This window comes from Chelmon rostratus, chromosome 1 (genome assembly GCF_017976325.1).
Source record: "Chelmon rostratus isolate fCheRos1 chromosome 1, fCheRos1.pri, whole genome shotgun sequence".
Taxonomy (NCBI): Eukaryota; Metazoa; Chordata; class Actinopteri; order Chaetodontiformes; family Chaetodontidae; genus Chelmon; species Chelmon rostratus.
Window position 1 is genome coordinate 22,044,195 of NC_055658.1, and position 64,441 is coordinate 22,108,635.

At 40.9% G+C, this 64,441-nt stretch overlaps 4 protein-coding genes across 7 annotated transcripts in view; 2 read left to right on the top strand and 2 right to left on the bottom strand.

The window, feature by feature from the left end:
- slc6a2 (solute carrier family 6 member 2) overlaps positions 1 to 4,402 on the top strand; it is a 23,926-nt gene extending 19,524 nt beyond the window's left edge. For both annotated transcript variants that reach the window (XM_041945790.1, XM_041945872.1), the window contains exons 13-15: positions 753 to 920; positions 2,184 to 2,255; positions 2,619 to 4,402. In XM_041945790.1, coding sequence (XP_041801724.1) covers positions 753 to 920; positions 2,184 to 2,255; positions 2,619 to 2,642 — 264 coding nt within the window. In that variant the 3' untranslated portion in view covers positions 2,643 to 4,402. The remainder of the gene's footprint in view (positions 1 to 752; positions 921 to 2,183; positions 2,256 to 2,618) is intronic.
- Positions 4,403 to 21,852: 17,450 nt separating this feature from the next.
- slc12a4 (solute carrier family 12 member 4) lies at positions 21,853 to 42,649 on the top strand. Of its 3 annotated transcripts, XR_006007587.1 has the most exons (25): positions 21,853 to 22,064; positions 30,697 to 30,794; positions 30,886 to 31,017; positions 31,386 to 31,532; positions 31,941 to 31,995; positions 32,292 to 32,422; positions 32,589 to 32,830; positions 33,169 to 33,383; positions 33,646 to 33,810; positions 34,110 to 34,208; positions 34,331 to 34,388; positions 34,518 to 34,692; positions 34,974 to 35,092; positions 35,274 to 35,372; positions 35,554 to 35,673; positions 35,878 to 35,982; positions 36,385 to 36,553; positions 37,230 to 37,425; positions 37,700 to 37,869; positions 38,214 to 38,345; positions 38,668 to 38,775; positions 39,037 to 39,224; positions 39,446 to 39,579; positions 39,703 to 39,883; positions 41,826 to 42,649. XR_006007587.1 is itself a non-coding variant. In XM_041956131.1 (24 exons), the coding sequence occupies exons 1-24, from the start codon at positions 21,929 to 21,931 to the stop codon at positions 39,792 to 39,794; spliced, it is 3,285 nt and encodes a 1,094-aa protein (XP_041812065.1). In that variant the 5' UTR covers positions 21,853 to 21,928; the 3' UTR covers positions 39,795 to 41,816. The 3 variants fall into 3 exon arrangements, 2 of the variants coding, with proteins under 2 accessions (XP_041812065.1, XP_041813203.1); XM_041956131.1 differs by lacking the exon at positions 41,826 to 42,649 and having other exon boundaries at positions 39,703 to 41,816; XM_041957269.1 differs by lacking the exons at positions 35,554 to 35,673; positions 41,826 to 42,649 and having other exon boundaries at positions 39,703 to 41,816.
- On the bottom strand, positions 41,498 to 49,025 carry dpep2 (dipeptidase 2). Its single transcript, XM_041958455.1, has 11 exons — positions 48,956 to 49,025; positions 48,309 to 48,445; positions 48,048 to 48,174; positions 47,692 to 47,821; positions 46,949 to 47,099; positions 46,504 to 46,573; positions 45,751 to 45,927; positions 43,737 to 43,821; positions 43,562 to 43,637; positions 42,469 to 42,604; positions 41,498 to 42,017 (listed from the first exon to the last, which is right to left on the bottom strand). Exons 1-11 carry the CDS (start codon positions 48,989 to 48,991, stop codon positions 41,808 to 41,810), a joined length of 1,335 nt encoding a protein of 444 aa, XP_041814389.1. The 5' UTR covers positions 48,992 to 49,025; the 3' UTR covers positions 41,498 to 41,807.
- A 6,664-nt stretch (positions 49,026 to 55,689) lies between these two features.
- Positions 55,690 to 59,529, bottom strand: LOC121608722. Its single transcript, XM_041940035.1, has 2 exons — positions 58,749 to 59,529; positions 55,690 to 55,823 (listed from the first exon to the last, which is right to left on the bottom strand). The coding sequence occupies exons 1-2, from the start codon at positions 59,527 to 59,529 to the stop codon at positions 55,690 to 55,692; spliced, it is 915 nt and encodes a 304-aa protein (XP_041795969.1).
- Positions 59,530 to 64,441: the final 4,912 nt, after the last annotated feature.

Below are 64,441 nucleotides of genomic sequence, written 5' to 3' on the forward strand. Positions count from 1 at the left end.
ATGAAGATATTATTAATTTCAGCAGGAAGTAAATATGTTGTGTCAGTGTTTGACAGTTCAGTTGTAAGATTTAACATAGAATATAAATTGCGTCTCTGTTAGAACCGATACCAAAATTTAAGTAATGTAATAAGTTACAAAGGAAAAAAGCAGTCTTGGTCCCCACAGAGGCAAGAATCCATTAAGCCTCTGCTTCAGTGGACCTCCTGGCGAGTTTCTCACTAAAAAATGAAACAAGCATGTGAAATAAGTAGCTTGCGCCTTCATGTGTGGAGGACAGCCATATGCTTCCTCTAATACAAATAGCTGTCTACACCCTACCCTGGACAACAGTGGCAGTTTCGAGTATCAAGGACCACATTGCAGGAGAATCGGTCATTCTACATTTCGGGAAAAATCAAAAATTAATTACCATTACAGATGTATTTTGGCACCGCCCCAATGACAAGCTTTTGTGCTCTAAAAGTCCCATTATTCTGAAATCCTGATGATGACCCTCTGATTGGCTAGTGTTTGTTGCTGGATTAGGGTTAGATGTTCAGTTAGGTGGTTAGGGCAGGAAAATGTCAGAGTCAGAGCCAATCGGAGGCAGAGTAGGGTGCCGAATTAGAACAAGAGGCCGTTGGAACAATGCCACGTCACCTTCATCTCACTTTCATTTATGAAGAGATGTGAAACATTAGAAGCAGCACCAGTACAAACAGATGTAATGCTCCTTGCATGTCGGTTTCCCTTTCTTCTCTCTGTCACAGTTTGTGGTGGTAGCTAGTACTTTGACATCATCAGGCCTGAAGTATGATGAGTACGTCTTCCCTAACTGGTCTAACGTCGTTGGCTGGGGTATCGCCATGTCCTCCATGATGTTTGTCCCCTTCTACGCCTTGTATAAATTCCTCAGTGTGCCAGGAACATTCAAAGAGGTTGGTATCAAAACATATTGTTGTACAGGGTGAAAAAGTCATTGTAAGCCGTTTTAAAATAGCCTTTTGTAGATACATCATCACATTGACATAAATTACAGCCAGGATGATCACTAAAGAGGATGAAATATGGTGAAAACAATTTAAGCACTTAGTGGCAACAGATTGTGCTGAGGTATAAATCAAATGGGATCTCACACACAGTGTAAACAGACATTGCATAACACTAGCCAAATGTCAATCTCGGAGCCCATCGGCTGTCATCTGATGACATTTTAGCGTATGGGGCCAACGTCCAATGTTTCAGGGTGTCCGATGTGGCCAGCAGATATCTGGATAACGCCTAATATTTCTACATTTCTTCATTATCTACAGTCTGTGAGATGTGACAAAAACATTTCAAGTAGACAATTCAGACGATAGCTCTCCACACAGACTGATTCCCTGCGAACAACCAAAGCCCACTCAAATCTGATTGGTCAGCACTTCATATGCAGATATCTGTTTAGCCAAATGTAAGCATTGGTAAATGTTACTTTTGTGACAAAAGGGAATATTATATGTTCCTCTTTTAAACCACATCTTCTCTTGTATGCTGCTCTTTTGAAAACAGCAATCTTTATGAGAGAACTTTCCTCTCAACTCGATGACACTGGCACTGTGAGAACACTTTGAGATGAAATGATAACTTCAAAGCATTTAGAGTTTATGATCGTAATCATCAAACGCACCAGAGAGCTATTTTCATCCCTCAGCAGTCAGCCAGTGTCAGCTTCACTCTCCTGTAACAATTCCAACATCCCAATGGCATTTCCTGTTGTACTCAAGGTTGAAGATTCTTCTCAGGTTCTCAGGACACACACTCCTGAAAACTGTCACCGCCTATCAAGTTTTGGCTGTCTCCTCCACATAATAACCACATTAGAAATCTCTAAAGTTCTTGATAAGGATTGCTCACTGGTTCCCAAAAGCATTGGCATATTTTGTCAGAGATAAAGTCGATAATGACTGTTTTACTAATGTCTTGTAGACTTGATTGTGTTTACTCTTACATCAAGTGTTATGTAGAGTCTCTGGCTCCTCTAAGAATGTGCAGATGTTATTTAAGTCATCTAAGAAGGCAAGAAATAAGCTATATTGAGATATATAGTACTAAAGGGCAAGTGTGATTTACTGCATGCATGCCTTGAAGATGATATATTTGTTGTGTGAGAAGTGTTGAGAATGAATGTAATGAGAATGTTGTAATTACCTTTTTTGCAGAGGATAGGCTATTGCATTACTCCGGAATATGAACATCATCTGGTGGCTGAAGGAAATGTGCGGCAGTTCAAAGTAAGAGCAAATCATTTTTGTACTTTGCTAACAGTGTTGATATGAAGTGGCTAAATGGCTACAACTGTTCTGCATACATTCATTATTAGTGAATTGACTTAACTTGTGCACCGACTATTGCTAATATATCAAAATTAACAAAAACATACAAGGACAGTACATTTGGGTGTAGGCTTATTAAAGAGTGGCTTACAAAAACAACAAACGAGGATATAACAAGTACTGTAAATGACATTTTCAACTAAAGGAAAAAACATCAGTGAGTAAGAAAGAAAAGAAATGTCAAACAACACAGTTCAAATGGAATAAAATACTAAACATTAAGTCACAAAACACACCCAAAAACCTTCTTTTGTTTTCCAGCTCAGGCATTGGTTGGCCATCTGATGATATACCCAGAATTCCCTCATCCATCCTCACGTCTGGTGTTTGGGGTTCCTGTGTGCCACCAGTGGTCGGACAGACAAGGAGAGCAACGGGCTCCGGCCTCCCTCAGCGGCCTCTGCTCTCTCCTCACTGTGCATTTATTAGCCAAGGCCTTTGTTTTCAACAGTAGCTTCTATTTCAGAATTATGCCTTTTAACATTTCAGTACCACTCTACGGCTCCAGCTCATAAGGGAGAGACATCCGGTGGGTAAAATGTACCTTTATTCACCCATAGGCATCATTATGATTTTTATACACTATTTTAATTAATCATGACTTTAGTTATGATTTTGTCTAGTTTGGGATGTGGTTATTATCTCCTGGAAGGGACAGAAACTAAAATTAAAACCAAAACAATCATATCTCCCTGTGTATTACAATACAAGGGCCCCAAATGTTCCCTTTTTTAAACCTACTATTATTGTTGCATTGATAGTTGATGTTATTGCTGTTTTGTTGGCAGAGTTGCTTATCTGTGTCAGTGCCTTATCAAGCTAGACTCCATGTTTCTTACAGTCCGTACAGGAAGAAAAAGAAAACTGTGTTGACTCAGGAACCGACTAATTTAAACCACAGTTTGTGGATGGCAGTCTCTCAATTTGACCCAGTCCTTTGTTATCGGAGTCAAAGAGCTGGAGGTCAACAGTGCATCAAGGTCAAGCTTGTTCGCAAAGAGAAAACTGGCCTGATATAATGCTTTTGTGTCATATTCTGTTAGAGAAAAGGGAATAATGCATGCACCACCCCAAAGCTTTAAAAGAACTCAAAGACTAAGGCTGGTCAGTGCCTGGTTGCTTACCGAAGGAGAAAAATTCAGCAAAGCAAATGGCTGTTAATATCTGTCCCAGACAGCTTTGATTTATTGTCGTGTGACTTTTACTTTACGCATTTTGCTGGTTCGCTTCTGAGGGATATCTGTGGCTTTTCCCCCAAAGAGACAGCGAGAAAAAGAGCAAGAGAGAGAAAGTGTGTGTTAGTGTGAGTGTGTTTTTGTGTCTGTGTGTGCTAGGATTTTGTTGCCGACCAGACGGTGTGCTGTTAATGTACAGTACACGGAGTGACAACTGTCAAAGGCCTCACTGCACTGTATATTAACTGGTATGTTAACTGCAAGAAAACAACTCTATACTATATATATACTACAATATATATAGTATAGTATATAACTATATTTTCATTTAAAACATATCTTGTGATGTTCCACTTTTTCATCACCATAGAAGTGCCAATATGTTCCTTTAGGAATATTTTTGATTATCTTATTCTGTTTCTCTTTTTTATTTATTGGAATGCAGTTGAATTTTAACCTTGAATCATAACAGACCCTTGCTGAAAGGAATAAAGCCACAAAGGAAAAAATCAAATATATGTGGAATATATAAGAAGATATAAAAATATATAAATATATTCTTTTGTTATATCTAATCTTGTATTTATCAAATTGTTTATAACAAAACGTGAATGTAAAGTATTTTAAACGTAACTGTCCACGGTCATAATGGTGTTTGATGTAAAGCTAAGATGAACTATTTAGAGAAAATATTCTTCAGTGTAACCCTGGGCTACTTTGTCACATATGAATGTGAAAAAATACACCCCGGCTTTCCTGGACTATGTTTACAAAAATACTGTGTACAATACCAATGTCCTGTTGAATGTTAGTGACAACTATCTATGAAGAAGTCTGAAGTATATACGCTATGATAATAAAGAATTTCTTGTACACACACTTGAAGGCCACGTGTTCTGATTTGATACGGGTTTTCAGAGGCTTTCAGGTGACGGACCCTCTTGACTAACTGGTTAGTTGAACTGCTGACTGAGGGCTTCTCACGGTGGCTGACTGTGCCGTTCCACTGTCTCTTTCTTTGTTAGCCTGTTGAACCACAGGCATGCGGGCCTTCAATGTCCATTCTTTGCACCTTTTGCTGTGCTTGTTCACAGTCCTCTGATGCACATATGCTTATGATGCACATATGTTTTCCATGTATAGCAAACTTTCTTGAAGAAAGAATTTCCGAAACGCTATACTGCATATACAAGTACATTATTATAGTAATAATAATGATCACCTTTTGGACATAATACTGTGTTTTAAACACTGGTTCTGGGTACTTCGTTCCCGGGAAGAATATATTTGAGCATACCAAAAGTGATGCAAAAGTGATTTTTTGATTTTAATGACATAGCTGTGTCCTAAACGTACACTTTCCATTTTCAGTAAATAATTAAAGATGTGCACCTTTGAAGTGTGCCTTTTGATCATGAAGAGAAAATGCCTTACCAGAGATTCAATACTTCACTTTTTGTTCTCCAAGATATCGTCTGAGCTGCATCGACCAATATCTTTTTGAATTTGTCTAGCTGTGAATAAGCTCCTCCGTCTTTGTTGTGCACTGCACTGTGGTGATAAATTCAAGTGAAAACTAGCAGGCGTACTTACATCCTTTATTCGTTATTTTTGTCCCTTTTGACTGTGAACACACTACTAAAAATACACCATGCAGGTGTGGCTTGTATGGCTCATTTACAATGAACTGGAAACTTGGTAAGTGAGGAATACTATTAACTGCAGAAACAAACACCATGGTCAAAGGGTAATTAACGCTGACATTGCATTTTAAAGATAACCAGAGCGTCTAGGTAAGAAGAAACTTAGGATTTATGATAATACGACTTTTTATATTTGCAATTGTGAGTTTTGACTACACTTGTGTGGAAAGAAAAGTAATCAGGCAGTACATTCAGTTACTATCAAGAGTAAGTAAACAAAGTGTCTTTATGTAAAACTCCTCCAAAATGTCATTTTTGCAAAAGAGATATTGTTGCAACATACATTGATTGATGGAGAAACGTTTAAGCTAAGTCAGAGCATTTATCGCAACTTACTGGTCGGATGTGACCTGGCTTCGACCTCTGGGTAGAGCTGAGACAGGAGCAATAAAAGGGGAGCAAAATGACCGGGATCCTATCCAAAATACAACTAAAGGAAAACACCAGAGATAACCCAAATCTTTGTTAAGCCTGAGGAATGCCTGTGTAGATGCCACTCTATCCTTTTACAACTTAACAAACACTCCTGCACATACGGCAGGACTGGGTGCTGCTGTTGCCTACAGCAAGAAAGTCCAGGGTCAAACCATGTACATGGTTGTCTGTATGCTGTATATGTGAGCCCTGTGACTGTAGACCTGTCGTGGGTTTACCCCACCTCTTGACGGATGCGATCCGGGATAGGCTCCAACGAACCTCCAACGAATAAGCAGGCATAGATAATAGATAGATGATGGTAGGTCTGGATGCTGGACCTCAACACTCTCTGGGCACTTCATGTGTAAACCAGCAGCGAAGGAAGCAGTTAAACTGACAAAGGACACCTTCAAAGCTTGGCTGAGTAATGTTGCAGCTTTGCTAGTCAGCATAACAAAAACTCAGGTGTGGGAGTAGTTTGGGGAGGCCTTGGAGAAGAACTTTCTGTTGACTTGCAGATATCTGATATGTGAATCTGATATGGTCAAGCTAATAAATGATTATACTGGTGATCACAAATTATTATTCTGGCTGGTCACACTGTAAATATTGGTCATCGTCATTGCATCTAGCATAAAGATAGGCTGTCTGCTTGCCATATCTTGTTGGCATATGTTATTTTCAGGGCAAGATCACAGGAGCAGAGGGCAGGCTAAGCTGAACAGCGACAACAACAACAACAACAACAAAAATTGGTCTTGGCCAAGATCTAAGGAGGTTCAAGACTATCATTTGTGAGACCAGCGGCCAAGAATGAGTTCAAAAAGGGAAAAAAAGGAGACCTGAGTCCAACAGCCGTTCACCGTAACAGCAAAAAATGAGGATGTCAGTGGGAGACTTTTACATCACTGCACCAAGATGAGAAGTCAAGCTGATGAAGATGAACAAAAGCAACAATTTCAGGTGTTTGATTGCCCTTTAAAACATGAATGAATCCAAATTTCAGCAGTTCCTGGTTTCACTTCAAGGTGTTTAGCTTAAACGGCAATTTAGTGAGGAATCTTGAAATTATCAGATGTAAGACAGGGCTTACTTCTGGAACACAGCAGTTATTGGTGTGATTATTAAGTGAAGACCTCTTATTACATGAGATATGGGCTCCACAGAGTAAAATGTTCACACTGGCCCTGCTGCAGCTTTTTTAGCAATGGATATAAAGTGAGTGGGACGGGTCTCATTGGGGCAAGATATTTGCAAACCAGAAATTACAGGGTGAGATGATATTGTTTTCTTCTCTCGAACCATCTAATTAGATAAAGAACATTTTCATAGCAGATAATCACACCTTTGATCTGTTGTTTTGAAGTAGGACTTGAATAGTCTGCCTTTTCCATTTCATCTCATCTCTGCTCTGCCTCTCAATGCCTCTAGTTTCACCTTAATGCAGGAAAAAGGTCAAAACCACAAACTTTCCTCAAATTTGTTTAACCAATAAAAGTCAAGCCGGACCACCATAGACTGCTTCTTAATTGGCAGCTCTGTGCAGCACTAATGTGATTGGGGCAAAGGAGAGCCATTTTCTAATGCGCCTCTTTAGACTGAGGACTTGTTCTGTACTCATAATCCAATTGCCAGGGAATAATCCATGTGACTGAGAAGCAAAACCTTTTGTGCTTGGCAGGAACACTTCATGGAGAGAATACTGACACAAGGAGAGCAGTGAAGGTGCTTTTATGGACAGGTTAGTTATAAGATATTCTGTGAGTAGAGGATTATACCTGATGTTTTGCGGCCTGTAGCTACAGTGAAAGAAGCCCATTTTATCATATGCTTACAAAGGTCTTATGACATGCAAGTGTTACAGATGATTATTGCTGATTGCAGTCATTTATTTGTGGCAGTTCTCTGATTTGTCCGCTCCACATATAGTGGTGTATGTGAACGCTCACCTTTGTGCGTCTGTGATGTATACAACTTGAAGTAAAACATCATAGGCTGCTGATTCATGGTGTTAGGGTAGGCCTTACTGTGGGGTTTAAATCCAAAGCTTGTGGAGGGTGCCTCTTCTTATCCAGAAAATATTGACTTGTTTTTCTTGGAAATGTAAAGTCAACTCATTGAGCGATAAGCTTTTCCACTGTGATGGTACTTCAGCATGTGAGCATTCGCCTGTGTTGATGCCCCATTAGGTGTTTTCCATGTCTGAATGCCAAATGTAATTATTAAATTCATTTGATTGTGCAGCTGTTTTGTTGTATGCAGCACTTCTATTATCTCGCACAGTTATAGGTGAAGGACTCCACAGTGCGTAACACCAGAGCAGCTGTGGGCATGATGGTCAGCATTCCACACAGGCAGGAAACTCCTCTCCTCCCATGGGCACACTCTGTGGATGATGCATTTCCTGTTTATTTCTTGGGCCACCCCTACAACTGTGAATACCACAAAGAACCTGGACTAATTCCAAAAAGTCTTTTCAAATATCAGAGAACTGCAAAGACTATGGGACCCTTTCCTCCACATTTGTGGTTTCAGTCCATCTTTATTTATCTATAGTAGCAAAGGTTTCCATAAAATTAGTGCCTGTTTCCTGTCTCCCAAGCAAAACCAGGCATGAATCTAATAAAGTCTGATTGCCACATAAGATATGGTTACATATGGCCATAGCTTCTCAGAACTCCCAGTAAGCATGTTTGACCTCAGGTCATTCAGTGTGGACACTTGATGTATAAATTACTTCACGTCTAGGAAACATAAAACATGTAACTTGTAGGAAAGTAATATCATACAGATGAACATGCAGTATGATAAACTTCTTGTTCAAACCATTATCTGCCCTCTTCCACTGGATGATAAATCACATGTCACTTTAAAGACATTCAAAATGTTGTTTATTATTTTTGATTGAGGTCTTCCTACACTTCAGACAAGTATTGCTTTGTTAGCCACACATGAATGTTGAAATCCTATTTGATTTACTCTGTTATTGTTTCAGTTCAGCAGTTCCATCACCATCTGTACCACTGTTGAATCTGCCATATTTAGGTGTGAAATGCTTATAGTCTGCATGTGTGGGGAAGAACACACATTACGACAAACGACTGTGTGTATGCATACTTCGTAAAAATAACACAGACGCACACAGTACTACATGCTGTGTACACATACACATGTCACGCACATACTTCCATTGCAGACCACAAACATCAGTTAGAAATCCCTCTGGGAGGGTTACTATGAGGTTCACATTTAAAATTAGCCACAGTGCAGCTCTAAAAGTGTTAACAGAGGCACATGTTGAAATACCAGTCTGAGTTGATCAACAGCAAACAATTCTGCCCGTTCATTATCATACTCTAGATGCGTTTCCATGTCCAGGGGTGATATCACTGATATAATCTAACCTTGATTGAATGATTTGAAGGTCAACCTTTTGTTCTTGCTTTGTTCTTATTTTTACTCTCATGGTGCAGCCACTATAATCTATCATGTCATTACTGAACAGACACCCGTGTGACTCCGAATGTTCACAGTGAGGGCTAACAGTGCAGTGACGATAAGACCTACTGGGTTGTATTTGCGGCCTCCAGTTAAGCATGATGTACATCTCAGCGTGAACAAAATGTTTACTATTGACAGTGAGGACATTTGTGCTCATTCAATCATTAAACGATTAAATAAAAACAAGAACAGATCAGTGAGATTGAGTTATGCTGACCCCAAATTTCAGTTCACATCCATGCTTACCGGATGTCTAAAACATCAGTAACAACAACAGGAACAGTGCTGTTTTGCCTAGACATAGAAATGAAAATGAATCAAATCAGAACCAGATCAAACAGAGCTTGGTAAACAGTGGAGAGAGGAAGCATATTTGAAAATAAAATTCAGTGACTTTCCCGTTTTTTGAACAAGTGTTGATGTGAAAATAAAACACTTATATTAAGGTAGGTAGTAATTTTGTCTCCTATGATATACGGAGTCCTATCAAAGGCTCACAGTGCAGCTGAATTTCTTCCTTGTGCACCAGGAGTGTACACACCTGTATTCATTTAAGCTTGCGAGTATGTATGTGCCAGGGTGGTGGGTGCAATAAGGATGGGCCCAAATGCAGATGAAAGGAGCATGCAGCATTAAATTAGTGTCACAAGGGAGGCAGTGGTCAAAACCAGAAAGCAGTCTAACATGAGCAAACAAATCCAAACAGAGCAGGCAGGAAATCAAAGTCCAATAAACGGGCAAAAGGTCAAACACTGAAGACAGGCAAGGAAAAGCAGGTTCCAGATACGTGTAGCTAGGTAAGAGATCAACAGCTTGTAAGTCCTGAGGCCAAAGAGTGAAGACATAAAGCACAAGGTGCTGACTTCACAATCAGGCAAGGAACAAAGCAAGGAGATCAGTGAGTAGTTGATGATTGAATGAGTTGCAGGTGAGGAGGTGGGCGGCAAAGCCTGAGTAACTGCAGGGCAAGTAAGGGGAGGGAGAACAGGTGTGTGGCTCTGGAGCAGTCAGGCGGTGGAGAAGCGGAGAAAGTCCAAGGGTATCTGGTGGATAAGTGGAGGAGGGAGACAGACTGTGACAATATGTGTGTGCGTATGCCAAGCAATAATCTCATCTTGATTTAGAGTTAGTGTAATTTACAAATGCTATGCCATTCCAGTGGGTTATTTACAGCTCCAATCACCTCAGTTCAAGGATTTCAGTGCTAATAGGGATATTACACATGGTTTTAAGTGATAAATATAGTAAATGGCCTATTATAAAGACATATAGCCAAAATAAAGAGATATAAATGCCTTAAATCTGAATAGAAATGGACAAAATTTTGATTTTATTAATATAGATATAGGTATGTATATAGATAAATATAATTAACAACCTTCCTGAAGAATGCCTAGGTATACCATCAGAGAAAACATGAAAATTAAAATTTTCTGTGGTGTTGTTGAGATTTTTATTGATTTGGGACTAGGGTAAGGCTTCCTGCTGTGATCCCATTGTATTTTCCAGCTAATAAGTGAATCTATTTGCACCTGACTGCTAAAAGTTCAGAGTGTTACCCACCAAAACCATGAATGTACTCCAAATGGTTAAAGAACAGCTATCACTTTACTTTGGGTATGACTTGGATAGGTGTTTTAGGCTATTTGGGACCAGACCAGTTAAATTAACCCTCAATCCAGTGACGAAAAAACAAAAAAACATCACAAACCATGCTCAGTCCAGCAGGCGACTTCATTCCTCACACAATCAGGCTAACCTTCCATCAACATATTGACTACGCCCCAGGGCGAATGAACACTCTGGATCACTGCTGCACAGTGCATTCAAAAACTGCTACACAGTGTTTGGAAAGAGTGGCCATCTCGCTGAGATCAACATATGTAAACAAACTACATGACATGCCCCCAGTGATGCAAGAGGTCAGGAAATGGTCAAGGAGAACGAGGACTCTCAGGAAATGCTCATGCAGGTGACCGTACAGAACTCGCCAAAGGTCAATGACGACACTGAAGATTAAGTTGCACAGTCTTTAATTATTAAAGTGCTGTGCTCTGAGAGGCCTGAGATTAAGTTCACTGATGAATATCTGTTATTGAGCCTACCTATGTAACTGGGCCTGCATTAGGTGATCAGTTATTTGATTATTCTCACTGATTGTCTTGTCTGAGTCATTACTATGTGTAACTGGAGAGTACAGAAGTACACATGCAAACTGACACGTTTTATGCAGCAAAGAAAAGAAAAGTTTGGGAGAAATTCAATTTAATTAGCTGGTCTTCAAAATATTTTGTTAGTTTTCTGCAAGAGCAAGACTGACCCCTTTAAAAGATTAAAGTTAACTATACCAACTACTACTACTCAAACTGATTAATTGATTATGAAAATTGCTGGCGATTAACTTAATAGATGGCAACTATTTGATTAATGTCTGCAGCTCTAGTCCCCTTGTGGATAGAAAGAGGAAGGCAGTGCTACCTACACTATATTTCCTAATGATAAAGGACAGTGCATCAGGAAACATTGCAGGAGAGTGAGTGGTTTCTATGGCTACAGTAACAGGTAATATAGAAGGAGATGTAGTAGTGGAAGGGAGCTTAACTTTTTGCTCATGGAACTTGAATGGAACTTGAATTAATGAGTCAGATGAAATCTGGAATAAGGGTTTGAATTATGTTCACTTATGTTCTGTTAACGCTGGGCACTGTTTGATACAGTTGAAAGTTTTACAAAGGCTGCCTTCCTCGAGGGATAGGCTACTACGAAAATGTCACCATTTGTGACAAATGCAACCGAGCAGACGCAGAGTTACTTTATAGTTACGCCATATGCCCTGAATTATAAGAATACTGGGTTATAATACCTCCTTTCTTTTCAACGATTTTTCAAACTCATAAAAGACCTGATCCACTCTTGGTTGTACTAAATGCATCAATAACATCTGAAAACTCACAGAGCACGCATACCATAATTTCCTGTCCTATGGCCTCCTGTGTGCAAACAAACATGAAAGGAAAGATGTGCTGAGTTCTAAATCCTGGATGACAACACCGTGGATACCGTCCACCTGGAGAGGCTCCGATATGCTTAAAGATGGGCTGGATGACTTGGAACGGACCTGGAGACCAGTGGATCCTAAATTAATGGGAAAGAATGTCAGGAAAACAGCTCAAGCACTTAACTTTATCAACTCTAGATAGTGCAGGGCAGAGGAGGGATGAGTGGGGTCGGGGAGGTGGAGGTACTAATCAACTTTTACATAATTTAGGCTGCTTGATTTGTGTGGTCCAGGGTGTTTTTACGTTTTTGTCTTGTTTTACCACTTTTCCCTTCCAATATTGTTTGTCTTTTGCACTTGAAATGACGCATCATGTCCACTCTATATTGTATCACTTTTGCAAACAGGCTTCATGATCAAATATATGACAGAGTTAATGGATGGTGCACCTTTCACACCTATGACCCTCTCTGAGCATGATGTCAGGGGGTCTTCAAGCGCGTGAACACCAAGAAAGCAGCAGGACCAGACGGTATCAATGGGCTGACTGTGTGCTGTCTCAGCAGAGTTGGAAGAGCGTTTGTTTCTTTTGCTGGGTTCACAGCTGGTGACTAGCGGAGTAGAGGAGACCGGACCAAGGCAAAATCTTTTTTATTAACTATTCAATCTTTTATAACTTGATGAAATCATGGCTCATCCCTTCTTGATAACGACCCAAGCGAGGGTAAATACCAGGGCTTCCCAGCAGTCAGTTAAGTACTGAGGAAGCTCTGTGGATGGGAGGCAAGTTTCTGCAGCCAAGTCCAGTTGCCTTGATGCAACCCTCCTTGAATACGCTGCCTAAAAGGTATTTACAGCAGGCGCTGCAAGATGAAACCACCCAGATAACAGCCTTGTCTCCCTGCTGTGGTCAGGATGAAGGTACCAGATACACCAGGCCAGCACTGAGAAAAGCTTCCACCCTATGGTTATCCGAAATCAGGTCTCCCCCTTTGACTAACAACCCCCTGGCATCAGTTTTAGGTGCATGACTACAGTGGATGTGTATTGGACTCATAGCACTGCCAAAACATGGGTGACCTACACAGCAATACTGTGCCTGGATGCATCTTGTGGCTGAGGACTGCTCTTGCTGTACAACACGGTCTCAAGCAGCGTAACTCCATTCAACCAAAGCATGGCATTTTCCCATCGATAAAGCCACCAATCATCCAGAGAGACAATCATGTAACTTGAACATTCATGCCAATAAAGCTTATTTGGATTTGAGAGAGAGAGTGGACAGAGAGATAGAAAGAGGGTTTAGCCAGTGTAGTTTACTGAGTTTGTCTCTCTCAGACTTTAGGTCATCAAAATAAAAATAATTGCCTGTTTGGTTTTTTGATCTCGACTTTTCTATGCTTTCACATTTTTCCACTGACGTACAGGTGGCAGTAGTGCGCCAAGAAATGCAGCAATACTCTGACAAAGCCAGGAAAGAATGCAAGGTTTAAAACCTTGCGGGAAATCGGCTTTACATGTGTTTTCGGAGGAAGTGGATTCATCACATTACTTTGTCAGGCGTACAAACTGTGTAAACAGAGCTTTTGTTTGCTTACAAGAAAACTACACAGGAACCTTACAGCCAACTAGGCGTACACAAATACCCCTACTTTCTACTGCATATGCTACCTGTCCCTCTAGTTAATGAAATATCAAAGTAATAATGGTCATAAAATACAATATTCACTGAATTCAGACGTCTAATCAACATCACTTCTATCTTTGGAGGCAAACAATGACAGAGGTCAAGGCCTGTTAGTTGCGATAATTTTGGAAAAGAAAATGTGGAACCTACCCACATCTGAGGAAGCTTCATGTTTATAGCTACATGGCATCGGCCAAGGTTTTTGTTAAATATGATGCAGTGCTTTAAAGTACAGAGGCTATATGACGTGCAATGGCTATCTACAAAGGCAAAACGGGGAAAACAAACCCGTCCTGTGGTGAGTGAGGGGGGAATGTTTGTTTTCACCCAACCCTGGGTGGATGTCTCTACCTCTTCAGATGTCTGATCCTTGTTTCCCTCTCAGTTTTCTTCCCCCCTCTCTCATTTTCTCTGGTTTTACCTTCCTCCTCTCTCTGTATCTCTTTTACTCTCTCATTTGTAATCCAGTTTGAGCTGGTTCCTAGTCTGCAATCTGTCACAGAAGGAGAATGGTCCTGATGGTATCGTGTCCATCAGCAGTAGATTTCCTGAGAGGATGGTTTGTGTGTGTGTGTGTGTGTTCTTGAGGGGGTACTAAGCAGAGTTTGTTTTAGATGCACAAACGAAGAAAGGCAGTTGTTGCAGGTTTTCAATGGCACTACATTATTAAAGCATGCAATTTTTCTTGTCCACTACAAATTATATGCAGTATTCTGCAGAAAAAAGAAATTGTGGAATAAGAGTGGAATGACAACCTTCCTTGTACAAAATAAAAAAAAATGGCTCACAAAAAAAGTATTAAGTAATTATGACTGTACTTGAGAAATAAATTTTATTCCTTTGTATTTGTGATTAAACATGATGTGTATTCCACATCACAGTGAGTTATCCTGCTTTGTCACCATATCTCTGTGATAAGACAAAGCATGTGGGTGTGAGAAGAGACAGGGCTCAGCTATCTGAGCTGTTTTCTTATGAAACAAATTCATAGTCTCAGCAAGGAAAATAACATGTGGATTTGTTGGAAAGCAGCTGGAAATGGGCATCCGGGAATCAAAGACGTAGTGTTTCAAAAATTACAGTACGTGCAGTGAGAGAATGGAAAGCTTTATAGGTGTAGCTACAGTAACTAAGGAGGGTGGGGCTCAGCAAAGGATCTATGTGGTAACAAAAAAGATGTTAAAAAAGCAAAATATGTTTTATATTTTAGATTCTTCATAGTAGCCACCTTTTACTTTGATGACAGCTTTGCACTCTGTTGCCATTCTCCTAGCCAGCCTCCTGAGATAGTCACCTTGGTAGCCAACTCATCCCAGACCACCTCTACTGGGTTTAGGTCGGGTGACTGTGGAGGCCGTCTGATGCAGCTCTTCATCACGCTCCAGACAGCCCTTACACGGCCCAAAAGTGTGTCTTGGGTCATTGTCCTGTTGAAAAACAAATGATGGTCCCACAAAGTACAAACCAGATGGGATGATGTGTTGCAGGTTAAGTGTGCCTTGGATTATAAAACAATAAATCGTTAACAGCGTCAACAGCAAAGCATACCTACACCATCACACCTCCTCCACCATGCTTCACAGTAGAAACCACAAATGCAGACAGCATCTGTTCACCTTCTGTGCGTGTCACAAAGACATAGCGGTTGGAACCAAAAATCTCAAGTATGGATTCATAAGACCACAGCACAGATTTCCACAGGTCGAATGGCCATTCCTTTCCTAATTTTGTTCTTCTTGTTGGTCTCCCTCAGTAGCGGTTCCTTTGAAGCAATTTGACCATGAGGGTCTGATTCACACAGTCTTGTCGATGGTGTTGAGATGTGTCTGTGGCTTGAACTCTGTGACACGTTTGGGTGGGCTCTAATCTGAGGTAACTTTGCTCTGCAGCAGGGGTAACTCGCGGTCTTCCTTACATTATGATAGCCAGTTTCATCATCATCATCATTCTATGGTTTACGTGACTGCGCATGAAGATACATTCAAAGTAGGAAATACATTTTCAGTACAAAGATTTTTAAGTAATGATGGACTGCTGTTTCTTTTTACTTACTTGATTGGTTCTAGAATATGGATTACTACAGTATTTGAAGAGGGCTATTTACTGCTACCTCTGCACAACACAAGTGATGGACTTTGACTGACACTGTGTGTGTTAGGAAGGACAATAATGTGCATTTTGTTGTGGCAGGATCCCAAACCTTGGTTATCGGCTGTTGCTGTGGTCAATTTGACAGTGAGTGAATAAACGTTACAAAACCAGGACAGCAATGGAGTTTAAAGCCTCGCCTGCACATCTGGTCCCCAGTCCTCTTCAGGTTTATGAATGAAAACAAACATTAAGCCAGCAGTCTTACGGTTTGGTTTTGAGTGATCTGGGAAGAACATTGAATCTTTAAGTGGACAGTATTCCACTGCTCAGTCAATGGGTTATCCTGTCATTGGGCCTCTGAGACACCACATGTGGCTGGGATGGCTGGGTGGTCTAGTGGTCCTGTGTTCAGTCACAGGTTCAAACGGACCCGGTGTTAATATTATGTTTTTATTGCTGGATAAAAGTCTGAAAGAACTGGTTCTGTGTCTGATTATATGGTCAAAGTACACCAACCGCTGGACTGGTTTTGAGTTGTGTGTGACAATGTGGATGACGTCAACCTCTCGAGAGTTTTGCGGGTTCTTTCAAGTCAGTGTGATGCTTCACTTCAGCCTGTGTCGAGCTAGCTAGCTAACACAGCTCTCTAACTGCATTAGGCTGCAACCTGAGCTTATCTGGATGCTCACACACTGACTATTGTAGCTCACTTCCTGTAGCATGTATTTGACGGTGGCTGCAGTAATCTGCAGTTACTCTCTACCCTCACACACAAGGCAGCTAGTTTCCACATTCATTTAAAAAAGATGATAGTACCATAAATTATTAGATTTTTCACAATTGAATGACTACTCAGAAATGTTAGAAAGCAGTTTAATTATCAACAAGAAGAGCTCACGTAATAAGGATGGTTACTCAGCAGGTGCAGGCACACCACCAGCTGCCACTAAGAGTTTATTAGATTCCAGGAATGAAACAGCAGCGAGCATTGACATTACCATCGACTTTGCAGCCACAGCAGGGACCACCGTGCCATCTTCTCTCCCTTTTCCTCCACCTCCACTACCACGGCCTGGGTTGCCATTGTCTCCACAAGCAGCTATCTCAGAACCAGATGGTAGTTGTGCCCCCCCCCCCCAAAAAAGAATCCTTGAAATATAAATCTTCACTTCCATTTTATCTCTTTATTATAGTATATCTCAGATGCAGGGCAGCATGGGGAAAGCATTTGGTCTCAGTCTTTGAGGATCTGAGAACTGAGAGGGGAAATGTTATTGTGGAAATGACTTGCGACAGCAGGATTCAAATACAATAAATGCTACATGACCAAACATTTTTAAAATTAGAATGACAGTATCATTAATAACAGGAGAAGCCTGTCTGACTTTGCCTTCTGGGAGAAAACGCCGCTGCTGAAAAGTCCGATGGCTGGTCTATCTTTGTCACATAGATTTGGTTGGCGGCTGAGAAACACAATGTCCACATTACGAGTCTGCCTCTGTGTCAATACGCTATTTGAAATAAGGTCTTTACCAATATGTACTTCATCATTTATCCAGGAATATTACCAGCGCAAACACATTTTCTTTGGTAAAACAGGAAGTTGCATGTACTTACACCTTAATTAGCAATAAGCTGCTGACATGTGTGCTTAGTAAAATAAATAAATGAAATAAAAAATAGAAAAAGCAACCACAGTCTTGAATCTCCCTTACCTCCAGGTAACACTGTATATGAAACAGAACCTATGAGAAGCTGCCCCTTCCTATCAAATGAGAGCAGTCATCTGTATTTGAGTTTTGAGGACATAAAGAATTTGCATTTAATAGACAATGAAAACAAAAGCAAGCAGAGAATTACATATAAGAAAAAGTTATGTATGTTATTTATCTGGAACCAACAGTAATGATAGTGTTTTAAGCCCTGATTTAAATGAGCTGACAGTTGTATTCAGGAAGCTTCTTTGGTGGGGAGCATAGCGACTAAAAGCTTTTCCTCCTTACTCAGTTTTGATCCTGGAAACACAAACTAAACCTGTCCCAGATGACCTGCGGGCTCTGGATGCTTGCTGGATAACAAGTAAATCACAGATGTATTTAGGCCTGAGACCATTTAGTGTTTATAGACAAGTAATAGGATTTTAATATCTATCCTTCGACACACTGGAAGCCAGTGCGGTGATTTAAGTACCAGTATAGTGTGCTTCACTTTGTTGGTGTAAGTGAGGATTCTGGCATCTGCACGAGCCACAGCTCTGACTGATTTAAACCTAATGAAAAATAAACACAGAATTTTATGTAACTTCTTTTGACAGAAATCCTTTAATTCTCGCTATTATGATATTCCACAAGGGAGCAAGGGCGAGCATGTAGATGCTGGATAGACGAGACAGTCTCACGTGTGTCGGATTGAAAAATTATTTGACCAAGTTTAGCATAGTGCCAGAAAGTCAAACCCACTTACCCACACCCACTCTTGCAGGGCTTTCTTGTCAAGTCGAGCCAGTAATCAAAAGATCCAGATCCAGAGTACATAAGTGGAACTCAATATGAAAACATCATGTATTAGACTTTATAAAGTCTCAATGGCAATTTGTTAAGATACTATTTGAAAGGCAAAATATGCCCCATTGGCAAACTAAATATCTCTCTACGTAATACAGAAACAGAAAACTTAGACCTGAAGAGTGACACAGACTGAAACCACCAAAAATTGCTCTTAATACTGCCACATGGACTGTTGCTTTTGAGACAATCTATTGCTATGGGGAACCTTTCAGTCACCAGAGCAGTCAGCCTGCATGGTGTTCATTGTCCACAGAGGCAGGTCTTCACTGGGAGAGACAAAGTGAAAGGGCCCCCGGGGCCACGTCGATCTAATAATGGCAGCCAAAGGTAATTGGATCGACTTAAGTCCCTTCAGGCACAGTATTAGAAAATCCTAATCAGTGTCACAGGTAGAAAGACAAGGGGTGCTTAGCCTCACAACCAATTAGATTTAGCAATGCTGCTAAGTACCATTCATTTAAAATGCAGAGAAATCCCCTCTTTCAGACAACAGTCTTTAAAGTTGTGCTTAAAAAGGTAGACGGGATGACTGTGGGAAAAGATGGTTGTAGTAAAATATGAGAAATGAAGTGAAAAGTGATTATTTTGCATCACAGTTTTACACAATCTTTGATGATGACATAACTGATTAGCACATTAGTTTAGAAAGATGGCCTATTCATTCAGAAAAGTAGTTAGACAAATCTTTTTCTACAAACAGAACATAACTTAACAAGTAGAGGACAGAGGACTTTCACCGTGCCTTTCAGTGTGTTAGTCTGCACTACAGTCTAACATAGGACCATCTCCTCCCTAGAAATGTGCACAAAATGGTAGCTGAATATTGCATTTCCACACACAAACTTTGAACCTGCTGTGTTAATGACTGACAGATGATCAAGCCTGATTGGGACACTGTGTAAAACATTCAAATATATATACAGTATATACTTTTTCATATAGTGCTTTTAAGAGAAAAGCTATTTTTAGGATTATATACTTCCTCTCATGTGTTTTGAGACTGACATTATTAAATGCTTGTCAAATTAAATATTAGGATGTTCTCTCAAACTTTCTGTAACTCTGATATATTTATTAGGTATTAAAATTCTGACACGTACTTTTGACCAGTTCACTTACTGTTTTACGTAGAGGCTGAAAAGACCAAATCCATTTGCAGAAAGATTGTTTGAGGTATAAGGTTTCCATCTAGTGGGCGATAGTCATAATCACAAGTCAGACAAATATGGACTGTAACTGAGAGCAGCAAGTTTAACCACAGCACAGCACAGACCGATCAGAAACAGGTTTTCTCTCAAAAATTCACTAAAACATGAATTGATGAACCTTGAATAGATGCTGAAATGTATACTTTCTTGCTCTTTTCGTTTATTCTTTTGTGCTGTGTTTTTATTTCGTGACCTGACCTCATTTGAGCCTTTGACCATACCAGGTGGGCTCAGAAGTGATGCAGTGCCAGCCCAGAACAAATCAGAGAAGCTCCCATATAGGGCACTTTCTCACCTCTCTACCTTCGCCACCAGATCCTCAAGCCTCTTCCTGTTCTGTAAACAAGCTGACCCTCGTGGGCCTCATGTTTCCTGGGACCTGCCCCTCCTGCTTACATGTCTTTCCACAACACTGAGTAATTGTGGTGGAAGAAAGGAGTGTGTCAAGCCCTGCCTTCCCGCCTGCTGCTCACTGACCCTCACTTGTATGAGTTAGTCAATCCGGGAAATAACCTTATATGGTTGATGGTATCCCACGTGTGTTACTTTGCTAAGCCAGCAAGTCAGCCAGGAAGAAGTGACTTCCATTACGTCAAAGCCTCAGACTGTCTGGAGAGAGGAGAGTGAAGACAATACGTTGTATTACATTACACATTTTACGTGGGGCAGAGCCGATTACTGAAGAACCTGGATTCTTACAAATTTAAAAAAAAATGGGGAGAAACTTGCAGCAATGGCTTTATGGTCTAAAAATTAATTTGTTTCATTCATAATTTTTCTAAAAAAGTTCTACTCCACAAGGACAAATGTTGAAGCCATTCTCATACATTTAAATGAATGACCCTATGAGGGTCTTTAGGTTACTACGATTTCCTGTGAGATAATGCTGTTCTGTGTTATTGTGATGATTCCTATGTAAAGCAAAATACTGTATGTGTCCAGACAACAACTTTGCAGAAAACATGCACAATCATTTCATATGAGTTGTATTATTATTAGTATTGCATTTATCTGCCATTTTTGTATATCCTAGAAAGCTAAATGACCCTTGACTGTCAGGTCTGGAGTCAAGGATACACACATGTTACTCACTGCGTCTAATTACTGCATATACCAAAGTTATTCATTTTCTCTCTCAGCTATACAGATGTGCCTAGTATGCCTAAAATCTTCTCTTTTTTTTGTAAATAAGTTCATGTGATTGATTGAGTTAATTACACTTTAGCATATTTGGATTATTTTCCAATGTTTTATTTCTTCTTCAAGTGGAACATAGTTGTTTCTAACACAAGGTCAAAAATCATCCATGACACACTATTGGTTTACAAAGGCTCTGCAGTCCAAGCAGAGCAGTCGCAAGCTCTAAAACTGCCTCAAACAGGACCTCTAATAACAGCCTCACTAGAGAGTCTTTAATTTGCTGCTTTTATGGTTTGAGCTGCTGTGCTTGGAAAGAGGAGGGTTAACTCTACCCTGTGTTAGTGATCGTAGCTTCAACAGCTACCAACCATCTAAAGTTAAAATATATTATTCTTCACATTCATTTATTGTCATTAAATGAATGATTTAACTAAATTTGAAGAAAAAAGGTACAGGATTGTCCCTGGTGGTCAAAGGTTGTTCAGCTGTTTGAACAGTTGGGATGAGTCTGGGATCATTTACTGGTTCCTCTCTTTTTAACAACCTGTTGTTTTCTATCTCCCCTTCCCTCTCTTTTCCACTCTGTGCTTCCTTGCACCAGTATAGTCTGATTATTTTCCAAGCTGCCACGTCGCTGTGTGTGTGTTTTGGGAAAGGCCTGCATACACAGAGGACTGTCTGTCTGAACCTTGGACATACAAGGTTCACTCTGTTAGCTGTCATTATGACACAGAGCGCAGAAAGGGGTTACCGTGCACCCTCACACCCGCTCACTCTGCATGACTCAGGGATGACAACACTGTCCCTTCAATCAGAGCTGTGCCCCACAGGTCACTCCTTCCCCTTGAGGGGGATGTGAGCGTCTTTCTAAATGCTTCCCCGAGACCTCCATACCCTCTCTGTTCACACAAAAAGCCCAGGAGGGGCTGGCCTGTGGGCGGGGAATATGATAATACCCTCCAGAGGAAGTGAGCGCAGTGTAGTGGAATGTAGTTGCCATTAGTGGGAGTTGAACTGGGGCTGGCTAACAGCTAGCCTGCTATGTTGAGTCTGAGCTGGAGACGCAGAGGAGAGTGATGAAAACATGCCTCACTTCACCGTGGTACCGGTGAAGGATCAAGCTCAGTCCAGCTATGACAGTCTAGAGGGGATTAACTGGGTGGATTACAGGGACACTGGACAGGACTACCCAGATCATCAAGATACTGTCAGCTCTGATGGTAAGTCTCACAACTTTTACTAAGCTCTTTATCTCTCAGTTTGGAAACAAAGTGACTCATTTGAAGTTTTGAAGTTGTAAAATCTGCCCTGAGAGTGACACTACATGAGCTGGACCAAGCACAGCCTGGGAAAGCTGTGCTTTGTCCCCAGAGCCTTCTGAACAGCTGGTTGTATGGTTACCATGGCAATTCTCCAGGGCCCGAGAGCAGTTTTCCTATAGCAGGCAGGTCTGTTTTTGACAGCTCACTTTGGATAAAGTTGTTGAAACACTCCATTTATCATTTTGGAGTATTTTTTGCCGCCTCTCGAAGCCTTTTAAATTAAATTCAGGGACATACGAGTAACAAAGGGAAAACAATGAAAGGGGTGAGAGCTGTGGGGAGAGGCACAACGGGGGTGGGACTGTGCAAGGGGGGCCGGTACTGCCGCAACAAGAAAAGGCCTCAAGTGCTTCCTTGCACAAAAGATGGAGCTCTCTTTGTGCCAGGGGAGGATTTCCTTTCACAGAGATTGGCTGCTCAACAACACAGGAGCAGATTTCTCCGTCCTCGCTTCTCTGTCTCAGCTTGTCTCTCACTGTCACTCACTTGTTTCTGCACTGTATCGGCATAGAAAGAAGGGGGGCAGTCCCTGACAGAAGAGGAAAGGAGGACAAGGAGAGGAGCTTGTGGGATTATGTGAGAGCACGGCTGATTTTTGTTGGCTGAGGGAGTGAACCAGTTGAGGGTTTTTTAATAAAACACACATGGGTGTGGCCTTCAAATGAAGCACCCACGCTTTACCAAGGGCCCAGAGGGCCAGGCTGGGCACAAAAACCACACACTGACAGGCCATCCATTTATATCACAGTACTGTGAAGCAGTACCCCTTTCAACTGAAAAACATCAGAAAGGAGCAGCGTGCAAGGCTGAGCACTCATCTAACTAGTTGTCAAGGAGATGGTCATGAGCCTCCATATAAATATGGGATGCATGTGCATTTCTGCGTGTTTGTGCATACATGTGTGAGGGCATATCAAACAGTGCTATGCAGGTGGGATGATCTATGCTTCAGTGAGCCACAGGGCTCAAGTGGACTGATATTTGAACAGGAAGGAATCTCAGTACATGTTGACATAGCTGTCTGCCATGTTTATGGAATGCATGGAAGTCACCCAAAAGCCAAATGGCATTCTCGAACAGCAGAAAAGTAAGTTATTGCACTTAAGATATTGTACATAACAGTATTGTGGTGTAGTGTTAAAAACTAGTGAATGTTGAATGCTAAGCTAAGAACTTTGTACTATGCCCGGCAAAAGGCTATGGTGACAGAGGGGAAGGAAAAGCAGATGTCCTGAAATAACCCCCGCAGTTTTATGGGTGAGTCTCACACACGCTTGTGGTTGTCACCCTTGTCTTCCTGCTGTCATAATTCTGCCTAACTCAACCAAGCCTGAGAACAACAACAATCATTACATTTAGTGTGGATAGCTGCAAGGATGACTACAAGCTGGGGTGAACAGAGTGAGGAGGGGGAGAAGAAGGACGTGGAACTATGGTGAAAGAGATGGAGCAAAGGGCACACAGCATGTTCCCATTAAGTTAACACATGTGGGAACTAAACAGCAATAACTACTCAAGTTTATCTAATTGACTGCATTTTTATTGCACCTCTACAGTGTTCTTCAAGTTTCTATAGGAGTTATTTAAAAACATACAAGACTTACATTAAAATGTTGTGTCCAAAAGTATAGAGTGCAGACATACTTTATGTGACTATCATCGTCATTTTAGGCATGCACATATTCCATATTTCTTCAACTTTAGTTTTGCATGCAGCATTATGACAACTTTAAGCAGAGAAAAGCTGGGTGGGAAAATATTCACTGAGGTAAAACAGTGCAAAAGTGGTTGCGTGTACTGAGTGATTTCATCCTGGGAGTGGTGGGCTTGGATGTGGCACATGCTGTATGTGTCAGCTACAGTGTGACGTCTGCAGCATGGAGGAAGTGACACAGTGCCGAGTCTGTTTCAGCCTGTGAACTTAGCCCTGCTCAGCACAGGACAGGACCAACACTGTGGTCATTGTAACAGTGCTGCACTCCTGAGCAAGAGCAACTGCCCTGAAACTGCTTTCACATATCCAGGAATGAAAGTTTTTAGCAGAGTTTCGCTCTTCTTGGTTTCTTGCTGCATATGTGTTTGTTTGGAACACAACTTTTCCTTAATGGACATTATTCAGCTGTGTTACCAACAGCTGGATAAAATCTTGTTTCTGTCGTTTTCTTGTTTGATTTTTATCTTCTAAAGTCTGTATAAAGATTCTGTTTTAATAAAAATAATGTCTCTCCTTAGAATTTTTGCTTTGAAACAGTCGAATCAAATGATAGTCTATAGTTCACCTTCTGTCTGGGTGTCTGCATTTCCATTTTTAATATGAATCCAAGTGTATGAGTTTGCAAAAAAAAGGCAACAAACAAAAGAAATTGACTTGAAAAAAGTACACTTAACAGTTAATGATGGCAAATTGTTACAACAATAATGTGTTATTGTTTTGTATGATTAAATCTGATCGTTTTGGCCACTTGGGAGTAAGGGAACAAACTGTAAACACAACAGTGACTTATTTCCACCAGATCAAGTTGTTAAAGCGAACGTGGTAGCAAACTTTCAGCGTGACACATCCAGCAAAGAGGACAAGGAGTAACATTAGAACTGACTTGTACTCTGGTTTCAGTAAGTCCAATATTTGGTCACTCTTGAAAAGGTTAACTGGCTCTGTTAGCTTGAATGCTCCCTTATGTTCACCAGCTACTCTGTCTGCTCTTTTGCAGTGCTCGGGTAGGCTACAAAGCACTGCTTGTTGTAGCTGGAAATGTTGATCAGTAGCATTAAGACTGAACTGAAATACCTGCAGGTCATAAAACCAACAATATGAGCTGAAAGATGCTAAAATGCTCATTATGCATCCATTATAAATACTAAGCTCTTTATTTTCTTCTATTTTTATTGGAAAAATAAAAAATGCAAGGTGAAAGTATGTCTGGGTAAAATATAACCATGTGGTGCAAATATTTGTGTTGCTCGCCTTTGCTTCAAATTAAAAAGGTCCTGAGAAATGATGTTATGAGTGAATGACTTGGAGAGTGCTGCTGTGTGTTCCCTCTCTAATTCAGGAGAACAGGGTGACCACTCCTGTCCGGCATGCTGCCACTCAGATAGCCCATGAGAGATAAACACTGTGGCGCAGCAAAAATGTGCAGCTGATGACAGAGTTAGAACAAATTCAGACACACACACACACACACACACACGTGTGCATAACCCTGAACAGCTCTAAGTTTAAGTCTTTGTAATACTCTTTTAAGATCATCAGACTTCATAGATTATAAAGATCATGTTTTAAATAGATTATTTCCTATGATGCAACTGTCTTGTCATCCAATCATCTGCCATCTTTGCTCTATCTGTTCATTGGCATCAAAGTGACGACAGGGCGAGCACCGCAGCTCAGATGTTGTTTTTCCAATGTGTGCCTCCAGTGTTATCCTCCATTCAGTATGTCCTGGGTCTAACAGGACATTCACTGCTTCACTTTAGACACTAAACAGAGATCAGTACAAAACATACACAGTACTACCCATGAGTACATGAATAGTTTGGTGCCCATGCATAAATGATCTTTGCTGTGGTTTTTCTTGGGTGTATGATGAATGACAAACATGTGAAACTTGGAAATTATGACTGCTGTAATGTTTCCAGATTGATGATAGGTGACTGTAGACTGTCTTTATTGTCATTCCAACCATATACAGCTACTACACAGTGAAAATGAAACAACTTGAAACAACTTGACATACATGATGTAAATGACAAAGTACAACTGGCACTTCAATGTAGCTGCTGGTCTAATATTGAAGTTACTGATAGATAAATAGTTAACATCTCACTCTTTACCGCCATGGTTGCGTGCTGCTTGTGATATATCAGTACATCACGTGAAGATAAGAAAGGCAGGGACTGTTCATCTGTACCAAAAACAGTACAGTCTATGATCCGTGCATGTAACATTCACACAAAGCAAACATTTATGAGTAGTGTGTGCAGCAAATGTGCAGCTTAAACTTCATTAAATGAATGAAACCATTTTGCAAAGAAAACGCTCAAGATAGACAGTTCTGCTATACAGGCCACACTTTGTTTAGTCATTAGTTCTACACCCATTGACAAACGCATTTAGTTAATTTGTGTCTCTTTGAAAGTCTCTTGTACGACACACCTCTTCCCGCCCACCTTTACCCCCTGAGGTAATAAGGCTGAGCTGTCGTCCTTTTCTCATCATTAGCACACATCAAAGCTAATATGTTTTGCTGTACAACCCAGCAGGTAAACATTCCTCTGCTCTGTTCAGATGCAGCTCTGCATGAAACAGACATTACTGCTAACACTGGCTGCAGCGGAATTACATTTCATTTCATGCCACAGGCTAAGGAGGAGAAAAACAGTACAATGAAACCAAACAACTTTATATAAAGCTCGCAGAAATGTTTTGAAAAGGAGAATGATGCGTTGCCTGGCAATATGCATTGAGAAATTAAGCCCTCCCACCATAACACCAACATAGCAGCATTTTATACAGAAATATACTGTGTAGACCTATAACTGAATACTGATTTATCACTACATATAAATAACTACATTTATGAGTGACATTGTCCACATTTGAATTTGCGATACAAAAGTGTATCAGTGTCAGAGTCACTTATTGGATTTTGCAATGCATTGTGGGATGTGGGTGCTGTCAATCCATGCACTGGAATGATTTTAGGATTGCAACAGGAAAGAAATGTGTGTGTCCCTGGGCAGTTCATTATTAAACTTGGTTTTGGCTTGAGACAGACATTTTCGTGAACATATTGGCATTCATTCAGATATGATATTTCACTGGCTTGCCCTCGGCCTGCATCAAAAAAGCTGCACTCATCATGCCTCATTTATATATTCTTATACAATAACAATGTTATCACCCTCCACAGGGATGCACTATACCGTCACTAACAGAATGTCAGCATGCCGCAGTCTATATGGATGCAAACACATTTTACTTTGCTTTCATCAGATTTTAGACTTGCCTAGCTCCTACTTATGATTAGCGGAAATGAGGTTTGAGATCATGTTGACTGAGCTGAACTAGTTTCCACACAGCAACACTCATACATTGGTCGTGTCAAATTTTTTCAAATGTAGCACTGGTCGCTAATTCATGACTTTGCCGTGCGCATCAGGTTGGAAAAGGCAAAGCTGGAGGAGAGCAGACGGCTGTAAGAGATCAGAGGCAGGCCTGGAAACGTATAATGAGCCGATCTACAGTGGACCATTTGAGCTGCTGCTACGCAACAGTTGTACCAAGCTTGACCAACCCAGTGGCACAGTCTCATCTGGCTGTGATTTGAAAGCATGCAGTATAAAATGAAAGGGAGCAAATGATGTGCAGATATACCCTCTTTTACTCCCTGTCTCTCATTTACTGTACACACGCTTACACAAATACACACACACACACACACACACCACCTCTAAACACATAATCGGTAGAACATTCTTGCCAACTAACTGCACAAAGTAGAGTGAGCTAAGCTGTACGACTTCTTTGCCTCTCGGTGTTAAGTCTTAAATGTTTATTAAAGAGGAAGTTTAGCAAAGAGGCTTTTTCAACCCGTAAGAAGCTAATGGCCAGCAATATTGTTTTCCATGTCTAATCGGCTTTAAAAAGCGCAGCCGCATTACTGTGAAGTTTCTTTCCTTCTTGAACATTAGTGGTTTTGTCCATTTGAAAGATCACTGAAAAAAAAAATCATTGAATACTCCACATATTCCATCCAAGTACGCTGCACAGTCTAGATAAAGTCAACGAATGATCAATTGGTGAAAAGTCGCTTTGTTGGAGCCATTTCCTGGAAGCTGTTTGTTGGACCTGTAACAGATCAGAAATTATGCTGAGCTTTGTAAAACTGCACTGAGTTTGTTTATTTTTGTTTAGAAGTCATGTACTTTGCACTTTGAAAAGACTTGACAACGTAGCAAATCCTTTCACTAGAGAGAAGAGCGAACAAATCCAATATTTTGAATGCTTGTCTCCAGATAGTTAGTCAGTAGAAAGTAAAAGTCATACACGCCACTGCTGAAGTTCTCTCCCTTGATATTTCCTTCTGTGAATGTGTCCGTCCCGTGGCACAGACGCTCTTTCATCTTCTGTCTGAGGTTGTGAGTTTTGGTGGGGGCACAGGTGACATGTTGGTGCACGTTGCTGTAAAGCCTCTGCGCTGTTCTGTGCACACAGCACGACTCCTGTGTGCCTTCATAACAAGCCAGTTAATCTTTAATCTTTTTAATTAGACATTTAATGTCAGGTTATTAACGAGAGACCCCCACTGTCTCCCCAGCCCCTTTGTTAAAATCCCTTTTATTGAGCTGGTCCAACAAATGGAATAAGTCAAAAGCTGAACTATTTTCGGTTTTAGCATCGGGACAGTCATGCGGAATACAACGTTTGGAGCAGCACTGACTGAGTAACTGAACATGTCTCAATTTATGGCTAATTATAGTGTCACAACCATCTGCATTGCTCCCAACAGCGCCTCTATTTCATCTGCAGTAATGTCCTTTTACTGTTGTTTCAAACACAGATATTGTCTGTTTTATCCCATGCCAATGACAGCAAGATGACACAAGAGGACAGTGTTGGCATTGTTTTTATCTCTTCCCAGGCATGACTACAGGCCAGCTGTGTAGCTATTAGTGTTTGGAAAGACAGACCAGTCGGAATCTTGCCTCATGCTTCTAACTATTTTAGCTTCTTGCATCCATTAAACATTTTGAAACAATCCTTTAATTGAGAAATGAAACATCATGTCGTGTCTCTCAACATCATATGCAAGTAATCAGAGAACATTGGTTATAAGGGACATTGTGACTGATGATATCTCCAGATTTATCCAGCCTGAACATTAGTACAGTGTAGTACAGCTACTGTAATGCTGCACATCTTTGTGATATTCTCAACCCAAGGCTTTAATATGCCCATGAGCAGATGTGTGTGTGTGTGTGTGTGTGTGTGTGTGTGTGTGTGTGTGTGTGTGTGTGTGTGTGTGTGTGTGTGTGTGTGTGTGCATGCATGTGTGTTGTTGTGTGACCACTGTATCCTATACTCCCCACCTCTCACCCCCCTCACCGTGCACCACCAGGCCTCTGAATGAGTATTCGCCCTGGGTGACCGGGTGTCCTGGATAGTAATCGACAATTCCCCAAGCTAGAGCACAGTGTACTCTGTTGCAGTCTGCACACTGTGCATAACTATGCTTACCCACAGTGTTCCTAGCAGCAGTGGGACACAGAACACAGGTGAGTGAGGACCACCGCTGAAGCTCAACCAACTCACTTGCAACGAGGCTGGTCTATTTTCAGCGTAGTTGAGAATACTTTTCCATTTGGTGCACACTTGGGCAAAATTGGCAGACTTTTTGTTGCAGGATTAATTTGGGTTCTGAGATGGCGCTGTTAACGTTTACATGCTCTAATAACCCAAGGTTAGGTAATTTCTAGGTAATGAGGTATGTGGATGCCTATGAGTGTGAATGTGTTTGCGGTAAAGTTTAATTGCCCCAGGCACTGTGCTCATCTCTGCTTGACTCTTTTTCTTCAAAAGCAGAAATTAATGAGAGTAAAATCTAATTACATGCTTGTTTATCACCTGGACTTTGCTTTGTTGGTCTGTGCTGCTTTTGGCCTTCACTACTGCTTCACTGCATGAATTATGTTTCTCAAATTGACTGCTACATGGGGATTATTAAGATGCTTCAACTGTGATTAATAGTGACAGTTAAAAGCTGACTGGATATTGCAAAAGACTGCCATGGAAAAACTAGAACTGGTATAGAAAATTGTATTTTTCTTGTCTTGTTGGTTTTATTTATTATTGCAGACATTGGTGCTGGGCTGTTCTTTTCCTTTGGAGATTTTATCTCAATAATACCTCATTGACAAGAAATGTTTTCTAAATAAGTTGTTTCCAGAGAGTGAGTTTACTGAGTACCACATGTGAAAGAACCAAAAATGTAAATCAAAAATGTGGCTGCAATTGTGACTCTTTTAGCCACATAATCAGAGTTCCATAGTTGTTTATAATAATTCAACTCATCTTTAGTGTAAACCAGAACCACATTTTTAATTCTTAAAATGACTGATTTCTTATAGTTTTCTTTAAGATTGAATCGAGCATTGCTTTCACCTACATTTTTTCTGCACTCAGGCTGTTGGATTCTTTATATCATCGGATATCATCATGAAAGTCTGCTTGTTACAGTAAATAAGCATTTTCTTATACAGAGCAATGCTGATATTATTGCAGGTTTTGCAAACTTTCCTAGATATCATGGCTGTGTCATATCAGTGAGACACATTGCCTTTGTGTTGCAGTAACAGTGCATGTGTTACCAGGATGCCTGCAATATATCTTTAAGAACAATGCTTGCCTGGTTTATTTGCAGTGAAATATATTTCTCTATGGCCCTGTAGCTTAAAGTGTTGGTTAGCCAAAAAGCATAAAAAACATTTTTATTGTCAACCTTTAAGTCTTGTCTCTTCTCTCTAACAGGACATGGGAATCATAAAGAAGACAGTCCATTTCTCAGCGGTGCCGATGCTGCTAGCAAGAAGAATGACTTCTACGACAGGAACCTGGCTTTGTTTGAGGTCCGTTGTTTTTATGTCCCAATAATCCTGTCAAATGATAGACTTAAACCAAACTCATTCATTTTAATCTCTTCCCCCTTTCTCCCCCCAGGAAGAGCTGGACATCCGGCCAAAGGTTTCCTCTCTACTCAGCCGCTTGGTCAGCTACACCAACATCACCCAGGGAGCCAAGGAGCATGAGGAGGAGGAGAGCGCCCAGGGCTCACGTAGGAAGACCCCCAAGGTCAGGAGTCTGGTGCACAGCGGAGGAACACTGTGCCTCACTGTGCAATCACATGCACACTCAGTCATTTGAGGTTTAGAAGCATTATCCTCCACTTCTGGCTCTCTCCCTGCCTCGCTATTCAAATTCTAGTTTTGTATTAAGACCTGCTGATTGAGTGCTTATGCCTCTGCACGCTCTGCAGTCAGACTGTGGTTGTGTAAGTCCTGGATACATGGAAAGAGCTGATAGCATGATTGAATGACCTTTAAAAAGTACATCAATCAATGCTAATGATCAATACACTTGTTTCCTGAAATGTCATGGTCAATATTCTCCTCTCTCTCTCTTCTTGCCCCCCTCCTTCTCTCCCTCTTTCTCTCTATCAGTCTCCCAACATGGGCACTCTGATGGGAGTCTACTTGCCGTGTCTCCAGAACATCTTCGGTGTCATTCTTTTCCTCCGACTGACATGGATTGTTGGGATGGCCGGCATCATGCAGTCCCTCCTGATTGTCCTCATGTGCTGTTCATGTGTCAGTATGCGCACACACATACACACACTCGCTGTACTGTACTAAGACACAGACCGTCTATTACGCTAGGTTGATTCTACCAACACTGTGGGCCAGATTTAATTGCTCAACCAGTCAATCAAATCCACATGGTTGCATAAGCAGCAGCAATTATTCAAAGCAAAGAATGTCACACTGACTTGTCTTTTTTACGCATTATGCTTCCATTGCCTTTCTTACATAACAAATAATGTAATCTTCCCAGCTACATGTGCTAAATGAACAGGAATATGCTGTCTTAGGTGGAAGCTGTGCTTGCTTTCAGCTGTCAGTGTGATAAGAGGATGTTAACGTCACACCCACCAGTTGCCATGATGTCTGTATGTGGGCCCTCTCCCATATTCATCATATTTCCCCTTTCCTCCGCAGACAATGCTCACAGCCATATCAATGAGTGCCATTGCTACTAATGGTGTTGTTCCAGGTAACACTTTTAACCTTGTCTCTCAGGTGTATGTATGCAGCACATATCCATCATCTGTACCTTAAACACTTGTAGCCTCTTTTTTTATTTTGTAAAATAGTTCAGAACTGAGTTGGACTGCTGGACTTTGCCATCTCTCCTGCTCTGAATAGATTTAGAAGTAAAAATAACACAGGCTAGTCTTCCACTTGGGGGCAGCATATATTTACTGTTGCATCCACTGCATAGAGTACACATCATGGGCTTCCCAGTGGCCTTGTGTGTGCATTGTGTAACAGTTTGTTTTACATTTGTAGCTGGGGGAGCGTACTTCATGATCTCACGCTCCCTTGGTCCTGAGTTTGGAGGAGCTGTGGGACTGTGCTTCTACCTGGGCACCACCTTTGCTTCTGCCATGTACATACTGGGGGCCATCGAGATCTTCCTGGTCAGTTTTCTTTAATGTTATTCTGTGGTTATATTCCAGCTCACATTTGTATGCTAAGATATGATCCCTAAACATCACTATGAATTCAAGTATACCAGTCATTGCTTGTGTTTCATATTTACTCCGTGTGTGTTAACTGTCCTGTTGTAATTTTATTTCTTCACAGAAATATCTGGTTCCCCAGGCGGCCATCTTTCACGCCACAGACCCCCCTGGGAGTGACAGTGCCATGCTGAACAATATGCGAGTCTATGGCTCTGTGTGCCTCAGCCTGATGGCTGTGGTGGTTTTTGTAGGAGTAAAATATGTAAACAAGCTGGCCTCTCTTTTCCTCGCCTGCGTCATTATCTCAATTGTCTCCATCTATGCAGGGGCAATCAAATCCATGACTCATCCGCCAGAATTCCCGTAAGTCTTACATTTGCGTTTTTTATGGGGCGAGGGAGTATTCATCCCACATGGAGAAATAATACATGTTGCTCTATGGCAATTGTTGTTATGATTCTGTTTCCCATCTGCCACCAATTACACGCAGTGTGATTTTTCAGTCAAGTAGTTAGATGTTTCCTTTTAAAGCCCACAGTCCATCCTGTCACCATCAGTGTGTGGAAATAATACTGAATTAACCTTCGGTTATGATGAGAAAGGAGAAGTATGTGATGAGGACGATGATGATGAGATTTGTAGGGGAAATAATGACGACTAACATTGTGATTATTTTATTTTTGTCCCTGTTATTGCTGCAGGATCTGCATGCTGGGGAACAGGACTTTGGTGAGAGATCGCTTTGATGTGTGCGCTAAGACTGTGGTAACGGGAAACACGACAGTGCCCAGCCAGCTGTGGGACAGGTTCTGTCTGCCGGGGAACATGAGCAGCCCGCAGTGTGATGACTACTTCATCCAGAACAATGTGACAGAGATACAGGGCATCCCTGGACTGGGCAGTGGCATCATTAGAGGTAAATTCATCATTAGTTGATTTGGGATTAAAATATACAGCATGGGACTATTAGATAATATGTGTTTCTCTATATATTATTATGATAGACATGCTGATTAATGTTATTTATGCCCATTCAAGGTCAGTTTGAATGCAAACCCAAATCATACCACTATATTTGGAAATATAGTAATACTGTTTCATGAGACACGCAAGCCTAATAGCATGTCACTCTCTTCTAATGTTTGTTGCCAAGGATTTAAACGTCTGTCCTCTGTTAGAAAACATGTGGGGCAACTACCTGCAGAAAGGGGAGATCTTAGAGAAACCGGGGTTGCGGTCAGTGGATGCCCATGGTGGCGTGGAGAACTTCGGCATGTATGTGTCCGCAGACATCGCTACATCATTCACTCTCCTGGTGGGGATCTTCTTCCCGTCTGCCACAGGTATAACAACGTCATAAACCTTAAAACGTGCCTCAGTCTGCAGTCTGTAGAAGACTGAAAAGTGATTGTTTCCAAGGATTTTTGATGCAATATCAAACCATTGATATAAATTCTAACTTTATCTGCCTGCTCCATCGTCATTTTCTATAGAAGTAACTCACACACAGGGAAACTGTACTCCTGTGCTGTACTCCCTGGGAAGTAGGGAGTAAACCTCTCTTTAATCCAGCCTGTAGAGGGCATAGTTAAACCATTTTTAACATGCCCTTTGTTTTCATCTTGTCCGTTTGTTCTTATAGGTATCATGGCAGGTTCCAACAGATCTGGTGATCTCCGTGATGCTCAGAAGTCCATCCCTGTGGGAACTATCTTGGCTATTACTACTACTTCACTTGTTTGTATCCTTATTCTGGTGATTACACACAATGAAACTGCCAATCTTGGCCCCTCAAACAGGACAGGACAGCAGATTTGATATACATCTTTGTGTCACCTGAGCTCCTTGACCTCTCGCCTTCAGATTTAAGTTCTGTGGTCCTGTTTGGCTCTTGCATTGAAGGAGTAGTCCTTAGGGACAAGTAAGTTCATTTGAGTCCTACTGGAAGTCAGTGGTGTTATCAAAACACTTTTTGTAAAAGTGAAACCTATCAAAACGGAAACAGATAACTTCATGATAAAAGTCTCATTCAGTCAGCATTTACTTGCAGGTTTGGGGACGCCGTTAGAAAAAACCTGGTGGTGGGAACGCTCTCCTGGCCGTCTCCGTGGGTCATTGTCATTGGCTCCTTCTTCTCTACAGTTGGGGCAGGCCTGCAGTCCCTCACTGGAGCTCCCCGACTTCTACAGGCTATTGCCAAGGATAACATCATTCCTTTCCTCAGGGTGGGACAGTAAACACTGATGTTACACTTGCGTAACCACTTCACATTCTCTGAATGTCATTTCACAGTTGCTTCAACTTGCTGCATGACAGAAATGGCTCCTACACACTCATACACAGTCATTTAGTTAGAGACAACAGTTACCCCATCATTTGTTTCTTATTATTTCCAAACATATGATAACACTGAGTATATTGTGCCACTTATTTGAATATGATACAGTACCAAAGAAGAGCTGATTTGCATTGCTGCATGTGAAGGTTTTGAATTTTTTTCTTTCAGGTGTTTGGTCACGGAAAGACCAACGGAGAGCCTACATGGGCTCTTCTACTGACTGGTCTCATAGCCGAGCTGGGCATCCTTATTGCCTCACTGGATATGGTGGCTCCCATCCTTTCCATGTAAGCACACATGCTAAGAATATGACGTACGCCAAGTATGTACTGCACATACCCCGCACATTCATTTCTCTCTGTTGTGTACATCAATTTGTTAATTTCCCTGTTTGGTCAAGGCCAATTACACCACTGATGACATGACATTATTTACATGTTGAAATTTCTCTTTGTCTTTATTTAACAGGTTCTTCTTGATGTGCTATCTCTTTGTGAACTTAGCCTGTGCAGTACAGACCCTTTTACGCACACCCAACTGGAGGCCGAGGTTTAAATATTACCACTGGTGAGTACGAGTGTGTCTCCCCCATACCTCTTACCAGCTTTTCTACTACAGTACAAGACCAGCTCTGTAAGATGTGTGCTACAGATGCTTTTATCAAAGACCAATGCATTCTATATACTTGTAAATAATGAAAAAAAGAAAACAAAAATGCGACTTCAGGCTTTATGTGTCACACCCACAGGGCTCTGTCCTTCCTTGGCATGAGTATGTGTCTGGCTTTAATGTTCATCTCCTCCTGGTACTACGCTATTGTGGCCATGGGCATTGCTGGGATGATCTACAAGTACATTGAGTACCAGGGGTATGTCTGCAGTCTAGTTAACATTTGCACTTTCATTTCTTCCTCCTCTTACATTACATTCCTGCATGTTAGGGGTTGATCATGGCTGTGTCTGTTGTGTTTGTGTTTGACCTCTGCATATCTGTAGTGGATGCTGTAGGACAGCTGGTCACTTAAATTGTCTGCTCTCCCTCATGTTTGCGTCTTGTCTTGGCCATACAACAGCGCCGAGAAGGAGTGGGGAGACGGCATCAGAGGCCTGTCCCTTAGCGCCGCACGATACGCCCTGTTAAGACTGGAGGTTGGACCCCCTCACACCAAGAACTGGAGGTACAGCTGCACCTAAAGGAGATGCTGTTGTTATTTCCATGAAATTTGCATCTCCGATGAGCCACATTGCGTGTTGGGATATAAAAGTTGTTTTCACATCTGTGTTCAGAAGAATACATACACTGTGCTGTAAAAGAAGCAGCATCAAGCATGCCAAACTGTCACCCTCTGACCATGAACAAATATTTCACATTGTTAACATTGTACTGCATCTCATATGTAGTCAATTTGATCAGAATACAGTTAGTGATATCTACCATCCTTCATCCTGTGACAATGACCATTAAGTAAATCTTACATTTTTTCTTCTCAATACGTTGGTGACAGTCTTTCAATGGGGGTGCAAAGACACACCTTTGATCCAGACCCTCATACTGACTACCTTTGACTTGTGCACTACAGACCTCAGCTGTTGGTGCTGTTGAAGCTGGATGAGGACTTCCATGTAAAATATCCCCGACTGCTCACATTTGCCTCGCAGCTGAAGGCAGGAAAGGGCCTGACCATTGTGGGCTCTGTCATCCAGGGCAACTTCCTGGACAGCTATGGAGAAATGCAGGCAGCTGAACAGGTAAACACTGGAGCGTGTTGTATATATTCTATACAATTCTCTATTGTACTCTGTTGCTGACTGTGTGTCAGTTAATTGTTACAAATGAACACCTTTTGTAAATTGAAAAGCACACTGGAGCATAAACACGGTGCAATTTATGAGTTTTAGATTTTTGCTACATTTCTTCCTCGCCAACTTTTTGTTTGTTAGCGTTTGTCACTTTAATCAAAGGGCATGGCTGCAAACAGCTTGCTGTTGTCTCTACAATATGGTGCCAGTGAGCCATTTCAGATCAAATAAGGGACTGGTGCAGGACCATTTTTCATAATGTGATGTGTTTGGTAAAGAATTAAACAAGTAAAGCAAAGTTTGCTCTTGTTTATGTGACAGTAACCGGAGCAATTAATCACCCATCCTTCATAGACTTAGTTCTAAGCTAATATTCATGCATTCCATCCAATATCAGGCATTATAGGAGGCAGTGAAGGTAAGACCTGTATTAGTTTAATTTAAGTTATATGCTGTATGAATCTTTATTGTATAAATGTGAAGCATGCAATATAATCTGTTCGGACTTTTCAATACTTTTCCATGAAAGCATAATTTACTTATGGTTTATAAGTGTTTACATATGGTTTAGCCACTCATTGTGATCATGGACTTAAGTTCTGCTTGCCCACATTTTGTCTGCCAGGCCATTAAGAATATGATGGAGATTGAGCGAGTCAAGGGTTTCTGCCAGGTCGTAGTGGCATCTAAAGTGCGGGAGGGCGTTGTCCATCTGATCCAGTCCTGTGGTCTGGGGGGCATGAAGCACAACACGGTGGTGATGGGCTGGCCGTACGGCTGGAGACAGAGTGAGGACCCTCGCGCCTGGAAGACTTTTATCAGTAAGAGTCTCGCTGAAAAACCGTTCATACAACACGACACTTAAAAGGCCCAGTCAGCAGCCATATTAATAGACTGCCACCGCAAATCAACTTTGACTGCATACTGTTTCACACAAACTGCTCATTATTATGAAGTTGTAGGTAGAGCACCGTGGGCTGAAAAGCTCATGTGAACATAGGCTAATTTTCGAATGTTCATATACTTTCTGTGTTAGTTTTCAGCTTTATAAAGTGCAGATAATATCCACTCCTGCATATTTTCTTCTCTACTCAGACACCGTCCGCTGCACCACGGCTGCCCACCTGGCCCTGATGGTGCCCAAAAATGTGTCCTTCTACCCGAGCAACCACGAACGTTTCACAGACGGCAACATTGACGTGTGGTGGATTGTCCATGATGGAGGGATGCTAATGCTACTGCCTTTCCTACTCAAACAGCATAAAGTGAGATGACAGATGTTTTGGGAGTCTTATCCCAAGAAGCTGCTTTAGAATTTGTAAAAAATAATGATTTTCACCTAGAATAACACACTCAAGATATTCTTAAACATGTGTTCAAAGTTGTGACTATGATGATAAATTCATTTTAATGACAATAAAAACAGAACAAACTTTGAAATGTGGCCATTCCAAACTCACATTCTCTCCTTCAGTAGTTTTTGTTATTTGGGGCTTTCCCTTTGGAAGAATGTTTTCCTTTTACATCTTTTATTTTGAAGTATGTTTGCTGTAAGTAATCACTTCCATTCAAGTTGCACATGGTATTAAACTTTACATTTGCATTTTAGGTTTGGAGGAAATGCAGGATGCGCATCTTCACTGTAGCCCAGATGGATGACAACAGCATCCAGATGAAGAAAGATCTGGCCACATTCCTTTACCAGCTGAGAATAGAGGCTGAGGTGGAGGTGGTGGAGATGGTGAGAATCCCTCTTACATGACTGCTAATCTGAGCTAAAGTGAAGACTTAAATAGGGCCTTTTATGGCAGAGTAAATGCAACTCAGTCATGAAGTTGCAACTGAAACCAAATGTCCTGAACGACATACTGAAACAAAACAAGTTGGTTGTGTACCTCAAGATGACATAAACATGTTTGTTTCAAAGAAAATTAGAGTGCTAAAAAAAACCATACTCACACTGCTTACCTTGAACATGACAATTTACATTCATGGTGACTCTGACCATGTTCAACAAATACGTTTCAGTTGGATCTACCACTAACATGATGTTTGCACTTCAGCATGACAGTGACATCTCAGCATACACCTACGAGCGAACGTTAATGATGGAGCAGAGGTCCCAGATGTTGAGACAAATGAGGCTGTCCAGTGCAGAAAGACAAAGAGAGGTGTGTTGTCTGTGTTACGTCTGTTCCTGAAATATTTACAAACTAAAGTAGCATATTATGCATGATCAATCACTGAGATGCTTACAGTAAAACTGCTGTGTTTGCAAATTTCTATGTTTTAAATCCTCAGATTGTCTGCAGTGATGCAATTTGGGAATTTAACTCGCTCAACCTTAATTTTGTTAAATGCTGAGTAACAGTTACATGCACCATGTTGACATACAGCATAGACCCTTATGATATTCCCATGGCACTCAACAGGCCCAGCTGGTTAAGGACAGACACTCTCTGGTGCGTATGGGAAGTCTGTACTCAGATGAGGAAGAGGAGGTGGTGGAGGCTCCTCCAGAAAAGGTTCAGATGACGTGGACGAGAGAAAAGTGTGAGGCTGAGAGGAGGAACAGGAGCAACGCACCTGAGAACTTTAGAGAGCTCATGAGCCTCAAACCGTGAGTCCCATTCAGTAATCTTCAGCATCTTATTTCCTGCCTCTCATTAACTAGTCAAGCCTGTAGCATTTAATGCAAAACGTTCCCCCTCATTTCTCCCTTTCCCATTTTGTATCTGTCTCTGTTTGGCACAGTGAGAGCTTGCTTTGAAATAGTCCAAAAAAGTTTATCGGCACAAATCCATTTTACTCTGTGTCTCTCTCCCCCTTGCTGCGCTCCAGGGATCAGTCTAATGTGCGGCGAATGCATACGGCTGTGAAGCTGAACGAGGTAATAGTCAACAGGTCCCATGATGCCCGATTAGTGCTGCTCAACATGCCAGGGCCACCTCGAAACACAGATGGAGATGAGAACTGTATCCTTTGCCAATATGATCAAACAAAAGGTGTCTTGTATAATTTTGTGGAACATTCTGGCCTACAGTAGATGCAAAGTGTGCAGACTATTGTTTGGTAGGTTTCTTTAACCTGCACATCAGATATGGAGTTCCTGGAGGTATTGACTGAAGGTCTGGAGAGAGTGCTGCTGGTTCGAGGTGGAGGTCGAGAGGTTATCACCATCTACTCATGACCAGCTGTTAGCTGCTACACAGGAGCATCGGCCTCAGCAGAATACATTCCACCTTAGGACGCGAGGCAGCTGCTGCTCTGCTGTTCTGGGTAGATGCATGAATTTGACACTTTCATTGTAAAGTCTGGACTTTTAAGTACAAAAGAGGTTGATTCTATCGTTGTAGAATATTGGGACATATTTCTGTACATATCCACCAGTGTGTAGCCATTCTTTACAAATGAAAACTTTTGTCCCTCACAAGTCAATGCCTGTGTGTCAAGCTGCCAAACACAAACTTAAGATGAGCATTTCCTTATTTATAGGAGACAGATACCTCTTCACATGTGCTAGTGAACTTATATTTGACGATTTGGCAGACAGGGCTATCATGAGTAGTGCACACGTGAAATGTTACAGTATGCCAGACTTTTATTCTCTTTACAGCTCTGTACTTTGGAAGCACATTTCTATTTATTTATTTATTTTTTCAACATTTCCCCACTGAGGTTAAGAAAATGTTACTGTAGATAATGAATACAGTGCCGTTGGTTTTGCTGTACACATTAGGTGGCACAGACTCAAGTGTGTAAATGTGGATTCCAGAGATCATAAAGCAATTTTTTAAAAGAATTATTATTTATGATTTTTTTTGACAGATGTTGTGTTGTTGATGAGAGAAAAAAAAATGTATATGACTGACTTCCGGACTGTTACGATTGTTTTTTTGTTTTTTTTGTTTTTTTTTTTTGCTGCAGACCTGAAAAGCTTATCTGCACACAGAAAGGGGCCTTGATTTAAAATAAGAGTCCTTAGGATTTTTAGGAAATTCAACCCCATGCTGTTGTTTTTTTTTCCTGCAATAGCTATTCATTGTATTTACAAGCATAAAATAATCTTTCTATATCCTAGTTTTCACTGTTAGCGGCGGAGTCTACCATTCCTGCCCTGGATTCAAAACGCATACCTACAGCGTGACATTGTTTGGTTGTACTGTAAACAGATACACCAGTTTTTATTTCTGACAAAGTAGCTGCTCAAGGACTGTTTGCTGTAGTATTAAACTGCACTTGCTGTTACCACGGTAACCTGACTGAAATCTTAAGAATTACAACTACGACTTTCAGACCGTATGATCAGTATTTCAGGCTATTATACAGTGTAGAGAACAACTGCTTATTTGTATGTAGACTACATGTTGTGTACAAGCCAACAGTATTTTATGAAAGATAAACCATGATATGGTGTTCAGTTATTAAAAACTAATCACACAATGCAGTCCCTTGACTTTAATTTATATAAAACAGTTTTCCCCTTTCTTTTTCAGAAAAGCCTAGTTTGGAGTCGTTTATCTCACTTATCAGCAATCCAAATATACATTTTTGCTTGGTGCATTTAGCAGTTAGCGCAATATCATATAAACAAAAAAATCCCCCATCTATTTATAAACTGCACCCCCCGACCTCTTCTGTTGAAGTGCTTCATAAAATATCTTAAAATAAATGGAAAAAAATATGATAATGCAACACTGTTGTCACTGTAAGTGAAGTTTAGCTTAGCTAACTTCAGCCTCGTGATCTCACCTCCTGCTCCCTGGTTAACAACACATTAAAAGATCCTTCACAAACAAAACCTGAAAACACAGATTTGAAGCAACTTAAGGTGCCATCTGTGCACTTTTATTCATCACTGTCATTATTCTCCTTCGTGTCATGATTGTTCAAAGAGATGGTGTCAGCACAGGTACAATAAATTCAGCAACAAGTTAAATATCTGATAAATATATTCCAAACTGAATGTCAAAGTGCCTTTCAGGGGATTGGTCTGTATATTTTCTATGTACACTATATCATACTGCATTCACAGAGGTTGCCATTTAAATAACCTCCCAAATGCAGCTACACATTAAATCCTTTTTTGTTTTGGTGGTAAGAAAGTGATTAATCTCAGCAATCTCATCAAGCTCTTCTTTTTCACATTAAAAATGATCCACTTTAAAAAAAGAAGGTGCAGCTGAACTGACTTTCTAAATATTCATTCAATCATGAACAGGCTGGAAAGAAGCAGAACTGTGGCAAGGATTAGCAGAGCTTCTGGGCTCTGATGGGCTCTGGAGGAAGAACTCTGGTCAGAGGGCAGCTCTCTCAGGTTTGGAGGTCTGAGGACCATCCTGCAGGGATTCTGCGCCTCCGCTACAGGGATCTGGATCTCACTGGGCCGGTTCACGCTCAACTGATCACGGACCTGGGGGAAATGCAGGGAGACAAGAGAAGGAGGCGATGTATATAAAACTTTGGCTATTGAACTCATCTGTGCTATGGTTTTAGTAGAGAATATGTTCAAACTTGCAGTGCAAAGCAAGTATTTTATCTATAATATTATGTCATTCAAACCACTCTGAAAATGTACTTTGGACAAAAAGGCCATTCATTCTTGAATACTTAATCATGAAATAAGATCCATTTCTGTCAGGACAGGAAATTCCTTTTGTTTTAGGAAAAACACAATATATAGAGTGAAATATATGATGCATACTAATGAAATAATACATACTGAGGATGATTTCTCCCAAACATACAGCTTTTTATCCCTCATTACAGACTAGTCACTAATTAGGCCAAGACATGGAGTAACAGCATGCCTTTCAATTAGCAGGCTGTTCTTTGACATAATATATATGAATCTTCTTGCTCACCCTCTCAACCTCCTCGAACACTCGCAAGAAGTTCCTTCGAAGGACATCGGCCAACTCATCCTCAGTCCAGTTCCTTTGCAGCAGTTCCTGGATGAGGGCTGGATACTTTGACACATCCTCCAACCCCTGAGGAAAGCTGTGAACACAAAGCACATTCCATCCAAGCACATTTATTTTCCAAAAGAAAACACTTATTCTGACAGTTCTGCTGATGAATACATTACTTATCATGAATAGTAATAAGATTAATAAATGCTTGTAAATCTTGTCCTTCAGCGTTATTTGTTTTGTGTCATTCCTGTTCGGACTAAAATGTGTCTGCATGCAGGGAACATACAGATTCAATGCCCACCAATCAGCAGTAAATCCACTGCAGCCGCCCTCTCTTTATGCCTGTTTGAAGTACAAATTTATTGATTTTTTACCATCATCTTGCCTGTTGACAGCTGTGACAGCCAAATTGTTGTTATCATGACAGCCTAACAAAAGCACAAAATTGATCTGGTGCAACAACAACCTCTGGAATATTGTCTGGAGACAAGTGTGCACCCTACTGGCATAAGTTTTGTTTTATTTTGGTTTCTGTGTGTGTATAATGCAAGTTTTGTCTCTGATGAATACTCACTCATCCTGATCATAGCACACCTAGACACACCAAAGCAACCCCAGTACTGCAGATTAAGTTTTTGCAAACAGTATGTCCATTTGACCCCATTTACACCTGGTACTAAAACGCATATTGATGCAAGATATCAATGCATTGTGACTGGAAAGTGATCGGGTTTGCCTGACAATAGCAGTCCAGCTCACATTGTGTTCAGATCTTGAGTAGGTGTAAACACAGCCAATCCTTACAATGTGCTGGCATTCGTACACAGCATATAGATATTTGTTTTTAGCTCACATAAATTACAGGTTGTTGTTCAAATTTAGAGAGACAGAATAATACATTAAAAATACCAGGTGTGAATGCAAAGGAAAGATCGGTTCACATCTGGATACAGATCCCATTTTAATACCAGGTGTGAATGGGGTGTTTGACTTAGTGCTTCTACTTATCTCGATAAAGTGTTTGCAAGGGAATATTTCTTACCTCACAGCACCTTCAAAGTCCGCTCCAATTCCTATTGACTCAGCTCCAATCACCCTCTTAATGTGATCAAAATGGTCTATAAAACCCAGGTGGAATAATAAATCATCTGAGTAACAAGAAATATGAACTAGAGATTCACTTCATGGCTAAAAACCACTCGACATGGATGCCTCACCAGCTACATGGGATATGTTCGCTTCATCCCTGCAGGAAATGAAATTGCTGTGGAGATTCACCATGATCAACCCCCGGTTCTTTTTCTGAAACACAACACACAGGTGTCACTGCCAAGTCAAGTGATTAAGAAGAAATATGCAGAGAAGCATTAAGAGTGAAAATCAGCTATGTGTGAATTCATTTTTCCGTCACAAGTAGCCTTTATTTTTGTCTCATTCACAGTCATTATTTGTAGCGGTAGATGTGGAAAACATCGGTTTATACTTGTCTCATCCCAAACTCTATGTAACCCTGTGCAGCAGTAAGCTCACAGCCTGTTTTGCAGTGCACACACACACACACACAGAAATCTGTGGCATAATGAGGAACATGTTACTTCTAAGTGCTTCCCAAAGGCAGCTGGAATTGCCTGTGGCTCTAGAAGACGTTTCGTCTCTCATCCAAGAGGCTTCTTCAGTTCTGTCTCAGAATTGAAGAAGCCCAGTTGCCTTTTGGAAGCACTTAGAAGTACCATGACCCGGATGAATGAGAAGCTTCACAGACAATGAGGAACATGTCTACTGACGGGGGACCTGAGGGGGCCAGAGTTACTCTGAGGTTTAGTAAGACGTGTTACTATAGTTGATTGATACTGTGGCAAAAGCTTGGTATATTGAACAATATGGCAAGACTTTCATGAGCTTACGTGAATATCAGTCAACATGCTGCTAATGTCCATGTTACTGATATATCAGTAACATGAATTGCCTGGTGATGACTTACTGGATGAAACTGAAGATCTGCAGTGGATCAACTGCACTTGGTGTATTTCCCTTGTAGTCGGCAGTCACTTGATGCAGTTGGGAGTTGCATACTGCTTTAAGTATTTCTTTGCAATGGGAACAGCCAAGGTCAGTGTACTGCACATCATTCTCAATGTTTATATCAGATGTGCAGTACACTGACCTTGGAGAGAGAAACCGGCTAGATTCTTCTAATGTTGGATAAATGATACAAAGAAGGAGTGGCGAAGGAGATTTATGCTCTGTTGGAAGCAAAGTATAGTCTATATAAACAGACCCTCTAGGCTGAAGTGGGACAAAAGAACAAGTCATTCATGAGTTAGCGTTAACAAGTAAAGCAGAATAAGGACAAATGTTAATGGTCGATTAAAGAGATATTCAGAGAAAGGCTGGGGAAAGACGGAAGGAGACAGCAAAAGTTACGTTTGGAGTTCGATTTCTTGACTCAGGTTTGATTCTTTGATTATTAACCTTGTAACAACCAAGATAAAGCAGCTTACTGTAAGTCTCGCACAAAGCACAGTAAAAAGCACAATAAAAATCGACAAAAGAATGGCAGGACGCACACTTTGCTATGAGCTTTGGCTCCTAAAAGTCTTGCAATGTCTCATTCTAAGTGCTTACATTAGGCTGGAGGAAAAACACCCATGATTAGAGGCTTCTTCCACTTAGTGCGTTTTTTTTTTTTCAGACTGCGAATCAGTCAGTCATTTGAAGCTGGAAACCCTGGATCACACAGTCAAGTGACTGCCAACTATGAGGGAAATACACCAAGTGAAGTTGATCTACTGTAGATCGTCAATTTCATCCAGTAAGTCATCATCAGTGTGTGTGTGTGTGTGTATGTATATATATAACAAGATGAGAGAGGAAATTGGTGGGAAGCAAACATGGTTGCAGAAATTATGGAGGATATGGAACAATAACAAGTCAGGCATTCACTTGATTTCTTGATCCTGCAAATATACCCTGAGGATTTAGAATCAATTATAGTGACTGTTAATGGGCTGAAATAGAATAATTGTTTACTAGTGCAAATCTGTTCATAAATTTCTATCCTGGTGACACCCAAAAAAAAGCTAACAATGAAAACATATTAGATGGTCTTTGTCAAAGGTATAAATAAAACTTCTAATGAAAATTAATGAATCAGTGACTTGACTGATAAGGTAGTCATTTAATCAAGCAACTAAATAAGCAATTAATCACTCCGTGAAGTGGTTTTCTCACCAGCTCGTGCAGCAGCTTGTCAGGTACGTTGCGGCCGTGGTCGCAGATGGCGTAGGAAGATGAATGGCTAAAAATAACGGGAGCCTTGGAATGCTTCAGCACAGCCGAGGCTGTGCCCCAAGAAGTGTGGGAGAGGTCAACTATCATCCCCAGTCTGTTCATCTCCTCCACCACAGCCTGGAAAAACATTCAAAAAGCATTTAAGTGGCCATTGACAGTATCACAGAAAGGAAAGAAGTCAATTCAGCTGACAGCAGGGGATGGTTACACATAGGCGTATTATAAATGCCCTCATGTAGATAGCCATCGAGGAAGTCCTATACCGCTGCTGCTGCTGAGACGGCCAACCAAACAGGAAAAGCATAAAAAAAATGTCATAACAGTTGTTTACATTGTACACATTTCCACCCCAACAACCAAAGCTACTTCTGATACTATTACTACTTCTGCCTCCACTACTCTCACTAATATAAGTAATAATAGGCAACAGTTTTGTTATGTTTGCTGACCAATATGTAATATACAAATAATAAACACCAAAGTGTTTCAGAGTTCTTACATTTTTTGTCAAATGATTGGCTATTCATTTTACATTAAATTCTTCATCTTAAATAGACTAGTGTTATTTTCGAACACCTTTCCAGAAAAAGGGGCAGCTAAAATCAGCAGATGTGCTGGCATGCTGCTTTCACTGGCATGTGAAAAATGAAACAATCCTGTACAGTAGCTGGTGTTACTGAGGATGACGCTCACCTTCCCAAAGCGTGTCAGGCTGTCTTTCTGTCTTTGATAAACATTATAAAGTTTTGAGGATGATTCGGCCCTGCATTGAAAAAGAACACTATGAAAACCACAAATCGTGCAAGCGTTTTGCATTTGTTTTACTACCAGAAAATGGATGCAGAAAGGTATCCAAATAGTGCTTCGTGTACGATATCTAAAATGGGCTTCCGCAGACAGTACACATAAAGGTTCGTTTGCATAGAAGGAAAAAACACATTTGACCTTTCCTTTCAGTCAACCCTGTACATAACTAATAATAAAGTTTAACCAGTTTTTAAAATAGCAACAAAGGCTTATGGTAAAGGCATTGTTCTACGCAGGTCTGAGCAAAAGAACAATGTAAGGGAAAATCATTGCAAAAAACATCTGTAATATATGTAAACTATAGCGTACTCAGAATAAATTTCTAAATTACCAGGGTGTGTTGCAGGTATGTGTGAGGGCCATGGATCGGACCCCGAGCTGATAAAACATCCGCAGGGCTGGCAGGCTGCTGTCAATAGAGTGGCCTCCCTCAATACTTATTAGACAGGCTATCTTGCGCCTCAACTCAGAATTCTTTAGCTCTGCATTGACAGACACGCACATGCATGACACACACAGTATGCACAGAATCCAAAGTGAATGCCTCCAGCCAAGCCAATAGCTGTGAACTGTTTAAGAGCTGTATCGTCATTCAGAGAACAGCTAACCCATTGTCTCACGTGAGGCACTGAAAATACACAACAAATCACAATGATTTTTGTGTTAGAATAACTTGCCAGTGAATGTGTAAGATTCTCACATAAAATAATAAACTTATAAACTCCTTATGGCGCTGACATCGTTATAATGTTCATGGCTCTTTTCCCAAATATGTATTGTAAATAACATACATATTTAAGAGTATGTATTCATAAATCACAGGATTATGGATGTGTTTTTACATACATTCATACTAGAAACAAAAAAATGCACTGAATTATAATTGCAAGTAATCAACTAGATTTAGAATAAAATAATAATAATAATAATAATAATAATAATAATAATAATGATGATGATGATGATGATGATGATAATGATAATAATAAAAACAATAATAATAATAATCCCACATTCATCTCCAGTGGTTTTGTCAATAAACTGTCTGCAATCACATCTTGAGTTGTACTTTACCCGGGGCAGATGTGACCAGTTCAAAGTCCTGGTACTCTGTGCACATGCGTCTGACTACATCTATTTGTTCCAGAGTCAGCCTCACAGCATCCTTCTCCTGGGCCCCACACATCACATAGACTGCAAACATCTGACAAAGGGACAATGTGACAGAAGAGAACAGGAGAGACATTTAAGTCATTGACGTGACTGTCATTCTAGGTTTGATCTTTCCATAACATCGTCCCTTCAGGTCCAAAATGTCAATGCTTGACAGTTCAAATGAAGTAAATGTGTTTCCACTAGGCTACTCTCCTGAGCGATCCACACTAGAACAGACCAGTGTCAGGAGTGAAAGATTGATTAAATAACAATACCTGAGCCTGTACATGGCCTGCTTGGAGGCGGGTGATGTCCGTGGCCACTTTGCTAACATTATGGAGGTCAATCTGGCTCAGCCGATTGTCGTGAAGTTTCCTCAGCTGGAGAGCGAGGTCATTATGACTGACAGATGGAGAGAGAGGGTGTAAGGTACAACACAACGGATGAAGAGGCATAGTAATTGGAATGAATGAATTCCATTCATTTGTTTCCATGAGTGCAGCTCATGTGTAGGCAGGACAATAAACATCCTTTACCCATCAATAAGAGGATATCTGGACATCAGGTCATGTACTCTATCTCTCTCAGAGTATCCGAATATCAAACTACACAGAGAGGACACTACCACCAGATGCCGAAGGGACATCATCCAGAATCTGCTTGAGGGCATATTCTGAAGAAGAAAATACAACAGTGCATTGAAATGATCTGATAACAAAAGAATCACGGCTGCATGGTCAAGACACACAAACGACACACACACACACACACACACACACACACACACACACACACACACACACCATAAGCCATATTGATAACACTGACTATTTTAGAATTTTAATTAGTGTTAAATAATTTCACAGCACAGCTAGAAATAAAACATGATAGTATCATTAGAAACTCACTGCTTAGTACTGCATATCATGCATTTACTTGGAATCACACTATCAGTCTGATGAACTTAAAGCGCACTGGGGTATGAAGCGACTGTGTTTTCTCATTATTACAACACAAACAGAGTAAATCGACACACAAACAGATTAAATAAAAAAAAAATCTCATTTTTGGAAGTTAATTTCTGAAAAAAGACTGTACAATAAAGTAATGTATCCACTTTCCCAATAACAGTTTACATCTTTATGACAGGGAAACAATTTAATTTAAAGAACAATAGACTTACCTGCCAGGTCGTTAAAAAGCGCCTTGTTGACCGCATTGATGAACGACTGCACAAAAGCCGTTGGCTTTCGAACTTTCCAGCTCTGTGTGCAGACAAATGCAGGACAAACCTTAACAAAACTGGGAGCTGTGCTGGGTGCTGCATTCAAACCTGTCGGAAAAATCATAACATGTAGGATCAGTTTTTCGTCGTGTTAAGCCAACGAACAAAAATGAGTGGAAAAGGCAGTAGCAGTGATGTTTAAGGTTTTACCTCGAAATGTACTTCTGGATTAACTTCTACCATGCGTCCTATTTGTCCGTTCTTCACTTTCATAGTGGTGCAGTGAGTGTAACTAACAATGGTTGCAATGGTTCAAGTGACACAATGACAATAGGGAAAAAATCCAATTAGGTTTCAAACTTGCCATGCACAGTTTTATTTATCTAAATGTTTCCTTATTTACGATTACAATTATTTAACCACGTCGCGTCTCTATGAGTTTGAAACTTCCGAGGAGCATTGAAAGCACCCTTGACACCGGTAGATTTGATGCTGCCATCTATTGGCCAAATCATGTAACCATGAACGACTCATGCAACAGGTTTAGTCCTGCTTCTCATACAATCTGCGTGTTAACATTTGACACATTTATAGTGATGATTACATTCGTGTAACTGAGCTACCATGTTTACGCTTTGCAAGATTAATTATTCGTTTAAAAGGGTTACTGGACAACACTGTTCACCTTCTAAAATCACACTGTAGAAATGCTGTCTAGATTTCCAGACCGCTTCCGGTCGTAACGTAAGAAAAAACGTTTCAACGGCACAAAAATGGCGGGCGGGAGTGACATCTAACTGAAGCGTTGCTTTGGAAAGTGAGTAAAGTAAGTCGAGAAAAAAAGATAAGCACGCAAATTTGAAAATATATAAGGGAACAAAGATTTCTACAGATAAATAAACGTAATAGAAAATATTTTTGCTTATGCCCACAAGCTAGCTAGCTGTGAATTGAGGCCTGGTCACTGTCATTGTTTGGGTCTAGCTTGCATGTTTGGAAACAAGTTGGAAACAACTCTTCACCTCTTTTTTTCCGCACAGCACGCCTAATTGTTTGTCACAGCTGAACTTAAGAAGGTTTGAAGAGTCTGACACACATCAGAATGGGTAAGTCTTGTTAAGCAAAGTAATGAGAGTAAATTGATTTTAGCTGTGTGTGGTTCCATGCTGTGTTTTGGTGTTGCAGAAGTAGTACTATGCTGACTGGAAACGCATATTTAATTGGAAGTGTCTTCATTATGTATCTTGTGTTGTGTAAATTTAATGTTGCATGTTTGTATGTGTATTGTAGAGCTTGAGCCTTGAGCATTTGTGTGTGAGGGTGGGCTGGGTGTGGACGTCTGGCCAGGGATCTGCAGTTTAATTGTTGGGTTTTAAGTATATACTAATAATAATTAAATTAAAAGAAAGCATAAAGTGCCTGCCTGCTTGGGCCTCGTCCTTGGTGTTTGATTTGACTTGTTTGCTGGAAATGAAAGATCTGTAGGCTGTACTATGGGCCCTGAAGGAGAGGGGATTAGAAGAGGTTAGGGATTGAAACCTTGACAGCATGACTGTATCCAGTTCCCCTGCATGGAGACAACAGGAAAGATCATCAGGTGGAGCTGGCGATAGGCCTGGTCCCATGTCTTAAGACTGTGTTCCCAAAAGAGCCAAAAAATGTCCTGTTTTCAGTCAGGGTTCTATGCTGCATTCTATTATTGGCTTAATGATATAAACTCAGTTTTGAGTGACCACTATTTAGTAGATACTGAGATGGCTATGTATATTTCTGACCTTTGGGCGGGGAAACCCGACCAGGTATAATATAGGTCTTAGACAGAGAGACAAGATGCTATGCGCATTCTGAAAAATCTCAGTTATGTTAAATGACGTTTTATTTATATAGTGCCAAATCCCAACAGAAGTTGTTTCAGGACACTTTCCATACAGAGCAAGTGCGGCCCATACCCTCTACAGAGACCAACAATTCCCCCATGAGCAAGCAACTGGCAACAGTTTCAAGGAAAAACTGCCTTTTATCACAGAAAGCTCAAGCAGAACCAGGCTCTGAATGGGCGGCCATCTGCCTCCAACGGTATGTGGGCAGCTCTGTTCCGTGATCAGGTTGTAAAAGCAGTTTTTGATATGAGGCAGTGAGAAATAGAATCCATTCATGAGTATTTATACGTACTTAAGACCATTGCTTGATTGATATCAGTCATTGTTACATCATGCAGACCAAGACTTTGCTTTACACCTTTTTGAGACACCAGGAAAAACACTCACATGAAACGTGGCACGGACATGAACAAAGACAACACAAGGAAAAACAGTCACTAGTGGCATGGGGCAATGGCAAGGATTCTCAGACAACGACCTGACAAAGACTGAGGGGAAGACACGGACTTAAATACACAAGGGGGAACAACTGATGACGCACAGGTGAAACAAATCAGACAATCACAAAGACGGGAAAACACAGGAAGTAAAGCAAAAGAAGAAACATAGCATGAACCTTCAAAATAAAACAGAACGTGACCAAAAGACTATGAGAACACAAAAGAGAATCAACATACAATAATTTTCGAACAAATAGATGTGAGCCTTGAGCCTCAAACCCAGCTTGTTTGTTGGCCTTTACTGCTCAAGTGGTGGATCACACAGGAATCAGATTTTGCGGTAAGGGTGCATTTATCTTTAATAATGAGCAAATATTGATTATTTTGATGCATCTGGAACACTATCTATAGCATGGGCTGTTTATGAATATCCCAATTAGACTGTGATAAACCACTGCAGATCTACCAATCAAACCAAGATTTGTATGTGTGGCACAGTATTTGCATGAGTTTGGTTTTTAAGCATTCAGCAGTAGAAGGGTTCCTAGTGGTTTCTATGAGTAGTGATGGGAATAGTGAATGCATTAGCTGTTAATGTGTTTGTGATAATTGTTTTTTTCTTTCTTTTTTTTGCTTGAGTGGTACTTTGGTTTACTTTGGAGAGAGGAAAGCTTTTACATGTGGTGTGTAAATAGTATGTGTTCTATGAATGCATTTTAACAAACTTGTGTGTGGACTTGTAGGACTGCATGTGATGCAATACAAGGGTGGCAACCATGTGGTATATTAGTTCCTCAGGTACGGATAAAGGCAAGCTAGTCATCATATCTGTTGCTGTAGCACTTGTAGCATTCACTTATTGCTGCCTGAGATCCCAAGTCCTTTGGTGTCTGTGCAAGAGTAAATACATTTAAGCACCACTCCACTGGAGCAGCGCCTGGTCAGATCACTTTGCTTTGTCTTAACAAGGATCGTTGCTGGAAAGATACATCTGATACAGTGATCTGCGGCTTACAAAGTGGCCTGAATGTCGCGGTCCAGACCATCGAATATTTTCTGTGCTTTTACATGTTTTCAGACTTGTAATGTGCTTGTGCTTAATGAGTCCAAAGCAGATTGCACAAAATGTGAATGAGTCTGGTGTTGATGGGGAGCATCAGGGTGCCACAAATGAATTTCAATTAATTTCAGTGGGAAGATAGGAAGCCTGATTCTGTAGTCCACCCACTGAGATTTGGCCTTGTAGTCTGTAATGAGGAGAGTGATTCGGCTCTGATTGGAGCACCCTACTGCTTCAATGGAGTAATCACAACTGTGTTGATATTACTCTAGCAATCCTCCTACTGTGCGGAGTGGATCCCCAGCTGACACTGTTTGAATTCAAATTAACCAAATCATTTAGTCATATTGTCGACCTTGGTGTGGAATGTCACTGACAATACACAAGATAAAAATCACTCACGTTCAAAATAGAGTTTTAATAGGTTGATGAGGAAACTTAAGACAAATTCTTGTCATTAGTGTAGCTGGCTGCTGTTTTTTTTTAAATGATATGGTGGAAAGTATGGGTGCAGGACTTCGGTCGCTATCAGGTGAAACACTCGAGAAAATCGATTTTCTAAGTAATGATGTTTTTCTTTAAAACCTCTAATGAAATGGAGATAGCTTTACAGAGAGGTGCTTTGAATGACCATGAGGAAAAAAGGACTCAATTAGGTAATGCCACTGGCCTCAGGTGTTTTTTTTTTTGTGTGTGTGGAAACTTTTTTTTTTACTATAAAACTAAAACTAATACTAACTACTATTGGTCACAGTACTCTTCCTAAGAATAGTTCCAAAAAGTGCATTTTGGATGACAGCCCTGAAATCGGATTCTGAAAGTCATGTCAGAAGTTAATATTGTTTTTATTCAAATGTGGAGATGTTTATTTTTTGCAGTATGTAACATTGTGTTGTGTTGTTATTGTATTTGTGCTGCTAAACTTCATGCACAAGACCAATTCTTCAGTTGCGTTAGGGAATCTGTGATCCTAAATGTTCTCTCAGTCAGTTTTGATAGCTACAGTTGCCTAGCTGGATATCTGTCCAGCTAGCTAGCGTGATGGATATATCGATAGTTTTATTTATCCCCAAATTAGTGTATTACAGCAGCTACTTCACATAAATCCACAAAACAAATGAGTTAGGTGAGTAACAAGTTACACTTGGACAATTAGGCCAAATTATACAGAATAGTATATATTATAGTTATCATACAATAACTAAAATCCTATTTAAAAATCAAATAATGAAAATTGACACCAAAAATTGTTGTATAAAACAGTAAAACAAAAACTATGATACTTGCAGTATTCTTCAAAGTAGTACTGTCTGTAGGGAGATGTTTAGTCCCTTGCTGTTCCAAGGGTAAGACGCTTAAGAAAACCACGGTGCCTTCTTTCCAGTGGTCGTATTGATCGCGCTGGAATGCGGCATCCAATTACACCGATAACACCGAGAGGCAGCAGCTGTTCATCACTCTATCAGTACTGAGTAGAAGACTGAAGAATGTTAATATGCAACCCAAGGGCACTGCACATTATACTTGCCTTTTTTTCGTCTGAGGACAGCCAGTGTTTTAGAGCAACACAGCCACCATTTTAATCACAGTAGAATTACTGTACATTTTCTCCATATTGTACATGTGCACATTTTCACCTTAGGGGTCAGAGGGCAAAGGCTGGGCAAGCGAGAGGGGCTCCTCATTTCGAGCTCACCATTAAAGTCTTTATGTTGCTTTTCCCTCATGTCTGAACTGTCCCCCTCCACCTTTTACTGGACATTACTGAAATAGAACAAAGCTAATGTTTGCTGGTGCAGACATAAGCTTCAGCAGTGGATGTGGACATAGGTGCTTTTTCATTCTTGCTTTATTTCACAAATATGAGTCAGTAAGTGTAGCCTCTCCTGTTTCTCATCGCCTTTTAGGAGAGACTCTACAGTTATATCATTATGAGTGCTTTTCATTATATACCTCAACTTCTTTAAGCTAATTGAGTCTGAAGTCTTCTCATTATTGCGAGTGAGAGGAATGATAATGAAAGGGTAGACTGTAGTCTTTACACTTGTTGAAATTAAAGTAAGAGAAAAAGCAACATTTCAATAGGCTAACACTGAGATTGTCATTAAACAAGTAAAAAAAATAAGGACTGCCCACAGCTCCCATTTGCTTGCTGTAAATGCTATATCATTAAGACATGATAACAGATAAAAATAGCTCTGTTGTGCAAACCTTCAGGAGCACAGGACCAGATACCTTTCAAAAAATATACCAATAATTGTGCCCGTGAGCAAAGAGATGCATCTTTTCCTGCATTTAACTTTGAACTTATTTGTCCACCAGAGGGCAGCAACAGTCAGAGCAAACTCCTCTTGGTTTTCTTCACCTTTGTTAGCCTATCCCTCATGGAAAAAAAATAATCAAGTACCTATATAATACACAGAACTGACAGATGCATGTTGCTTAATACATAAAAGATGCATAGATAGTTTAGTTTGACAAAGTCTAACAAAAAGAAAGTGTAATTTTGCCTCAGTTTGCTTTTAAATTCTAACAGCATAAAGCAGCTGTCACAATATCTCTCTGTTAGTAACCACTAAGTCATAGGTAATGTTTTTTTTTTCTTTATTTAGTGTAAATACAGTGTACCCTCATTTTCTATGAGGGCTTTTGAAAGAGTGCTGAAGACATTTTGGTTTCCGAACTTCTCATTTCTCTCGCCCTGGATTCTGGCAGCCCTGTAGTCAGTGTTCATTATCTGCTCTTACAGCTTTGACTTCAGCACAGCAATTACATCCTCAGCTGCACTGATTAATCCAACATGGAGGCATTTCACAAAATGGTTTTGAAAAGACATTTCCAGACACTTACCAGGGAGTAGCTGTGGCACGGCTTGTTTATGCAGATAGACCACAGCCAGTCATATTGCAATAAGATGTTTTCAATGGCTGCTTAAGTGTTCTCTTAACCTCTAGTGTACACTGTGCAGGAAACAATAGACTATTTGGAAATTGATTAATTTAATCTATTTTACTCCCCACATAAAATGGAGGTCTGTCTGATGTCATGTTTGGGTAGTGTATGTTTTTCTATTGTTGAACATATTCCCTCTTTGGCCATTCGTTAATATGTCTCCTCTGCTCTCTGCTTAACTGCTTAACCTTCCATTCTCTCCTGACAATCACATAATCAATCACTGTCCCATTACTTGACAAGGCAGACAAAGAGAGTGTATGAGTGAGAAAAACCTTTGGCCTGTCTCGACAAGCAAGAGGAATGTCGACTTCAGAGGGCTAACACAGGCAGAAAACATAGGCCCAGTAAATATTCAATTTAAAGGATTCCCAGATAAGGCGAGTTGAAAAATTGAGGCAGCACCCATTCCTCTAGATAAGAGAAGACGGAGCCATCTGGAGGCTGGGAGATAGCGAACTCCCACACCATCCCAGAGACCTCACTCTCATCTGCTGCAGCGGCAGAGACGGGAAAAATAGAGTGCCAACACTTTCATTATGTTAACTTCAAAGTGAATTTATTCACATTCAGTGCATGCAGTTATTGGCTTTGGTAAACAGAAGGTTGCTATTGTGTCCGCCATAAACGACAACTTTGATCGGTCAGTCTTACACCTCATCATAATATTCTTTATTAATGTTTTAAAAACTGAAGTACCATATTCATTTGTCTCTCTCTGTGTGTATATTATACATATGTGTGTTTGTGTATAATATCTATTTTGTAAGATATTGTTGTTTAAGTAAATATATATTCTCTGCATTACCATTTTGAAGTAATCATTTAAAAATAATCCAGTTTGTTCTTTAACATTGTCATCCTTTCTACAGTTTGTATCTTCAAACCTGCTGCTTTAACAGTTATCAGTGAAAAAAGGGTATCACTGATTTCTAACAGAGTTTCACCCACTTCTGAAAAATCTCTGTCTAACCCAAATAATATTTATGCTTATCTCCTTCAAGATTGAAGGTATGGGTAATTTGGTCGGTGGTCAAGATTTTACCTTTTCACTGCTGTATGATACAAGGTAAACCAAACACAAATAGTGCATTTTAGGCCCTAGACCCAAAATCCACCTTGAGTGCATCTTTGAAAACAAACATTTTTTTCAAAATGGACACCCGACTTGCCAATAACCTTGTCCACATTCTTATAATGCAGTTTGTTGTTCTCCACCATGCTATTTCGTGCCAGCCACATTGGATTTAGCTCTGGGATAATGCTTTTGTCAGTATGTTTTATCTGTTCTCTCACTCAGGTACGCTATGCCGTTATCCCTAATTACCCCTACTGCATTTTACACTTGGCCCAGAATTCTTAATGCTTGATAACAGATGCAGGTCGATTTGAAATTTACTTATTGCGGCATTATCTTTTTGACCTGCATCGCAGACTCTCTGTCCCATAGGCTCTTGGGTGAAAGCTGTTAACTCTGTGATAACAACGACGCAAAGTGATAACCTTCCAGCAGTCTTGAGGACGCACAGTTTGCTACATATGTGCTGTATTGCAGTCGCAGCATTTCTTATTCAACCTTGGGTGCTCTGCTGTGCTCTGATTCATTTAATGGGATCGACAGGGAGGTTAATCACTATGTCCGCCATAGACTGTTCAAGTTCTGGCTGACCACAATATGAAATATTGCGATTTGTATTCCTTTGAACGATGAATTTGAACACTAATGCCATAGGGCTGAACTCTCCTTTTTTCTCAATTTTAAGCTGTAACAGAATTGTCTCCCCAGGTAGGAGTCACTTTGATTAATTTACTTTAGGAGGCCGACATCTGCGTTTGCAGATTTTCATTAAGATCAACAGTAAAAGCTTCAGACAAGGTTACACTTGTCTAAGTTATTATCCCCAGAAGACATGGCTGATTAAGTGGAAAAAGTTCTTCAGTATTCAGGCAAAATAATTCTCAGGAAGGTTTATTTTGTTTGTCTTGTTTGGTACAACTTTTAAAGAAATTTATGTTGAAATCTTTAATCCATAAAATTCAACACATACGCTTCCAGCTGCTTTTTTTTTTTTTTTTTTCCTACCACTGTGCATTCTGCTCGGAGTTGAATTTTGATCCAATTGCCATAGATGTCTGTAGCATCCAGTTAAGCTACAGCAATTACTCAGAGGTACCTTTTATGCAGCTGAAATAGTATTTAAATGGTGGGAAAATGCAGAGAGGCAATGCATAAAAAATGTCAACTGGAGAAAGTCTGCGGCCATTTCATTTATTATGTAAACTGCTGCCGTGTTACTGTGAAAAGTTGTCTCTTTTTCGAACGCGTTGTTAAGCACATTATTTTGGTGAGAAATGTTAGAATGAAGCGGAAGAGGTAGAATGTACTATGCCATAGATATGGTGGGTGGGGAGGCCTTTTGGCTAAAAGGGAAATAGTATAGCATGTTTCCTTGGGTTTATATTTTGCAGGAACAGTGTAGTGTGAAGCTCTGTCAAGCCCAGTTTTAATCCTTTTCTCCACTGTGTTGTGTGATGTTATGCTGTTATCTTAATGATAATCTGTGCCTGTATTTCTGCCCTAGGCATATCTGTCAGACTGGGTTGGTTTAGGAGCTGTGCCTTATCAACAGCTTTGTCATTAAATCAGCTTTTTCTACAGACAAATTTCACTGCAGTTATTCTTATCAAAACATCAGCACACTGTGATTTTCTGTTCAATCAGAGCTTTGCAAATTCAATGATGTGTGAGTAAGAAAGATGAAATACAGAACAAAATTTCCATTGGGGAAAAAGAACAATTTATTTAATTTTGTTTTCATGAGATTTAATAATCAGACAAATAAAATTGGTATGTCTTGCATTTGTCATATCATCAATGGCTTTAAGCTGTTTTTATTTTATGTCCTTGGGTCTACTTTGTGTATTTTAAAGGCTACACGTAAGAACATGGAAGGATTGTAACATGATGCTAATAAATTATTTTGTCCACAGGCTGTAGATTTACTGCAAGCAGGAATCTGGAACCTGTGCTTTTCATGGCTTTTTCTTTGTCAGTGTGAAATGGGATGTGAATCTGTTAAAGATTTTATAGCACGGTAGCACACATCATCACAGATCTGTGGATGTGAGAGACCATGTTGGACGTGCTGCGAAACACATCCCTTAAATGCTGTATGTATAGAGGCAAGCTTTTAGGTCCCAGTCAAACTGACCTCTGGAGGCTGGAATTGGTACTCAGTTCTTCTGAGAAAGCACTGTTCTGTCTGAGTGAGTGTTCTGATTGTCTCAGCATTGTGCTTGAGTGGAGGGCAGCGCCAAATGAACTCCTCTGATTCAATTCTCTCCACTGTTTGACACCGGTTCAGCCAGTCAGTGAGGAGGGTGGACTGAGACTCCTTCCCCAAAACACACTCTCTTACATTGAGGGAAACCGCTGTATGGCAAAGGTCCAAGAGGTCTCTTGCACGCTGTCTGCGAGGAAGATTCAACGCTCTCTCTCTCCTCCCACAATGCACTGAGAGTCTCTGGAGGCTGATAGCCTGGTTCCTGGGGATCCAGTGGGTCTTTGGAAAGGAGGATGCTGATGGAGGGCACAGTCCTGTGCACCGTCATCTCAGACGTCCCCTCTTCAGTACTTTCCCACACCTCTTTCACCACCTTGTACTGCAGTTTGGTCAGCTGGTGCAGAGAGCCCACTTTTCGTTTCATGATCTCAGCACAGGTGATGGTCTTTGTGACTGCACGGCCTGACCCAGTGAAGACCACCTGCCTGAGTCCGCCACCACTCACTGCTCCCCCACTTACACCCTTCTCTCCCTGCATCCTTGCCATGGCAAATCCCATTAAGTTTCGGATCTTACTTCCCTCCTTCACGCGCATCTCCAGCACCCCAGAGGCCAGTCCTGGAAAGGGACAGGGGCTATCCTCTTCAGTTCGGCAGACTTTCTTGAATCCTTCTTGCCCTAGTTTGAGTGCAGGGGGAGGGACTGGTGGTGATGTCAGCAGGCTGGAAACATTGTTCACCACTGCTGGCTGGCCAAAATTGCTGTATGTTTGATCCTGGTAGACAGAGCAGGTCCCCGAGGTTACCCCATTCTCCATTTGGATCGGTCTGTTCACCTCTAGTCCAGGGTGGGGCCTGACAACGTCTCTGGTAATGTACTGGTTCTGGCCACTGACCACTCTGCACCCTGTGAACATTTCTTCTGTCCTCAATGCTCCACCGCAATGTTAGTCCAGACACACACTTTCCCAACATGGAAAACAGCTCAACATCATTTTCTTATGTATGTGGCACTTTTCTTTCCCTCCAGTCAACAGCTGTAAAGTTTCAAGACTTCATATAAGAAATATTACCCGCTTCCCAAGAGCACTATCAATGAAGTCTTTAATGCTCCCTCTCCGAAAGAGCTGGAGAAATAAGATAAACGCCGGGCTGGTGAATTAAGAGCACTGTCGGGACCATTCAAGATGTTCTTTAAAGAGCATCTCAATTTCATACCACAAATGGCTATTTGGAAAGTGCTCTGGAGATGGATAAAAAAAAATAATAGAAAACTAAGCTAAATTATCCTCTGTCCTTCGTTTATATGTATTTCATATGGTGCTTTTATCCTTAATAGCTGCAAAAGATATGGAGCACTTTGTTGATTCTTCTTTAGCAAAACTTTTCTAAAGAGAAACTAAAGCTCATATTAAGACTCCACCTTTTTATCAGCGATCCAGTCCAGCGTTGTTCATTTTGATCTGCTGTTCATGTCGACTTCAACTCAAAATTGACCTCTTGGATTGTCCAGCTGTTCCAGCTCCTCTATTGGACCTCTGGATGATTTAGTCCAGCTTGAGTGGGTCCGCGTCTCCCCTCCTTATGCTCATCTGGGCATCCACTGTAGTTGAGGCCAGGGTTGCATGGAGGTCTGCACCTGAGGTGTCCTCCCTAGAGCTCTGTCTTGTCTCCAGTGATGCTCTGGGAAGTCTATTCTGTTCCCCACAAAGAGACATAAGGGACAGGAGCTGCCTCACAAATGCTCACAGGAGGAGTGTCTGTGTGGTTGAGGGGGAGCATGAGGAAAAGGGGAGACAGCCCTCTTAAAGGCGCAGGTCTTTTCATCTTTTAGATGAACACCCTCCCCTCGACAACTGAAGCCTGCTATCTGAGGAAAAAGAGAAGGGCAGGGCTACTGTGTCCCTTTAAAACCTAGAACGCAGATCCCCGGCAACTTTGTCAATCTCTTTAGAGGACGTTCCAGTGTTCAATGTACATGACTGATTAAACCTGAGTTCTGAAATAGAGACTCAGTCAACCTTTAAAAATGCATTTTCAGCTACGAAACAATGAATTAAATTAGCTCTGTTAAAATTGAAAACATCCTTCAAAGAGCCACTGAAAGTCAGCAGCATTAAATTGCACTGTACTTAGCCTTTATCCCATTAGATGTTTGTGACCATTACAATTTACATAATGCAGCATTAATAGCTTCATTGTTGAGGCGATCAAGTGGCGCAGTAAGAATGCCTTTCTCTTAACGCTTGGATTGTTCCAAGACTGGAGAGCCCTTGTGATCAAGGACACAAGAACCACAAAAATCATAGGGGCATGACTTCCATGTTCAAGGTGCTGTATTAATAGTGACTGTCTTCATTAGTCGGGTGTATCTGTACAGGTGAGGAGATGGGGCTGACAGGTGGGGTAATAAGCAACTTAATGGGCTTTCCATCACCAGTGGGGGGCGCTGGCCCGCTCCCTTCTGCACCAAGTCAGGCCCAGACAGCTGTGGCATCGTCCTGTTCAGCCCAGTCTCCTGGTCGACAGGTGGATTTGTTTTTGTGTGTGACTGACAGATGGGAGAATAGGTAAAGACAGCCCGCTGAGGCTGAACCTATGAGGCCAACAGACAGAGGCAGACAAGCCCTAACTACTCTCTTCTCAGTATATTCCATGGTGCACAGTAGTACACAGGCAGTATAAACTCACTGTGGCTCAGCCCAGTCCTTACTGTGAAACTAATTCACAGTGGCATGTGTATTATATTGGATCCCTATTGTAATCAAGGAAAAAATAAGGAAAAGCCCCCACACCTCCAGCAGTGGATGTCTTTGTGAATGTCTTTTATTAGCACAGTTTGAATGGGAATCATCTGTGAGGAATCAATAGATTGATTAGATTCATGGAGTGATTAAGAAGTTTTTTTTTTTTTTGTAAGTGCGGGGTGTGCGGGGAGGGAGAGCTATTTATCTCCACTGGAACCATTCCAGACACTGCAGGAGACGTAGTAACAAATATCTTTCTTTTTCTTGCCTTTTTGTAAGCTAAAAAGAAAATGGGAGAGCGGGAAGGCAGGGGGAGGAGGGAGGGTCTGTGGCGCTCACCACCAAAGTGATCATTCTGTTGTTTGGGAGAAATTACCCTCATCAGTCATACAGAGATGCACAGTTGCCTAAGGGAATCTGGTAATGTTACTGCATAATAAACTGTGTTTGTGTGTGTGCATGCATATGTGTGTGTGAGTGTGTGTGTTCAGAGTTAGAGTGAGGGGAGGCACGAAAGCAACGCAAGAGGGCAGGGGGTAAGAGAAGTCTGATTTAACCACAGAGGTTAAAATTGATGATAAAAGCAGCTCTGTAATCATCCCTCCTTACATGATGTTGGCACATAATTTATTGCTCCTCAGTTTAACTTTAGGAACCTGTTTGCTGGCGGGAATGTGATAGATTAAGCAATTCAGTTTCTGAGAAAAAAATGCAAGGCTCTGAGCAAAGTGTCTTCAGACACATATTCACAACTTTTTGTGTCTCCATCAGAGACAAAACTGTTCTCCAGATGGCTAAATAATACCATCAGGGCTCTGCAGAAGTGCCGTGTATTGACCTTTTTGAGCGAAGCGCTTTTTTCCTTTAAGTGGCTTCATTTAATGATGGGTAGAGGCGGTGGTGCTCACGCTTGGTCACTCACTCCTTCCCACCTCCTCCACAGAGCTGGCCTCTGCTCCTGTAGCTCTCTAAGCACTTACTCCTCACTTTATCTGACCTTGGCTGGCATGTGTGACAGTCGAGGCATTCTCTCCTGCACGCTCGCTTCCCTGTCTCCGTCCAAAAAAATACCCTCGACTTTCACTCCTGCCCACCAGAATTTAAGTAAAGAAAAACCATTTATTCCCAAACACTGTGACAAATAGTAGTGCTTGTGTCTTGCTCCTCTCCCTGTTTGCTATGTACTTCAGATGTCTGAAGTGGTTGCTGTTATGAATTGTGGGGCTGTCCCTTTGTTGTTTGTTGCAGCACTGCAGACTCTAGTTGTAGAGGGGCTTGTTGTGCTGTTGTCAGGGCTGCACATAAGCGCGGTGCCTCACTGTGACAGCCGGTCGCTCACTTTACGTTAACCGCAAGTGTTTTCACGGTCATCAACCAATGGTGGCCTGGAGGCTGTCATTTCGCTCTGTGTGGAGCTCGCCCGCGGCTTGGTTCTGCCCCACAAACTCACAGCCGGCCCTGGTGGGGGGACAGAGCAGCACACACGCACGCTCATATGCACACACTTATAGACACGCACACGCCCACTGGATGGGCACACACACGCACACAAAAAAAACTATATGCTCAGCATAAGGCAGGCTGTTGGAGCAATTACAGAAACATGGCAGAACACGATGAAGCAGGCCCCACTATCAGAAGGGAAATAGAGTGAGCAGAGAAAAAATGATGACGCCATTAATAACAGGGAGGCTCAGAGGCTCGGAGGGAGGTGGGGGTGGATGACCCTCTCTGTGATTTCCCTGTGACAGCACTTTGAGGTGCAAATGGTTGTGTTTGTATTAGATTTTTGGACGTTTAGATGGGAATGTTTTTCCATCAAAGGCAAAAAAAAATAAAATAAAACAACGGCAGAATAATATATCAAATGATGCGAAGTGATGTTTTCCTGTCACTCATGCATCCATTATTTTGCTAAATGACAGGTCAGACTTCCTTATTCTCAGTCTCTCTCTGTGCATCACTGTCTTAAGCTATTCATACACATCTCTTCTCCGCCAGCCGCTGCTTTCCTCTCGGCACTGCAATGCAGATGTGTCTCACAGAGTGGCAGGAAACTTTCATTGAAGATGCTTGTGAAAGAGGAACATGAGAGAGAGAGAGGGGAGTAGGGCATTAAAAAGATGGAGCCAAAGCTGGAAGGGGACAGAAGTGGTCGGAATATATGCAATACTGCCAGAAGTGATATAGAAAAAAGTTTCTGCGCTTGGGAACAGCGAGCATTAGGAAGTGAAAAAGTGAAAGCATATGGTAGACTTAAAAAAAAAACAGACATGGCAACTCTTGATTTATGAGGCCTGTCAATGGAAGTGATGTCTTTAGCTTCATCAACTAAACAGCTTTACAAAGCTATCACAAAACCTAACAAATGTTTTGATGCTTGTGAAGCACCACCGTGACATAAAAGGGTGGCATTCTTTTGGTTTTACATTAAATTGAATTGGGCGGAGCTGAGCCCTGTTGATCTATGCTTTTAGGTGGATTATTGCACACACTTTGATTAACGGCACTGTCTCTAATTTAAATTGGCAGCAGCAGTTGATAATCACATTTGCGTTTGGCGCCTCTGTTTTGTCTGGCCTCAGGCTAAAAGTTAATGGACTTCATAGAAAAATTGCGATCAATTATATCAAGAATTAATTGGCCACGTTAAAACAAATGCAAAAAGTAAATGAATGTCTCACAGCAAGTATTTGCTAATTCTGTAGCTGTCAATTTGGACAATGCATAATGCTACTTACCATATATATTCATAGACAAACCAACAGACGTGTGTCCCAACAAGATGATGCTCAATTGCATCAACATCCAAGACAACAAGTAGAGCTAATATTAAAGGTAATGACATGTAATAGATGCTCTCAGGCAGTATGTTCTTACACCACGAAATATATGTCTTGAAACTTGCCTGGGATATGTGATTCTTGACATCTGGTCTGAATATGAGGTTTTGTACCATCAGACTGTGGACATTATGTCTTCATCCTTAAAACTTTCATCATAATAAACCTCATATTGGATATTATTTACAGATGACACTTTGTTTCTCAGCAATAGCCATTAATGTACCTACATTTAGTAT

Excerpts from the sequence above, each read along its gene's own strand:
- slc12a4 (XM_041956131.1), top strand. The coding sequence starts at position 21,929 with ATGCCTCACTTCACCGTGGTACCGGTGAAGGATCAAGCTCAGTCCAGC. Across the intron at positions 34,209-34,330 it reads TACTACTACTTCACTTGTTT|ATTTAAGTTCTGTGGTCCTG; the intron begins GTATCCTTATTC and ends TCTCGCCTTCAG. Across the intron at positions 37,426-37,699 it reads CGCCTGGAAGACTTTTATCA|ACACCGTCCGCTGCACCACG; the intron begins GTAAGAGTCTCG and ends TTCTCTACTCAG.
- dpep2 (XM_041958455.1), bottom strand. The coding sequence starts at position 48,991 with ATGCGGTCAACAAGGCGCTTTTTAACGACCTGGCAG. Across the intron at positions 45,928-46,503 it reads GCCTGACACGCTTTGGGAAG|GCTGTGGTGGAGGAGATGAA; the intron begins GTGAGCGTCATC and ends ATGTTTTTCCAG. Across the intron at positions 43,822-45,750 it reads ACAAGCTGCTGCACGAGCTG|AAAAAGAACCGGGGGTTGAT; the intron begins GTGAGAAAACCA and ends GTTGTGTTTCAG.
- LOC121608722 (XM_041940035.1), bottom strand. The coding sequence starts at position 59,529 with ATGTTCACAGGGTGCAGAGTGGTCAGTGGCCAGAACCAGTACATTACC. Across the intron at positions 55,824-58,748 it reads ATACAGCGGTTTCCCTCAAT|CAGATGAGAGTGAGGTCTCT; the intron begins GTAAGAGAGTGT and ends CTGCCGCTGCAG.